A 72,089-nucleotide genomic window follows, 5' to 3' on the forward strand; every position below is an offset into this window, starting at 1 on the left:
TCATGTTATGTTTTACGGCGTTACCGTGTTTGAGGGCGAAGCAAAAAAGTTTTGGCATTATTATCTATATCCAAATCAGGACAAAAACAACCCGAAGTTAGCACGCGGACGGAGCTGTATCAAAGCATCCTAATTTTGGACATTTGATCCGCCTATATATTGAACGCAGGAAATATAACGCAATCGATGTAAACAGTACATTGTGACGTCATATTCAGCGTCGTTATTTAGCAAATTTACAAACATAGCGTTTGAACCACAACAAAAAATATGGCGTTAATTGTGGAGTGATTATATATGATTAGAAAAATAAGATGTACATGCTTTTACGGATTTTATGTAACATCTCAGAACGACGTGAACTAGGGTAGACGAGATTCAAAATGGAGGAATACATGTCCACGCGCTAATATTCGAATCGACGCCATTGGTACCAAACTTTTCAAGTTCCATAGGTATGGTGTAATTTTTCATTATTTTCCTTTTAAACATGTATATACGTGTTACCTATAGGGAGAGCTCCGCTCTCACGGCCCTTCGAAAGAAATGTTTTACTAAAATAGAAACATAAACACAATGTAATATGTTTTACGGCGTGACCGTGTTTGAGGGCGAAGGAAACAATTTTGGAATTAGTATCTATATCCAAAACAGAACAAAAACAACCCGAAGTTAGCAGGATTTGATCCGCCTATATATTGAACGCGGGAAATATAACGCAACTGATGTAAAAAGTACATTGTGAGTCATATTCAGCGTCGTATTTTAGCAAATTTACAAACATAGCGTCTGAACCACAACAACAAACATGGCGTTAATGGTGGAGTGATAATATATGATTCAGAAAATAAGATTTACATGCTTTTACGAATTTTTGTAACATCTCAGAACGACGTGAACTAGGGTAGACGAGATTCAAAATGGAGAAATCTCAGAACGTAATAGTATTCGAATCGACGCCATTAGTACCAACATTTTCAAGTTCCATAGGTATGGTTTAAATTTTCATTGTTTTCCTATATTTTCCTTTTAAACATGTATATACGTGTTATCTATAGGCCTTTCCGAAAACGTGAGTTATCTCTCTTTGTATTCTTACATTTAGTATGAATATGACAACTTCCGGGTAGTAACACAGTCAGACTGCGCATATATTATATATATAGTTATATTAGTATGGGCGCTGTTCAAAATCGAGAACAGTTGAAATCATTTGTACGAGTGAGTTAGAAAATGATAATGGAAAAAAAGAAGAAGAATTTCTTGATCGAGTCGGGAGTGATTTTCGGGGGGAGGGGGGATTTTAAAAATTAAATTGGAAATCACCCAGACATTCATTTGTTTACATATGTATCCAATAACGACTGACATAATTATTTTGTAGGCAATTTTTTTTTATTACAGATATTTAAAACGTCGAGTGCCTGTGGTGAGAAGATCTTGCATACATGTAAAATGCCCCCCCCCCCCTCTTTTCAAAATAAAAGAAATCAATTAAAATAGGAAATCAACGCTTTCATTGTTTTATCAGGGTTAAATTTATTCCACCACCACCAATCGACTCTTTCAAAAATAAACCAGATTGCAATCATTGGGTAACTTTCTTCAAAGTACCAGGACGTGGACGTGCAAATCATTTTGTACACTGCAGCATGAAGCTAGGATTGTTAATATCAACTGATATGTTTAAAATGCAGTAAAATAGGTAACTAAATAATATTTTTTATTAATTTTGTTGAATATTGCTAGACTGATATAAATTATTTTTCATAAACCTGTGTGATCCCGGAAGGGGGGGGGGGCATATTCTCAAATGTACTCTCTGGGGGATAGGTAAGTTTACCCCCCCCCCCCCCTAATACAATGCTTTTGACGTCTCTGTATCTTCCCTCTTTTATTCGTTTTAGCCCCCTTGAAATCTATTTGATTATGTATAGGCACGTATCTTGTCATAAAAGAAATTGCAATGACAGATTTAGACACCCCCTTTCGCCACAAATTTACAAAATAATTTGAGTAAAACTCCGAATATTTTACTCAAAATGGCTGTATTTACAGGTACATACTCTTGCCGACTATAAATTCAGGGTGTTCAATTATACGTTATTTTATTTTCAAAGCATTGCATGTCAGTTTAAAGATGGTTTGTGACGACGAAATTCTTTATGGTTATACTTGTATTTGAAACTGTATAAAATTTGTGGGCAGACAGCTGGAAATCTGTCAGTGGCCTCTGCTTCATTTACAAATTTTACTCACCAATCGAAGGAGATGAACATTTTCAGAATCCAGATGTGTCAGTCCGACATACCTAGACGTACATCGTGGCAGAACTTTCATCACTGAATGTACTACATTGATATTGAACAAGTAACTTCTGATATTTTATTATAAATCTGACTGTATTAAAACACGGGCTATAGATCCTGAGGAAATGTATGCAATATATGATATATACTAATTTCAGTTATAAAACACGTGAAATCCTGGAAAATGGGGGGGGGGGGTTGGGTTAGTTAGAATAATCTTACTGCGTCTCGGGACAGGCCCGTCGTAGGAAATTACATCAGTTTAACGATAGAACATCCTATCGGAGAGGGGGGGGGGGGGTGTCCTCCTCTACTTACAACATTAATTTTCTATTATTTTTACAGGCAAAGTTGGTTATTTGCACGTGTATGAAGTAAACCTATGCATTGAGATCTTTTATTAACGTTAACATATTTGTTGGCGTGATTACTGTAAAATTATACAGCATTATCTTTGCGGCCTTCTGCACTGTTGATAATGACGCTTCTCGAATATACTACCCGGAAGTCTTAACCTACTGTTACGCAAGCGTACTACGTTCCGGATCAAGGAAAGATAACTCATGTTTTCGGATTGGCCTATAGGGAGAGCTCCGCTCTCACGGCCCTTCAGGCCGTGAGAGGGCTTCGCCCTCTAATATGTTTTACGGCGTGACCGTGTTTGAGGGCGAAGCAAAAAAGTTTCGGCATTAGTATCTATATCCAAAACAGGACAAAAACAACCCGAAGTTAGCACACGGACGGAACTGTATCAAAGCATCCTAATTTTGGGCATTTGATCCGCCTATATATTGAACGTGGGAAATATAACGCAATTGATGTAAACAGTACATTGTGACGTCATATTCAGCGTCGTTATTTAGCAAATTTTCAAACATAGCGTTTGAACCACAACAAAAAACATGGCGTTAATTGTGGAGTGATTATATATGATTAAGAAAATAAGATTTACATGCTTTTACGAATTTTATGTAACATCTCAGAACGACGTGAACTAGCGTAAACGAGATTCAAAATGGAGGAATACATGTCCACGCGCTATTATTCGAATCGACGCCATTGGTACCAAACTTTTCAAGTTCCATAGGTATGGTTTAATTTTTCATTATTTTCCTATATTTCCCTTTTAAACATGTATATACGTGTTACCTATAGGGAGAGCTCCGCTCTCACCTTCGGGCCGTGAGAGGGCTTCGCCCTCTAATATTTGAAAGTAATATCCTGGATATGATACCTACGACAAACGAAAATAGTGATATAATAAGTATTCCATGTATTTAATTACTCCCTGAATATTTATCACTTACTTAGTTTGTGTATCAGTTGAATTCAGGTGATGAAACAGCGTATGAGAAAAATACTGAGTACATTTACTTATGCAGTGATGAATATTCGTCCCACTCCCGCACGTAAACAAGTTGTTTCGCGCCTTACTATGTACGAGAGTTCTTCAAGGGGAAATAACTTGAACGTATCTCGAAACCGGCGTATTAAATCACTGCATGTGCTCTTCTACCCGCAAGGAAAGCTGAGCAGGTAATTTTCTCCTCGTTAAAGATAAAGAAAGCAGTACTAGCATCTGCTTGGATCAAACTAATTCTATTCTCACAATTAAATATTAAAGGGGAGATTTAATGAGGAGGTGAACAATTTACTTATCAAAATTTGAAATAATATGTATACGGTGTGACCGTTGGACCGAGCGAAGCATGTAATGGTCATTGGAGTGTCCCAAGTGGTAATCATAATTCCGTTAAGTACGGTAGATTATGATTCATTTAAAAAAAATATTTTTAATGAAATTTTTCTTGCGCTAAAAACCCAGTAAGATCTCAATATTCAAGGGGTTTATATGGGGAGAACAGTTTTACAGGATCCGCCTATTCATTAAACTGGGAAATAAAACGCAAGGCGACGTCAACTGTGCATTGTGACGTCACATTTAGCCTCGACTTTTTTTCTCTTTTTCAAAGCAAACAATTATAAACAACAATAATACATTCCGTATGCAATGAAAAGGCCGTTATAAAACTAAACAAAATTAACCAATAAATTCAAAATGGTAAAAAAGTAACCGCAATTTTATCGTATATTCTTATTCAAAGAAACTCATGAACTCGTTCATCTATTTAGTCGTATTACGGTGTTATATGTAATTATTTGCTAAAACCTGTTATAATGATAATTATACTATTCATTTTGAACAAATTGGGTGTTTAAATTACGAATTGCACGTCAGAGTCTTCTATTATTGGCATTCAAAATAAAACACGAATAACTGTTGAAGCAGGTAATGAAAAAATAAATGGCGGCGCCCATATGGATCACGAAAATTTCACTGAACGTATATAGAGATTATCTCTTTTTCTTTTGCTGAATTTGACTTTTTTCTTTTACATACGTGTTACCTTTAGAGCCTTGCTTCGCGAACGGGCCTTCGGCCCGTCCGAGCTTCGCTCGGTATAAAAGAAAAATTTCATAAATTATTAAATACTTGGTTTTATAAAAAAAAACCTTCTTATACAAGTATTCAAATTACAATAATATGAAATGAAAAAAGAAGAAGGGTATTTCGGTAGGTTAGGGGGGTATTTCAGTGTTTTCTGAGGGCATTTCGGTAATTCTAGTTACCCCTTTCACGGGGCATATATCTACAGGGCCATCTTTGGGGTAAAGTACCTTAGCAATTTTGTCTACACTAGCGTCTCAAGGCAATATATCAGACCTCATTACACTCAGATAAGTATAGTCTTTCTCGCAACTTGCGTATCTTAAAAGATATGTCGAACTGCAAAGCTGGCCAGTCTTTCGTTCCTGCTTTCTGTAGGGATCCTTTCTGGAGATCAAAATCGATATCTATTGCATCTATTAACAAATGTTAGTACTGCAAGGAAATCAGATTGCAATGGGCGAACATCTATTATTATTTACTTTAAAATGATAAACAAAGACTTGACAGTCTAAATTGCCCTGAAATATACATTCGACGGAAATTCTATTTTTATGCAAGTTTAGAAGAACTGCACAGTCAATACACATGCTAAATATACGCTAGTACTTTATTACGACCAAAAACTACCACATTCATTAGAACTGGTGCAAATATCCCATTTCAAATGTTTTTCATTCAGTAAAATATGCGAAAATCAAATTTTAAAAAACTTACGTATAAATTTCAATGTTAACATTGTAGTCATTAAAAGAATAATCAATTAATTTCTGACTTTAAAGTTTACATGAAAATTTGTACAAAGAGAAAAGTCACACAATACAATTCAATGTGATGGACGGAAAATCAACAAAGAAATAAATACATGAATGCACAAGAGTATCATCAAACTTCTACAAATCATTACAAAATATAGAATAGTCACAATTACACACAAGTAATAGTATATCAAAAATACTCTAACTATATCATTGTACAAAACTGCATTGACCTACACCATGTCACCATCAACAACTTCGGTGGATTTTAAAACAAAATGATCTTGCTCTCATGTCATGCTCATTTGACACTTTCGAAGTGTGAGGAAAACTAAATCTGTATTTTTGATGAGCAAGTGAATGTTATTTTTATAATACCAGGAAATATAATTATGATTTTAATCTCTGGTAATCTGAGGGACTCAATTACAAATTGGTATGGTTTAAATCATATTGACTCTACACAATAACGAGTCCTAGCACAATAAAAATACAAAGAACTGAATAAAGTACAAGAATTAATTCAGTCAACCATGAAACATTTTTATTAGAATAATTCAACTGTAATGATAGTGAAACTTGATGTGTATCTACTCATTCCATAACCACATAAATAAAATTCAGATTCCTAAGTTAAGAAAATAATATTCAGCAAAAAGTCCCATTAATCTCGTAAAAATCAGTCCACTGTAATGAAACTTAAACTTGATCTGTAAACATATGAATTATTAGTAAATATCGAACCAAATTTCAGCTACCTTGATCAAATCTGGAAAACAAAAATTGAAGAAGTGCAATTCAACTATGAAACTTAGTCTTACCGATTTTGTTAAAATAGGGCAACCGTAACCAAAGTGAACCTTCATTTCTACTCATTAGGTCACCACATACCAAATTTCAGCTTCCTTAAACAAAGCATGATGAAACAAGAGGCCCATGGGCCACATCGCTCACCTGAGTCACCTTGGCCCATATCTGAAGACTTTCCATATATATTTGCATGTAAAACCTTAGTCCCTATTGTGGCCCCAACCTAACCCTGGAGGCCATGATTTTTGCAAACTTGAATCTACACAATGTCAGGAAGCTTTCAAGTAAATGTCAACTTCTTTGGCCCAATGGTTCTTGAGAAGAAGATTTTTAAAGATTTTTCCTATATATTTGTATGTAAAACTTTGATCCCCTATTGTGGCTCCATCCAACCCCCGGGGGCCATGATTTTAACAAAATTGAATCTGCATTATGTCAGGAAGCTTTCATGTAAATCTCAGCTTTTCTGGCTCAGTGGTTCTTGAGAAGAAGATTTTTCCTATATATTTGTATGTAAAACTTTGATCCCCCCTTGTGGTCCCATCCTACCCCCGGGGGCCATGATTTGAACAAACTTGAATCTACACTATGTCAGAAAGCTTTCATGTAAATATCAGCTTTTCTGGCTCAGTGGTTCTTGAGAAGAGGAGTTTTAAAGATTTTCCCTATATATTTGTATGTAAAACTTGATCCCCTATTGTGGCCCCATCCAACCACTTGAATCTGCACTATGTCAGGAAGCTTTCATGTAAATTTCAGCTCTTCTGGCCCAGTGGTTCTTGAGAAGAAGATTTTTAAATGACCCCACCCTATTTTTGTGATTATCTCTCCTTTGAAAAGGACATGGCCCTTCATTTAAACAAACTTGAAAGCCCTTCACCCAAGGATGCTTTTGGCCAAGATTGGTTGAAATTGGCCCAGTGGTTCTGGAGAAGAAGTCGAAAATGTAAAAAGTTTACAGACGACGGACAATAGGAGATCAAAATAGCTCACTTGAGCTTTCAGCTCAGGTGAGCTAAAAAGTGGAAAACCAAGTGAAAATATATTCGGCACAAAGTTCCATAAATCTCGTAAAAAGCATTCAACTGTGACGAAACTTAAACTTGATCAGTCAAGGGCATCAGCAAAGGGGTGGCAGGGGCGACGGCTGCCACCCCAACAATTTTGCAAGAATAAAATTTATTAAAAACAAAATACAAAATTAGAAAAATTTGTAATGGCAATATTGATTGTAGACATACAGTAGTAAATCACATACCAAATTTCAGCTTCCTAACTCAAAGCATAATGAAAAAAGTACGGAAAACCAAGTGTCACAGACTGATTGACAGACTGATAACGAGGAAACCTAGATACTGTAAGTGGTTTTAATTTCGCGGTGCTAAATGTTCGCGGTTTTTCATATTGGTCTAATTGCGGTGGTTTTATTTTCGCAGAATTCAAATTTTATAACTGTTCAAAACGTAATTGTGTCACACTTGCAAAATGATTGCGGTTGTTTTAATTTCGCGGAAAAATCCCCGACCGCGAACATAGTGAAATTAAAACCACCGCAATCATTTCCCCATTTACAGTAGTCCCCTTCAGTTTCACTGGTTGTGGACAACTAGATCATGCCCTACCAATATTTCACCTACTTATCACTTGATCAGCCTCATAAAAAATATTACACATACATGTATATCATTTGTAACATAAATATTTAATAGTTAACTATGAATATTAAATAGTTAAGTACATGTAAATAAAGATAACAGTGTAATCTTAACCCTTTCACTAGCATAGAAATATAAATTCACATAATAAATTCATCTGTAAAAAAAAATAAAAAAAATAAATTACACTTTGATTTCTAGTAACTTTGTAATCCAAATCATTTTAAGAATTCAACATTCTATGTGAAAACCATGCAGAGATATACTGACTGGTGTTAAGGTTTTAATATTTGAGAAGTTGTTTAAAAAGAATTGACTATAGCAAGAAAACAGAGTATGTTTGGTTAAAATAGTATGTTCTAGAAGACCATAGGATACATCAATAATAGATGAATGATTAATCTTCATGTACATGCAAGTACTAGTGATATACTGTAATTAATATGAATTTCATAATATTGACCAGTACACATCCAATTATTTGTATAATATGTAATAAAAATAAGATTTAATTATTTTCTTGTATTAACCTGTACAATTCTTAATTTCTTACCCAGACTGCTTCTTTTGAAATTATTTAAAAGTTCAAAAGGGAGACAACCTGTACAGACAGATTACATTGCCAGCAGTCACAGAAAGCTCCACAAACACAAAAACAATTACACTACATGGATAATCCACAATCTCCATTCCAGTGATGAAACTTAAAAAGGATATTTATCTTTAAATATTTATACCGTATAAGTAGAATGTTTAGTGAGGATTTAATTTTGGCATTTTTAGTGACAGTGTTTAGGTCGCTAAAATTGAAAATCATTATTATTCATTCCTTGGAATTATAAACTCGCTAAAATTAGCTCTCGCTAAATATATATACCCACAAATCGCTAAAGAACAAGGTACGATTGTGTACATAAAACAGCCCAAAAATTTTCTGCTTAAATGAGTCTTTAATAAAGCTTGATCTGTGCTTTAAGTAAGTTAAATATATGCCAAGTATACTATCTCAACTTAAATCAAAGTTGTTGCTTATTTGATAGCATTATTACATCATAAATAAGACTTTTCCCCGCCTTTTTTCAAAAAGAGCTTGTTAATTGTTAAATTTCATCCAGATTATTGCTTAGGAAAAGGTGTGCTCATCTGTCGAGCAAAATGAAATTAAGATATATTGTGTGTTAACAGAAGATGAAAAATGTAAATATGTATTTGCTCGTAGCATGGGCTGTATATTTTCTGAAAGGAAAATCCCCTGAATTTATGATTTTTTTCATTGATTTTGACATTTTTGCAACTTTTTGCCAACTTCAACACTCCTGTCGTATAACACAAAGCAATTTTGAATCAAAGTAGACATAGTTTGGGTTTGCCTATACATTCCTTATTTGAATGCCAGGTTTTGGGGCTCCTATTGAAATCATCCATTTTTTCCTGCTTCTTTGTTTCTCGCTAAAAATACTACTTATACGGTGTAAGTAAACAGCTTACATTATGATTTTAAATTTCTGAAAGAATATTGTCAAATTGTCAGAGACCATTGACTTCATGCAATATTCAATAATGTCCTGCAGATAGACCATAAAATTCATGCAATATTCAATAGTGCCCTGCAGTTAGATCATAGAATTCATGTAAATATTAATAATGTCCTGCAGTTAGATCTAAATATTTATTTAATAATGTCCTGCAGTTTCTGAGTCCACCACACTTGTGAATTGTTCCTCTCCCAGATTCACATTCTCAAGATTGGCTGCAGACTTCTTTTTGTACAGGTATTCCTCTAGGTTTTTCAGAACTGTCTGGGGGTGTCTTTTTGCATGATTTTCAATATCTGTTGTTTAAAATTCATCAATGATTTAGGCATCTTTGATATTCACAAACAATATGAATACATTAAATTACCTCAGTATTGTACACTCCACTCCCCCCCCCCCCCCCCCCCCCCCCCCCCCCCCCAGAGAAGAAAACCCAGCCCAATTGTTTTGAAAGAAAATGATTTTGAATCCTTTAATTGACATTGTGGTGTCCAGGTAGCCTAGTGGTTAATGTGTTTCCTCACTGCAACCTGAGTTTGACCCTTGTGATAAACAGTGGTTGTATACAAGAAAGCCAATGATAGACTTAAAAAACTGTTATTTTCTTGTGATTCAGTTGTTTATAAAAAGACCCTCGAACAATGCAATTTCAATATAATTGTAATTTGTTCCCCTCTATATACATGTATTATAAATTACACAATCAGAAATCAAACAATAATTTGCACAATTATTTCTAAAACTTGTAACTTATTGAAATAATTTATGCCATCAATTTATGACACCTCTATATTTATAACAGAAATTATTCATTGAGTCAATGACTGAGAGTAAGAGAGAGAGAGAGTACATGTAGAATGTGTGTCAGCTACTCTTAGGAATACAACCATTATTCAAACAGAAACTGCAGAGGTCCCTGAGACAGGTCCTGTGTATATCAAAACTATAAAAAAAGCAAGGACAGGTAGATTTCTACCATGTTCTGTCTCTGTGTATTTCTTTGAGTGCCATGGGATATAGCAATTAACACCTTGGTAGACCCTGGTCACTCCAGGTAAATAACATATGTTTAGATTAGGCTCCGCCTACATTTTCACTGACCATAGGGTCATGAGATGGGTCTTTAAGACAAGTAAGAGGAACTTCCTAGCCATTTCATTTTGATGAAACACAAAGTTAACTCTGAGAGAACATAATCTTAGAGAAGCATACACTCACGAGAGAATCTTAGAGAAGTATACACTCACGTTGCAAGACAAAGCCCGAGTCTGCGATGGTTTTCCCCTGCGATTTCCACATCTGGTACATTTGTAGATACAAGCCAGTGTAAAAGTCAGACATCAAAGGAAGGACCTCTTTCTGTTTATTGCACTCTCTGAAAATCACAAGCAATCGCAATGATTGTATTCATTGACAAGCATCTTTTACATTTTATTCAATATCAAAGATGTCATATTTGCCTTTGAAAACCGAACACTTTACAAAAGTAACATGTAGGAACCGATATGTTGAGCTATGGTTACAGTTATTAGCTAGGTTATCAAACTATCAAATATCAACATTTACTGATAATGAAATATGATGTTATGAAAATAGTGGATTTTCATAATTTTTATGAAATATGAAGAAGATAGAGTTTTGTTAGTGGAAATTTGAACATCAAATATGGCCTGCATGAATTCACAATCATAGTTTGAAGTATGGCACAAATGATAATGCATGTATTATACATATTTTAAAAAATGTGGAGGTGATTTGATGTGGACAAAGGACATCCCCACTTTAGCTGTGACATATGGCCCCCCGACGATTTAGTAAAACATCAAAATTTGAATTTTGCCATTTACAATGCTCGAAGATGTTCATTAATACCTTAACTTACAGGTTTGGTATTTTATTTTGCTGAAAAGTTCGTTAACTTTAAGAGCTACGGCGTCTTTTGAAGTCGGGGTTGTCTGTTTTTGTTAAATCTCTATTGATATTCATCGAATGACTGGTTTTTAAAGCCTTTGTTTATATTGAACACGAGGTTGTCCGACTTCTCCTTTCTATCATAATTCTTTTTTGTAATAAAGAAAATTATATCTAAAAGGCAAGACTGGACAATCTTGTGCCGGTGATAAAATTCATCAAAATTTGCAAAAACTACACATTTTCTTTCTACCTCATTTACCTGTCTTGACCTCATCTTGATCTGCTGAATATCAAAGTAGCCACGTGATAATCTGTGCCACGCTAATGCTCGAAATGCACGATATTGTCAACTACATGTATACATACCAAATAGGGGAGATGGGGGAGGGGCAGCCCCTTCCTGTTGCTATGTCCCTCTGTTATTTGGATTTTAATCGACAAAGAATACACATTTCAACACACTCTCTCTTTCTCTCTCTCAGGCATTCAGTCTATTTTATCTGCTTAAAGCCGTATGATCTGAAGTTCATTTATCAAAGTTATTAATTTTCCCTTGAAAGCTGCAGAAAACATTTATAAAGTAAATATATCTAGAGAGTACGCCTATGGTAGGCATTTATGAATAGCCCCATGCGCGTCAGCGGAGTTTACATGTTCAAGTTGTATAAATAGCACATTGTGGTGGGATTTAAATACAGTGGAGCCTCGTTAATCCGGACACTTTGGTTCCCAGCAAAATCGTCCGGATAAATGAAGCGTCCGGATAACTGAATCACATATTTTTTATCTTTGCATAAGTAACCAATATGCTTACTTTATTGATGCATAGTGAATTAAACACATTCTATCATTGGATTTAACCATTTGCATTAGTAAATAAATCATAATAATGTTAACATTTACATGAAAGGTGAAGATAATGAACAGTGATCAATCTCATAACTCCTATAAGCAGAGCTGTGGAATTTTTTTCTTCAGAAGCCTGTCATTCGGACAGACATGTTTATTAACTTTGCCTGTCCGAACAGATTTAAGCCTGTCCGAATATTAAGAGTTAAAATTCACATAATTTATAAAACTGAAGTAACACACAGATCGCAGGTTTTAGAAGTTTATTATAACATGTCTTACACTAGTTTCAAACTCAATTTCTAATTCTCTCACAACCTCTCTCACCATTCTTTCATTCTCATCAAAATCTTGCTCACATCTGATTCACACTCACTGTCTTCACCATCCATTCTCTCACCTACTCTTATTCCATCCCTAACACTCTGTCTCTCATCTAATACTGCTCTCTGACTCTCACTGTCACTCTCTCCTTGTGTAAATTTGATCGGCCACGACGCCATACTTTCGCGCGGTTTAGTTTGCCTGGTTCCCTGTCTCTACTATGTGTCATTGTTAGTGAGCCAGGGAACCAGACAAAAGTTTCATTTGGAGATCCTTGAGTGGCTTCTACCTCACACATTGTATAGGCCTAATGCATTGCATAGTGAAGTCATCCGAGGATTACCAATGCATAAGAAACGACAATTCTGGATAAAGACTGTTTACCCGATGGCATTTTGTGTTTTTCTTAATGCGGGCGGTGCAAACAACATCGGTCATGCGGTCCGACATTTAACCAACTTATGTCGGTCACTGCCAAATTAAGCCGGTCTTGCCGACATGACCGGCAGTTTTCCACAGCTCTGCTATAAGCAATACATTTCAAAGCTCTAAAATTGAAATATACGTGTGCAGTTTATTTGCCTATATGCTTACATTGTACATGTATATTAGCACTACAAATATTAAATATATAAAACTGTGTACCATATGCACTAAAACAAATAATGAAGCACTATATGTAACTATAAATAAATAAATCATTAGTAACTAACATAATCATTTACACTTCAAACATTTCATCACACTTTTACTTCTTAAAGAGGCCGGCCATTTCCATCTGTCACGATTCACGGGTTCGGTGTGACACACATCACACACCTAATTAAAGGGAGGTGTTGACAGGGTACAGGTAATCGCTTCAATTAGCCAGTTTGGCTTGTTTTCTTTATAATTTACGCCTTGCTAAAATTGTTCAACACAGACCTTCCCTCAAAAAAATTACTGTCCGGATTAACGGTACAATTTTCAACGCATTTTAACGTTTTGTAGTAAAAAATGACCATCTGGATCTGGAACGCGAATTTCCGGATTAATGATGCAAAATAACGTATAAAAATTCCGTTCCCTAGAAAAATCGTCCGGAAGGTGAAGCGTCCGGATTAATGGCGTCCGGATTACCGAGGCTCCACTGTATCATGAATATCAAAGGAAAGCCGTATCAATTCAGGTAATAAATTCTATAGTTTTCAGGCTGAGGGTAACCATTCAAAACATAGTTTTCTACCCTTATCTTCCAATATCCCTGGGGAAAAGGACTGTGAACATACTGGAGATACATCCGTATTTAATATTCATCAACAAGTATAATAGATAATTTATTTTTTCTTTGAAAAGAGGGATGGTAAAAGGGACAGCTAAAGCTACAGCTAAAGTGGGGAGGTCGTTCAATAATAAATTCAAATTAAAAACTGTTGAATAATTTTCAAAGTAATTTTTAAAAAAAAATATAGCTAACAAAATTAGCATATTGTGTAGATATTTGGAGAATTCAGGAAATCATTTATGATTATGATGTCACATTTGAAAATACTGTGATTATTCATTTTTGTTTATTGTGCATAGCGAAGTTGATAAAATCTACTGACTTGAAACTTTTTGTATTTCCAAGGACAGGATGCTGACCGATGCAATAGGTCACCCGAGTTTACTCAGATGACCTAATAAATCTTGCTAAAAAGTAGGGATTTTTAAAGTACAATTGTTGTTATCTGTTTCCCCATTCAATTTCATTTACAAATTCAGTGACTTTATAAATGTTTAAATAATGGAACCATCACCATGTACATGTAGATGTGTAATTGTTTCACCCGCAGGTATATATTTTATATATCCCCAAAATTCTCACTTGTTGAGACATCCTTCCCTTAGGGCTTGAAGAGCGATTCTGGACAGATTAATGGACATGACACAAAAGGGGAAGTTCTGCAATCAAGGAAATAAAGTATAGAATTGATCACTGAAATGTATATTGTATTAATATTTACACATGTGGCACATTTATTCAATAGGTTTAAATTCATGTTGACACACATCAGTAAATTGTAAAGTGACTGCGAGTAATTTACAACTCCAGTCTGAGAGTTAAGATTTAAAATCCAACATCCTTTCTCGGATAAATATACATGTAAAAGTGCATTGTAATATGCAAGTATATACAAATATAAGATTTGAATTTTTCTGTAAGTTGTTGAAGATTAACTTGCATGTTTACCTGGGTGGGGTGAAGAGACAGTTTGTAGATTTGATCGGCAAGCATCTGCCGCTTGGCATCACGTAATAAATATAGCAAATGTAACAAACCCAGCAGTCCTACACCCCTCAGGTCTGTTGATGGATCCCTGCCTGAAATACAAAGAATATCTACATGTGTAGATGTAAAATGTATCTATATTTACCTTGTACATGCATGATCAAAACCCAAACTCACTGAATTGGACACACTGATTCACAATTTTCCACAAAATTTTATATTTCACTTTAATGATCAAATTACTGTCTAATGTGTTTAAAAAGGTTTCACAAAAATTAAGGTTATACTTGAAGAAAAATGCTCTATCATTATTTTCCTAGAATAAAGCATAGGAAAATATTGTTTTTACTCTGTTTCTTCTATTATTAATTATCGGAATCAGTCCAGCTTTTTTGTTGCACATTGAAATCGTTTGATATTCCTATCATAGGTAGATAATGATATCCTTAATTGATCTGCATGGTCAAAATTGCAGTACGCGCATGCGAGCATTTTTCATTTTGATTGGATAATACTAAAACATCAGTAACTCTCTTATGAATAAAGCAAATGAGTTGATATTCACGGCATAGATAGATCATAAGTGTATCTATAAATCAGTGTAATAAAAAATGCAAATGCTCATGCATCTTCTTTTGAAAGTTCAATTTTTGAAGGACGATAACATTTTTGCTTTTCATCAAATTCTTCTGAATTTGAGGTTTTGGATGTGTCTTGGTACTCCTTAAAAACTGCTATGGTTAAATTTACTGGCCAGCATATGCATGCATGTATGGTGAATTCTGATTGGATGATTTTAAAATCACCATAACTTTCTTACACATGATGCAAATTTTACGAAATTCATACTATACATGTATGTATGTTCATAATGTAAATGCCTGTTGAATTACATCAACAATTGTGCAGGCATACTCACGTGTGTGCGTGCATTACTTTTGACTTTTCAGTACTAAAAGAGTTATAGCTAAAATGAAATGATTTTTTTTTGCAGTACGTTTATAGTATGAATGCTTAGTGGATGGTGTGAACCATAGCTTCTATTGTGTTTGAGAATGAGCGGGCTTTGTAATTTCTAACTTCTTTGATCATGTATTGTTCTATAACATTTTGAGATTTCAAACCAAATGAAAAATTTTGAAATTCATGTGGTAGATTTTTTGGACTCTATATATAGTAGCATCATCAAAATCACTTACACTCACACGCAAGCATGTGCGTTCAAATTTGATTGGCTAATATTTAAATAACCGGTAAATATTTTATGAATTATAAAAATTAGAAAACTGCAATGATATTACCATCATAGGTACATACTACACTGAAAGGATGGGTATTGCCAAAAATTTTGTATTGTGATATATCAACTTGAAGAATTTTTTTCACAATAACATGATAATATCATTTATGATATTTTAGGACATTCAGAATCTGTTTTCCTTAATTCTCTGTTATGTTCAGTATTGCTTTGGTGTTAAAGCATAAAAAAGCCAAATTCAGTTTATTTTAAACATTTATTTTGTATACACAATGTAAAACTCCCCCAGAGGCCATGATTTTAACAAACTTGAATCTACTCTGTATCAGAAAGCTTTCATGTAAAATTCCACTTTTCTGACCCAGTGGTTCATGAGAAGATTTTTAAATGGGTCATACCCTATTTTTGCCTTTTCTTCATTATCTCCCTTTTGAAAGAGGCATGATCCTTCATTTGAATAAACTTGAATCCCCCTTACCCAAGGACGTTTTACCAAGTTTGATTGAAAGTGGCCTAGTGGTTCTTGAGAAGATGAAAATGTGAATTTACAGACAGATGGACAGACAGATAGTTCAGGTGAGCTAAAATGATAAACCAAATAGTACATTATCTACAAGTACAGCCAAAATAGTCAACAATGAGAGAATAATGGAATGGTGGGTGGAAAGAGGTAACACTATATACCTTGACCATTTCATGGAGGGGGCAAAACAACACAGGATCTACAACAGCACTAGTCCATCACATAACATGTGTACACAATATTTGAGATACACATTCTGACTTAAATTTCTCGAAAAAATCTCAAACTTATATTTGAGTTTACTTTTATCAACAGGGGATGCTTGCTCCTCCTAGGCACCTGATCCCACCTCTGATGTGTCCAGGGGTCCGTGTTTGCCCAACTATCTATTTGTATTGCTTATAGGAGTTATGAGATTGATCACTGTTCGTTATCTGCACCTTGCATTTGGGCAGTCAAGATTTGAACAAAATCTCAGACTTAAGTCCAAGTTTCGACTTCAGTTTCTTTCAAGAAATCCTGACCAGGACTTTAATACTCCAACTTCATAATAAATGTTTTATAGCAATGGAAAATTGAAATGATTTATCCAACAGTGACCAAGGTTTTCTCTGAACATACCCTGAAATCCAATTTCTTCCCAGTGGTTGCCATAGCGAGGACAGTCGAATCTGGACCCTGTGAGGCTGCGGTAAATTGTCTGAAGAGACCGTACATGAACCTGATCAGAGTTCTCAAGAACCGCTAAAAAAATCAACAGATTCAAAATTACAATAATTGAGAATAAGGAAATATGGAACATTTTAGAGCCAATATGTTTTTAGAGACAAGTTGAGCATACAGTTAGTATGTGTAATCCAACAGAATTAGTGTGTATAATCAATCTGTCAGTGATTAAATCTCATTGTCTGAAGTCTGAAAATTCTAGCAGGACACTATAAACCAACTTTTACATGTATCTGCATATTTATACCTATAAACTCCATGAACATTTGTCATAAAAAACCAGTCATATTGACTGAGCATCAGGTTCACTTGCAAATGTTGGCTCACTCATGTATTTTTTGAGAATGAAACTTCATATATTTGTGATCTGTAACAAATTCTTTTTTCCAGAAATTTTACTTGACTCACATGCCGCAATGCAAAATATTCTGTCTCTTTCCTCATGTAGATCTCTATGTAGTTTTGGTGGACCAAATAGGAAATGCTTCAGTGCAGAAAACCCGTGACGTTCCACCGATGTCCTAATTTTGTCCTGAAATTATACAATAATGCAACATTAATGATATTTACCTCTGATGAGAAGGGAACCTGGGATCTCAACAGTCCTGAGATCTAGAATTAAACCAAAGTGGTAACCCACCAGTAAGAGCGAGCTGGAAGGCTACATGTCTAACATTACACATTTATTGACCGAGTTCAAAAGCATCATGCATTTTGTTGGACCTGAGGAAGTTTTTATCAACTTGTCAACAACCTCTACTTTGATTACGTCATTTTTGGGGGTGGGGGTGGGTGTTATTACTGTCTCTGTCAATCATATAAGTTTTGATAATCAGGAAACCTTGTTGTATTAGATGCCATTTTCATTTTGTTGAAGATGTAAACATAGACAGGTTAAAGTTATGACAGACTCTCAAAACATCATTGAAATTAACAAGCAGTTTCTGATAATAAATTTTAACACATTTGTCATAGATAATTACCATTTAACTCAAGTACCAGCAAATATTAATGAGATGATGTCAAATTGTCCATTGGAAGTTCATTGTTGGACTAAGCAGTCCAACATCGAGTTTTCATGGACTGGGCAGTTTGAACTTTAGATTTGGTAGACTTTTTAGCTTACCTGAGCTGAAAGCTGAAGTGAGCTTTTCTGATCACCATTGTCTGTCTGTCTGTAAACTGTTCATATTAATTTTTTTTACTTTTTCTCCAGAACCACCGGGCCAATTTCAACCAAACTTGGCAAAGAGCATCCTTGGGTGAAGGAGATTCAATTTTTTTTCAAATGAAGGGCCATGCTCCCTCAAAAGGGGAAATAATCATGAAAATGCAAAAATAGGGTGGGGTTGTTTAACAATCATCTTCTCAAGAACCACTGGGTCAGAAAAGTTCAAATTGACATGAAATCTTTCTGATATAGTGCTGATTCAAGTTTGTTAAAATCGGGCCACAATTGGGGATCAAAGTTTTACCGGCAGTGAAAATCTTTAAAAATATTTTTCTCAAAAACCACTGGGCCAGAAAAGTTGGCATCTTTCTGACATAGTGCAAACCCAAGCTTGTCAAAATCATGGCCCCTGTGGGTAGGGTGGGGCCACAATAGAGGATCAAAGTTTTACATGCAAATGTTGGGAAAAATCTTTAAAAACTTCCTTCTCAAGAACCAAAGGGCTAGAAAAGTTGACATCTTCCTAACATAGTGCAAATTCAATTTTGTTAAATTCATGGCCCCCGGGGGTAGGGTGGGGCCACAATTGGGGATCCAATTTTCTCATACAAATATATAGGGAAAACCTTTAGATATCTTCTTCTCAAGAACCACTGGGCCAGAAAAGTTCAAATTTACCTGAAAGCTTCCTGACATAGAGTAGCTCCATGTTTGTGCAAATCATGGTCCATGGCGGTAGGATAGGGCCATAGTAGGGGATCAAAGTGTTATATGCTGATATATAGAAAATAAAATCTTTGAAAATGTCTCTGGAACTATTTAAGCTAAGGGCTTTCATATTTTGTATATACATTCTTTAAGGAAAGATCTTTCATGTGATGCAAAGGTCTTGTGACCTTGACCTGGAAGTTTGACCTACTTTTAATAACAAGAGGCCCACAGGCCTTATTGGTCACCTGAGTATTAGTGAAAAAGTATCACTACTCCCAAGGGCTATGGAATCTAGATAAAACTTCCTGTTTTGAATATCTAAGCTAAATTCTAATGTTCAGCAACAGCATTATTCAAGATGTGTTTTTAAAACTTCACTGTCCTCAAAAGTGCATATACTGATGAAAGGCTTTACATAATATAAATAGGGGTCTTGACACATTAAAAGATATGACTAATTTGGACCCATCCTAGAGTCAAAACACTGGGTTGTGAAATTCACCATTTTCGTACATCCTTTCTGTTATTCCTACATGTAAGTATGCATTTAGATATTATACAGTATCAGCAAACTTACACATAAACACTATATAGTAAGTTTGGTCCCACCCTTAGGGTCAGTACCCCTACTCCGGGGATCATGAAATTTACAATTTTGGTAGAGGCCTTTCTGCTCTACATCACTGTGCATTTAGTTTTTTAAACATGTGTGGTTCTAGTAAAGATTTTTGAAAATTGGTCAATTTGGGGCACTTTTTGCCCTGCCCCTAAGGCCCCAGGGGTGCAGGAATATTTACATTATATCCCCCTTGTTCCAAAGATGCTTATACCAAATTTGAAAAGAATTAGAATGATAGTTATCAATAAAAAGTTAAAAATGTCTATTGTTCACACATTTAATAACTGACCATTTTGGCCCCACCCTGATACCAAAATCCCTACCCCTGGGATCATCAAATTTACAATTTTGGTAAAGGACTACCTGCTCTTTCTAAATATCCATTTAGTTTCAATTCAGTATCAATAACACTAAAGATGTTATTTAAGGTAGCTCCATCCCCATGTGACTTATCAATATTAATGGTTAAAAGTGGAAAAACTTTATTAATTTCCGCTCAATATAGTTTAATTCAATTAATAACCAAAGAAATTGTATATGTTGCCACCTTCTTAAAGATGTCAGACATACAAAAACAGAAGTATATATCAACATCAGAAAATCACTCATTTTCGTTAAACAGAATAATAATAAAGTGCACCGCCACGGCACATGATACGCCCGTCACATATTGTTAACATGAACATATCACCATGAAGAGATAGGTATGCATGGAACCAAATGTCAACCTTCCTTTAAGAATCTTACCCACTTTATGGCCTCATGTGACATTGCTTCAAATATTGATAATGTAAGCTTAATGATTTTTAAAAGGATATAAAAACATTTTCCCAAATGGTTTCAATGAAATGATTAAAGTGCAAGATAGCCCTTTATCCAAGCAAACAACTTACAATAAATGGGAGTACTCAAAAAGGTTGATTTATTCAACATATCAAAAAATACATATATCAGTATCTGCCTTTGTCAAATCTTCAAGTATAAAAGTAAAATATGCATGGTGATGTCAATATAAATAAATATAGATTAAAAACGGTTATTTCAAACACTGGTGCATCTCCTATGGTGTAGTTATTAATTAGAAAAAAATAATACATCATATATTTCTCAACTGGTTGTGTTAGACTTGAGAAATGCACATCTGCAGCTTTGCTCATTGTATTTTAAGGAATGAAGAACAATGCACAGCGTAATAAAACATCAAACATTAGTCATTATGTTTATTCTTAGACTGTAAAACTGTCATCTTAGTGAGACATGACAATCTGCACCTTGTTGTTGAGATATAAAATAAAAATATATTTTACAATATCATATTAATTCTTAAACTTTATACCAAATTAACTTTCAAAGTAATGGCTACCAATTAGAACTGTTCTAAAATTTGACAGATCAATTAGAAGGCCAGATTCCTCTGCCCAATTCCCGATTGCAAGAGATATAGATAGCACCTCCTTGATCAGATTGCTGTAACAGAAATCTTCTAAACTCATTAATTAATCTGTAATTTGACAGAATGCAATTTTTCTGTTAGCAAAATGCCTCCTGAATTGCTTGATAATTACACCCATGGGACAAGGGAAATTTCTCTTGTTACTGACACAAAAGAAATAATTTGTTTGTTATATACTGCTGTATATTACAGTGTATATAATGAAGAATGTGTAGTTTCTTGAATTAACATTTTTTAATATGGTTATTGCAATACTATTTCATCTGTTCAGATTTACACAAATGCCCAATCTGCAGCTTTGTTCATTGTATATCTTTTTTCTGAACAATGCCACAGCCATAACAAAACATCAAAATACTAATCATTAAAATAGGCCTTTATACATATTGCAACCATTTGTTGTCTTAGTGAGAAATGATACTCTGCATATAGGTTGCTGAGAAAAAAAATAAAAAATTATATAGTACAATGTCAAATTAATTTTGAAAATAAAGACTAACCACAACAAACAAATTCACTTTCACAAATAATTTCTGGTATATCTGCAATTAAGAGGCTAAGATCTCTCTGCCCAATTCCCTAGAGATAAAGATAACACCTGCTTGATCATGTTGATCAGAGATGCTCTACACAAAACTCATTAATTAGTCTTGTCAAAATGCCCTTTGCATGCTACTCCCATGGGACAAGTGGAATTTCTCATGTTATTGTTAGAATCAAAGGAAACATTACATAGGCTAAAAAAAGCTGTACAGTATATCATAAAAAAAAAATGTGTTTTCTTGATGTAACATTTTTGAATGAGGTTTTCTACAAAACTCTTATATGAGTAGGGATTGTACCAATTATAACATACTTTTTTCAAAAAATCACTTCAACTAAATGTCACAGTGACCTTAAAGTACAGTGCGACACACCTTCTACCTAAGATGCATAAGTTGACCAAGTTTCATGATTCTAGATCAAATAGTTTTCAAGTTATGAGCCGGACAGGGTTTTACCATATTTGGCCATATCTTCTTAATTAAAAGTCACAGCGACCTGGTTTTAATGTGCGACACACCTTCTACCCAAGATGTATCAACTGACAAAGTTTGATTATTCTAGGCCTTATAGTATTTAAGTTATGAGCCGGACACGAAAAAGCTAACAGACGGACGGACGGACAGACGGACAGACATGAAGGCCATAACATAATACGGCCCGTCTTAAGACGGGCGTATAATAAAAATAGATAAAAACTTGTTGAAATGACAAAATTTAAATATTAAGTTTTAAAAAAAACTGCTAATTCATAAATATGTATAGATTAATCATGGATATTAGGGAAACCAATGTATAATAGACATCTAGTTGAGGAAAATCCAGCACAGGAGTTATTGCCCTTGACAACATTTTTTAAACCATAAATAATTGATTATTTATGGAAAATATAAACTTTTTCAGTATTAATATTTTATCAGATTTTTTATTATATCCAGTGAATAATATTCCTCAGAAAGATATATTTCTATCATGTGCAAAGTTTTAATTTATTAAGATTTTTGCAAAAACCTATGACGTCACATGAGGATCAATCAACCTTAAGTGTTTTACACATACACACTATATACCAAGTTTGGCCCTAACCTGGGGTCAGACCTGGGAGTCATGAAATTTACAATTTTGGTAGAAGCTTCCTTGCTCATTACTATATACTCACTTTCTCTGCTAGATGCCCAGGAGTAAAGAATTTTCTTTTTAAGAAATACATCAATTTTATAGTTTTTACCCCAAAATTAAGGCCCCTTAGGGTGAGGGGTCATGAAATTTACAATTTCCAGTCTCCTTCACCTACAGATGCTACATACCACATTTGGTCACGATTGGCCCATTAGTTTCTGAGAAGTTGTTACTGTAACGGATGCCACACGATGGACGACGACAGACGCGGACAAAAAGCAATAGGTCACCTGAGTGACTCAGATGACCTAAAAATCTAACCTACATGTATTCATTATGTCCTGAACTTTTTAAGGTAGATCTTTCATATCTTGTATAATTAGATATTTCTTATTCAAGACCTTTCATTTCATATCATGGCCTTTGACCTTGTGACCTTGAACTCGGATTTGGCCAACTTTTAAGAAAACATAACCCATAAAATGTATCCGGAACTATTCTAGGTAGGGCTTTCATACTTTGTATATAAATCCTTCATGGCAAGATCTTGTTACACAATAGTGTTTGATATTTTGAACTTTCACGGGAAAATGGGATTGATAAAAAAAATTCACAACAGCTGAATAGTGGCAGGGCCAAAGGTGACTCAGGTGAGTAATGTGGCCCATGGGCCTCTTGTTATTGCATGCAGTTTTATAGAGAATTCTTTATAAGGGTAGAGAGCAAGAGAGGTGTCCCCAACCTCCTGGAAAGCCATTGCTTGTGGTGCAAAGTTCTAGGTAAAATGCTCTACTGATTGAGCTAAAGGGTTATTCCACTAGTCAGAGCTAGTAGGAAGGCCATGTACCTAACACTAATGCAGCAATACAGCATGCATCTTCAACAAAATGCTATGCAAGTGGACAACCTTAGTTACACTTGTGTTTGCATGCATTACATCTGGCAAGGAACAGGTATAGTGCTTTACCAGATAATATTTTTCTACCTGTACAAGTCTCTATGTGGTAACCGTAACAACACATAACTGACCTTTACTCCGGAGAAATCCTGAGAGCCAAAGTGCTCTGACATCTCATAGAAAGACAGCAATGGAAGGTTGGTCACTACACTCTCTGTTGAAATTGCAAAAGTTTCATTTAGACATTAATACTCACCCCCATTTGCAGAACTGGATACAACATTTCATCATATTACCAATATAAATCAAAAGACATACTTGTACCATTTGTTGTTAAATTTTAAAACTTTTCAAATTCAGTTTTGTGTTATTACCTTTTCTGGTCTCGTTCTCATCTACAAAACCTTAAAAAAAACAGGGCAGATTTACAATAATACAAGATGAATTTTTTTATAAACAGTATTGTAAATTAGTGTTTCTCACAAAATTAAACTTACGGTGTAGTAATTGTCTTCAATGTATGACAAATGAGAACAATAAATGTTGGGCAAAGTAGGAACAGAAGGAACAAGAGGATAAACAGAATGAATAAGAGGAGGAACAGAAGAAACAAGTTGAGGAACAGATGGAACAAGACAAGGAACAGAAGGAACAAGAGGAGGAGCAAAAAGAACAAGAGGAGAAACACAAGCAACAAGAGGAAGAACAAGATAAAGAACAAGAGGAGAAGGAAAAGGAAAAAGAGGAGGAACACAAGGAACAAGATAAGGAACACAAGGAACAAGAGGAGGAACAGAGCGAACAAGAGGAGGAGCAGAAGGAACAAGAGAAAGAACAGAAGGAACAAGAGAAAAAACAGAAGGAACAAGAGGAGGAGCAGAAGGAACAAGAGAAAAAACAGAAGGAACAAGAGGGGGAACACAAGGAACAAGAGAAAAAACAGAAGGAACAAGAGGAGGAGCAGAAGGAACAAGAGAAAGAACAGAAGGAACAAGAGGGGGAACAGAAGGAACAAAAGAAAGAACAGAAGGAACAAGATGAGGAACAGAAGGAACAAGAGGAGGAGCAGAAGGAACAAGAGAAAGAACAGAAGGAACAAGAGGGGGAACACAAGGAACAAGAGGAGAAACACAAGGAACAAAATGAGGAACAGAAGGAACAAGAGGAGGAAGAGAAGGAAAAAGAGGAGAAATACAAGGAACAAGATGAGGAACAGAAGGATCAAGAGGAGAAACACAAAAAACAAGAGGAAGAACAAGATAAGGAACAAGAGGAGGAACACAAGGAACAAGATAAGGAACAGAAGGAACACGATGAGGAGCAGAAGGAACAAGAGAAAACAGAAGGAACAAGAGGAGGAGCAAAAGGAACAAGAGGAGAAATATAAGCAACAAGAGGAAGAACAAGATAAGGAACAGAAGGAACAAGAGGAGAAGCAAAAGGAACAAGATGAGGAACAGAAGGAACAAGAGGAGGAACAAGGGGAGGAGCAGAAGGAACAAGAGAAAGAACAGAAGAAACAAGAGGATGAGCAGAAGGAACAAAATAAGGAACAGAAGGAACAAGAGGGGGGACAGAAGGAACAAGAGGAGGGACACAAGGAACAAGAGAAGGAACAAGAGGAGGAACAAGATAAGGAACAGAAGGAACAAGAAGAGAAGCAAATGGAATAAGAGGAAGAACACAAGGAACAAGAGGAGGGACAAAATAAGGAACAGAAGGAACAAGATGAGGAACACAAGGAACAAGATGAGGAGCAGAAGGAACAAGAGAAAACAGAAGGAACAAGAGGAGGAGCAAAAGGAACAAGAGGAGAAACACAAGCAACAAGAGGAAGAACAAGATAAGGAACAGAAGGAACAAAAGGAGAAGCAAAAGGAACAAGATGAGAAACAGAAGGAACAAGAGGAGGAGCAGAGAGGAACAAGATAAGGAACAGAAGGAACAAGAGGGGGGACAGAAGGAACAAGAGGAGGCACAAGATAAGGAACAGAAGGAACAAGAGGAGAAGCAAACGGAATAAGAGGAGGAACACAAGGAACAAGAGGAGGGACAAGATAAGGAACAGAAGGAACAAGATGAGGAACACAAGGAACAAGAGAAAGAACAGAAGGAACAAGACGACGAGCAGAAGGAACAAGAGGGGGAACAGAAGGAACAAGAGAAGGAACAAGAGGAGGAACAGAAGGAACAAGAGGAGGAGCAAAAGGAACAAGAGGAGGAACAGAAGGAATAAGAGAAGGAACAAAATGAACAGGAACAGAAGGAACACGATGAGGAACAGAAGGAACAAGAGGAGGAGGAGGAGAAGGAACAAGAGGAGGAACACAAGGAACAAGAGGAGGAACACAAGGAACAAGAGGAGGAACAGGAGGAGGAGGAGAAGGAACAAGAGATGGAACAGAAGGAACAAGAGAAGGAGCATGAGGAACAGGAGGAGGAGCAGAAGGAAGAAGAGGAGGAGCAGAATGAATAAGATGAGCAGATGCAGCAAGAGGAGGAGTAGAAAGGTATAAAAAGAGGAGGAGTAGGAACAGGAGGAGGAAGAGGATTACCTGCTTCAATGGTCTGGACCTTGTCCCACTCATCCTCAGCATTACTTTTTACATGGAATGTTTCAGATACTTCCCCATTTTCACAAACCTGTCAGAATGTTAAAAATGTTTGTACTGATGCATCTTTTCTTTACCAATTATACATATACTATGTATCTTGTCCTATCCAGATGTTGTGGAATCTGAAATATTGTGCAATCTGCCTTTTCACTTCAGTAAGAAACTTTCAACACTACATGTATTATCTAAAAGGAAGAGGACTTCTGCCTGGCCTTACTCAATAATGTACTTGTACATATATATATATATATATATATATATTTGATAAAATATTGTGTAACTAATATTATGTAAATTGAATGAACTATTGGTGTGAAGCATGTCTAGTTTACATAACAGATTTCACTATATTCTGGATGATGTCTGTAACTCTACCTGTTTCAGTACAGCATTCCCTATTTCACTGACTGTCTGTGACTGTCCTAGTTTAGCACTACTCCCTGATGACAAAGCTGGTGTTCCTTGACTGGTCTGCAGCCCTTCAAGACCAGTTAAAGTTGGACCAGTCTGAGTATCTGGAGCTGGCACAACCTTAACAGATGGCTGCTTTTCTTCACTGGAGACTGGACTGAAAGATTCTGTTATAGTATGCGATCTCAATGCTGGGGATGACAAGCTTAAGTCTTGTTTTTGTGCCTGGGTGCTCTGATCATCAAGATTCTGAGGAGTGTTTTTACTTGCAGGTAAATCAAAATCAAATTCGTCATCCGAGTCTCCACTGCTCTTTGCTGTCGTATTTTTTTCAATGCTAAAGGCACTACTCTCCTGTATCCTCTAAAAGAAACAAGTGAGAACAAATTATTTTTGATTGGCAACAGTATATACACAAGAACAAAAATTTTACATAAAGCTTACAAAATCAATACAGGTGACTCTTGATAACTCAAAATCCAAGGAACTGCAAAAAATTATTTTTGCTACTCGGTTCTTGTGTTAGAAATTGTCGAGTGATACACTGTACATGCCATACGGACAAAATCAGGTTTAATTCCTATTTTATTTCTATTTTATGATAGCTAAAATTGACACTTCTCTTAATAATCTTCTTAATTACTCTCTTCTTACTTTCATGTCTCAAAATTAATATCTCAAAATCAATATCCATGCTTCATACCTTATTCTGTGCTAAAATTAATCATCTTAATTGCCTTACTACATTTATTAAACACATACTGTAACCAGGTATCATATCGAAAAAACCCATCCATTTAACAGTACACACTGCATGTGCAAGCCATTTAATATTTTTTAGGTAAGGTCCATACTGAATTAATTACCTGTTTGATTGACAGCTCATATACACAATGGATACTTTAGTTTTCAAGAGACTAGAACGAAATATGGACACAGGATCTGGAATTTACTACAAGAGATCAAGAACTCAAGAGATTGAAAATATGAGATATCAAAAGTTTGAGAGATCAATCTAGTTTAAGTAAATTTGCTTAGTTATATAGTGAAAAGAATCAGGAACCAGACATCACCTCGATAAAATCAAATTGGGGTCATTGAGAAGTCACCTGTATTTGAATGAACATCTTGTGAAAGGTGCTAGTATATGCACTTCAAAAAATATCCTTTCACTTACAATGTACATGTAAACAGGCATTTTAATTCTCTGAAGCCAACATGTAATTCTAACCTCTGGTTTGATCTCTGTCACGTAATTCTAACCTCTGGTTTGATCTCTGTCACGTAATTCTCACCTCTGGTTTGATCTCTGTCACGTAATTCTAACCTCTGATTTGATCTCAGTCACATAATTCTAACCTCTGATTTGATCTCTGTCACGTAATTCTAACCTCTGATTTGATCTCTGTCACGTAATTCTAACCTCTGATTTGATCTCTGTCACCTGCTGCTCTGCTTTCACAGTCTGGTTATTTCCTGGTAGTGTTGTCTTTATCTTCTGAAGCACACTCTCCATAAGAACAGACTTCTGAACATCCTGGTCACCAGCAGACTTCTCACTTGCCATTGGATTTTGAACTGTTCTTGTTACATCATTCGAAGGAATGGAAGTCTTCACATTCTGTGGTTTATTTTCCGAAAGCTCCACTACTGAAAAACTTGTGAAATCAATCCCTTGCAGCATTGGGCCTGCACTTACCACAGTGTCAGACTCCAAATTTTCTGTGATGTTACTTTGTTGCTGCAAGGGATCTTCAGTGTATTTCAGATCAAAGTCAAATATATCCAAGGGAGGGGGTGGAGGAGTGGCAGCTCTCTCATTCTGTTCAACGGTAGATGGTTCTGTTGTAAAGTCTATGGATTGATATTTCATGTCCACATTGAAGAGGTTAACTGGAGGTCCAACATGGCCTCTAGATTCATCAATGTCAACAGAAAATTCCTCAAATGTTGTTTCCATCTTCTTGTATAATAGTTTGCCAGATTCACTTCAAAATGGTCATCTCTGCAAAACCTGAAATGTGTGAGAAATTGTAAATAAAATATGGAAAATATCAGTAAACTCTGTTCAGTAGATCAAGAAATCCTATGAATAAGATTTAAATTTAAAAGCACCATAATAAGGGCATAGAAGTGTTGCCTACTGCAACAACTGGGACTACAGCAGTGGTATAAAGACCATATCCGGAGAAAGTCAGTAATCTCAAGTGAAAGCGATTTGAGATATATTTATTAAAAAAAATTAGACCTTGCAATTTTGATTTAATGCTGTTAATGGCTAAGCTGTTTCAATGTCTGTATTATGAGGTAATTTGTATAATCAACAAACCAATTATGTAGATAGTATCCATTGTTTTCATATTTAGTTTACCCATTAAGCAAACAACTTATGCTTACTTTTAGTTTTAGAATTAAACTTTTTATGAATAAACAAAGTTCTTATGTCAAATCCAAAAGTCAGCACGTTCATAAAGAAATAAAGACATTAAAATAACAAGACATATTACTGACAAAACATTGGTAGGTGTAAATATTAGTACATAGAACTAGTTTTATACTTTACAACAAATACTACCCAAAAAAAAATCATTAAAAACAGAGGAAATTCAGTTCCCAATTAAGGAGAAAATAATTATAAACCAATAATTCTGAAGTTCAATGAGATTTTTTTTTTACTTTATAAAGAATGAACAATGAACGCTAAAGAATATAGTAAAGATAACTTTCTTTACCTTTCAAGTTTTAAGCTTGTGTTGTAAATCCCTCATTTGTTTACATGGATTTATAAATAGTAGACAGCTCGTACGACAAATGGGAAGACAATTCATTCATAAAAATGTACATCGGGGAGGGGGGGGGGGGGGGTGCTCATTATATTGGCTGGTTACCCTACCCCCTTTTTATAGCAGTTATGCTATTGAATGCTTTTAAAATAAGCTTGCGTTCATCACGAACTGACATAGTGACGGATGCAACACTCCCCCTCACGATTTAGGATTTTATTTTTAAAAAGCAACATTGATTAAGGAAATTGGGATAGATCATGTCTCAATATTTTCCCAGCTAGCTACGGATCTTGCAGCTACACTAATCTCGGTTGAGATTACAGCTACACCTCTGGTTGATGAGAGAGTCATCTTAAAAAGTTTCAAGTTGATGATAACAGCTGATATGGAGTATTTTGCAATATTGGTATGTGTGCTGTGTAAACATTTATACTTTTTTAAAGAGACTGATCCATGATCCCCCCCCCCCCCCAGGCAATTGTTTGATACATGGGACTCCCCCCTCCTTAATAATACCACATGGTATTATTAAGGAAGGGAACCCATGTATGAAACAAGTGCCTGTGTTTCCCCCCAAATTTTGTTTTTCACTTTAAATGATCAAAATATAGATCTACAGTCTAATATGTTTAGAAGGTTTCACAAAAAAAAAGTAAGGTTATTCATCATGACAGCTCATTATAGAAAGTTTATTATTTGTTTTGAAAACAAAGATTGAGGTGTGTTATTGTTTCCGGAGTTTTCAAAATAAATGGATATTGATCCAAGTTTATTATATAAATCACATCTCAAGTATACTTTATGTAAAATGTGTCATTTAAAATTTGTGATTGTACAAGATGAAAGTGCTTTAAATTACAAAATTAACGTTACACTGTACTGTTACATTGTTTACATAAAAAGACTTGAGTCTTTGTCTACATAACACAGATTTAAGGCTAAAATATTGCTCTTATCCTTGTATACAGACGGTCCAAATTTTAGTTGTCAACATTAAATGAGTTAAACTTTTAATTTTTAACATAAAAAATGAAAAATATTTCTTTCGAAAAACGTGAACCAGTCCATTTAAGCACAGGCACAGAAATTCAGGTGCCTGTTAATGAACATATATGACCTAGACAAGATTCTATAGATGTTACAGATCAGTTGGTGTCCCTCGGATTATCCTTCGAGATATCAAAGATTTGTCGTATGTACAATCGTCAGATTGTCAGCTTTGGTACAGAAACCAAAATTCTTATACCCAAATTAAAGACTGTTATGTTCCTTTAAGAGATATATTTGATAATTCCTTTTCAGACCTCATGTGTTCAACCTCAAAATGTTCTGCAAAAAATTGCAAAACTTGTGATATACTGATCACTAAAAATTTATTTAATAGTAATCTAACTGGACGTAGTTTCTGTACCAAAACGTTTGATAATCTGACTTGTAAATCTTCTAATGTTGTCTACGCCATTGAGTGTAACCTGTGTGGCTTAATTTATGTGAGGAGAAACCAAGGGTTCACTTAATAAAAGAATATCGGGGCACATATTTCAAATTAATAATGGTGGTAACCAACTTCTTTACAAGCATTTTAATGCACCGGACCACTCCATCTTGTCCATGAGGGTAAGGATTTTAGAAAAAAAATTACCATCACACAAACAATCCTACATTAAGCACCCCTTTTCGTAGACAACGAGATCACTGGATCAGGACCCTAGGCACTGCATTTCCATATGGATGCAATGATAATGTATATGATGTGGGAAATTTGACTAGTCCACAAGGAAATAACGTTAATGTAAAACTTATACGGTACCAATTTTGATGCACCAGATGCGCATTTCGACAAATAATGTGATGGGACTCTTTCCCAATATCCAAAGACGAAAACGCAGTCACGGACATCGTTCATATAAAAGACCAAGTATAAATGAATGATGTCACGTTTGATTCACTTTTACCTCACGTCAACAGACAATTGGGTCCACATCATATTCGTACAAAACTTTACTCTATTCCATTGAGGGTTTTACATACGTTATTTGAAGAAGCTATGGCTAGTCTATACTTGGATTTTTCAACACCTGAATATAGACTTAACTCTATGATTATGGATGTTGCCTACCACAGGCTCTATAAACCAGCACGGACCATGGATGATATTCCTTCCAAATCATGCCGTCAGTTCCTTAAGCTCAAATTTACAAACAAAGGAATAGATGCCGTCAACATAAGCAACATTCTTCGTCATAAAAGGGTTCAGTCGTGTATTCCAACTTATTTCAAGTTCAAGTCTACACCCTGTATTTCCTACAGCTATACTTCTACTATTGCATCCAAACTTTTTAATTATAAACAAACTTTGCAGTGCTTAGATATAGACCATCTTATACGTAATCCACCAACATGTTCTTGTTCTTCATCTTCTTTCAACTACAGTCCAGCTGGACATGTCATTACTGGTGATGTTGATATAGTTGAAAATGAGGACCTCAAATCACTTATTCTTAAAGGTCCTAAATACAGAGAACCTCGGTCTTTTAATTGGCGACAGAATTTTATCTCTATTATGAGTTCTGTCGAAGATTATGCCAGACGATGGGCTAAATATGAAAAAGAAGAGCTTGATACATTGTCAGAATGGGTTAAAAGCATAAGAGGGATATTAAAATCCCGCATTAGACACATGAAAACAAAAGTACGTACCATCTATCCTTCTGTGTTTAGTAAACCAGAAGTGATAAAAGAATTAGATAGGTTACATGAGGAATATTTTTTTTGGTTCCAGCTGACAAAGCTAGTAACAACATTGTCTTTGTTTGTAAGGCTCATTATTACAACTGTATTTTAAACGAACTTGGCATTAATTCCACTTTTGGTAATCATACTTATACTCCAACTGCCCTTTCAAAAGACGAAATTCTTCAAAACCATGCTTCAGTTTTAGACACATTTAATATTCCAGTCAATGGGTCGAATGAATATGAGTTACCGTACCTATACTGGATTACTAAACTACATAAAAACCCTTACAAACAAAGATACATTGCTGGATCCAGTAAGTGCTCTACCAAGCCCCTATCTTTGCTCCTCACGAAAATGTTAACAGCTGTAAAGAAGAAACTTCAAACTTACTGTGCGACTACATATGCCAGAAGTGGTGTTAATCAAATGTGGATTCTAAAAAATTCTAAAGAACTTTTAGTAAACTTGAAATCACAGAATTTTTCCCAAATCAATAGTATTAAAACCTATGACTTTTCAACACTATACACGACCATTCCTCACGATAAATTAAAGACTAGACTTTTTGACATCATAGACAGTTGCTTCTTCAACAAAAACGGAAAACGGAAATATTCATATCTAGTGATCAGTCATTCAAAAATATACTTTGTTAAACACCACTCTGATTCCACGCACAAGTACTCTGAAGTTGAAATAAAAAATATGCTAGAGTTCCTCATTGACAATATCTTCGTGGTCTTTGGTGATCAGGTCTTCCAACAGTCTGTTGGAATTCCCATGGGCACGAATTGTGCTCCTTTGTTAGCTGACCTGTTTTTATATTCATATGAAGCAGAATTTATTCAAAAACTTCTACGTGAGAAGAAAAAATCTCTCGCTGTGACCTTCAATTCGACTTTTAGATATATCGATGACGTTTTGTCTATTAACAATGATAGCTTTCATTCATATGTCGATTTGATATATCCCCGTGAGCTCAAAATAAAGGACACCACAGAGTCGTCTACTTCTGCTTCATACTCAGATATTTTATTGAAAGTAGACATTAACGGCAAACTGACAACTCAACTGTATGACAAACGGGATGATTTCAGCTTCTCCATCGTCAACTTCCCACATTTATGTAGCAATATTCCATTATCACCTGCATATGGTGTTTATATATCTCAACTGATTCGATATGCAAGAGCTTGTTCTGGGTATAGTCAGTTTTTAAATCGAGGTAAGCTACTGACAAACAAGTTGATGGTACAGGGATTTCAACAGTCTCGATTGAAGTCAGCATTTCGCAAATTCTATGGTCGTTATAACGATCTAGTTCGTCAATACAACCTCGCATTGGGTCAAATGCTGTCTGACGTTTTTCATACCGATTGTTAAGCCGTTCTTGGCACACTGATTTGACTGCGGATAACTCCGTTTACCTGATCAGGATATGGGGCTCACGGCGGGTGTGACCGGTCAACAGGGGATGCTTACTCCTCCTAGGCACCTGATCCCACCTCTGGTGTGTCCAGGGGTCCGTGTTTGCCCAACTATCTATTTTGTATTGCTTGTAGGAGTTATGAGATTGATCGCTGTTCGTTATCTTCGCCTTGCATGTTATATTTTTAGAACGTTTTTTTTTTAGTTCAATATATAATGATGATATAACACTTGTTTTGCCGTAACTCCGAGTCTCAGGAAAGCTAAGTACGCTGTAAATTTTGTTATATTTAGCCCTCGATTAGGACTCATTAAGCATTTTTCAGAATTATTGGGGATTATGGACTAATTGGATTTGTGACAGTTAACATTCTTGTGTGGGAATTCAGTTCGGCATTAAACCCAGCATATAGCTATATAAGTCAGTGATTTGTTATTTTTATATATTTTTTTAATTTTTATATATTATTCATTTATTTCCCAGAGCCTACTCTATAACAATTTTAAAATAACTAACTAATATAATAGGGCAGCTGCCAGGAATGGGGCCCTGACTAAGCTCCCTCAATATATAACAAAGTTTTTACTAAAGTACCACGCAGGGTACATTAACTAATTTAGATGTACATTCATTGAATACATAAATTTCATTGCATGTCAGAGTAATATTGTCATAGTTGACATTTAAATATATAGGTTATACAGTATTCATATTGTATGATGATCAATGTAACAATGAGTTAGTAAATTACAACAATGCCATAATGTTAAATATAATAAAGCTAGGGATTTTCATAATACCACTCATGCTGCCTCAGGGTCCACACACACACAAACTAGAGTCCAGAGATGACCCTAGCCGGGAGACCATTTTCTCCCAGTAGAGGTGGATTTATATCATACGTAAAACTACATTTACATAATTAAATACATATTGTACGTGAACATATCGATTACAAATAAATACAGACATATGAATAGTAAGAAATATATGTACATGTATATTAATTAAAAGTATGTTACAATACTGATAATGTCTCACACATTGATTTAATTTTATTAAAGTTTATCCGAAATTCCTAATATAATGTCTATATAATTCGAGTTATGAGTGTTACATTTCTTAAGTACTTTATGATATGTTAGCAATTCATATTTTATATGTTGTTTAACTCTTTCTTGTGTTTCATTTTTGCTGTTGAGTCTACATAACATTTTGAATTTGTATATACGATAAGCAATGAAAGAAATTAAAATATTAAGAACTGATATTTTGTCATTTGTTTCATATTCAGTGTAAATCATCATGGGTAAAAATATATAGACATAAAATTGCAAATATTTTTGATAAAAAGGTTGCAGAGTTCAACTATAAACTTGTAAATGCAACTCATGTCCAAATGAAACAGAAAATTGTAAACATTTAATATTTGATTGTTCAAATGTCAAAGATATTTGGAATTTGATAAGTTCCTCATTAAAATTTGAAATTAGCTGGAAACAGTGATTTGTTATTGATATATTTTTCTTTCAATGATTGTAAATAAAGTGTTAAATCTTTGAATACCCTTGTGATTGATATCTGCTGAGTTTATTTAGCGGTTATTCTGACCCATAAGCAGTAGCGGATTTAAGAGGGGGAGGGGGGGGGGGGGGGGGGGCAGTCGGCGCCCCCCCCCCCCTAAAATTTTTCAAAATTAAGGTAAATCGAGGTCTCTTGTTTAAAAAAATATAACGATAAAATCACTTATATTGTGAGAACTTTACATTTTTTCCCCCAAAACCCTTAAAATTATGTGTCATTTTATTAATTTCACCTTCAAGGGTTAGTCTCTTTGTCTGTAGAACAAGTCTTGTTCGCTCAATATCTAAAGAACCCGTTACATGAAGTTACCAAATTTGGTACACTGATTGCCACTAGAGAGTACATGTATATGATCCCTATTGATTTTCAGGACAAAGGTCAAACTGGATATAGTTAGATACAGTCCGCCCAATATCTTGAGAACCATTCGCTTGACAGACATCAAACTTGGTTCCCTGGTTTCCCGTAATAAGTAGATGTCCCCTATTGAATTTGAGATCACAAAGTCAAGGGTCAATCTGAACACAGTAATGAGTAGATGATTCCTATTGATTTTGAGGTCACGGGGTCAATGGTCAAACAACTCTGGATATAAGATATTGTCCGATCAGTATCTTGAGAACCCTTTGCTCGACACGCGCCAAACTTGGTATACAGCATTGTCGGTTACCGACGGGTACTTCTCATTGATTTTCTAGTTTGAGGGAGCATGTACGGACTCAAAACCGTGGTTTGCGACGATGGGTACACTGATGCCCCTTAAAGACTAGATGGCCCTATTGGTTTTCAAGTCACAAAGTCAAAGGTCATGACTCAGTCGGCGTGACTGTGTGTTGCTTGTCAGCGCGAAGGCGAGATGTGTAAAGTCGTGTTGGCGTGACGACGCGTTGCTTGTCGGCGCGAAGGCGAATTGTTTGTTGGCGTGACGGCGTGTCGTGAGTAATGTGATGTCACTCTTTTGCAAATGGCCCTATGAAATCGTGTAGCTAACGTAACCAGTCTACGAAGTTGGATCTAAAGTGACAAACCCTTTCTCGTGTGAAACTGGTGTTAGACAGGGATGTTAGACAGGGATATATATTAAGTCCCTGGCTTTTCTTTATGTTTATTAGTGAACTCATAACTGTCTTTCATAACACTGTAGAACGGGGCATATATATCTCATGTGAAATACCTGAGATTATAGTGCTATTGTTCGCGGATGATCTAGTCTGTACGTCCTCGTTACGATAATCTTCAAAGGAAGACGCTTCAAATGATATGTGGAGGTCGATTTCGTCCACAGAAACGGAGGTATCGCTCGCATTTGCCATACTGGCCTGTTTGAGACTGATGGGTTGTGACGTCACACGTCATTATGGCTAAATATAGTAAAACCGGAAGTTCATATGATTGATTTCGGGCAGGTGCAAAAATAGCTAACTTTGACGGGGAATATCTCGGTATTGAGTGTACGCACGATCATAATTTTTTTCTTATATTTTCAAATGAATTTCTGAACCAATTTACCATTTTTGCACCCATGACTTCCAGGGCACTTTAATATCAGATCCTGTGAGAGGCCTACAGCCAAAATTACATACTCTCCAGGAGTGCTGTTCCAAGTGAGATCTGATTGTAAACATGGAGAAATCAAACACACACACACACACACACACACACACACACACACACATATATATATATATATATATATACTTGCGCACTGGTTTGGCAGTCTTGCTGGGCGGTGGGTGCCGTGCGTCGCTGGTTCGACCCCGGGCTGGGGCGAAGATTTTCAGTACCTGGTTGTGATTATTTAGTGCTTTATATATTAATTAATTGATTTTCACATGTATCGTTTAGATCCTAGGGGTAAACGTAAGGTTGGGTGTTATAATTGTTTGTTTGTGCTTTATATTAAATATTCTATACAATTGCATCGAGAGATCCACTCTCCTTATAAAATATCTTAAACACTGAATGACACAACGACTGTGTGGGATTGCATCAGTGTGTATAAGTAGCGCTTTAGGAGCATAACAAGGCTTCCTTTTAGGGGAGGTCGTTGTGGCCGAGTGGATTTGCGCACTGGTTTGGCAGTCTTGCTGGGCGGTGGGTGCCGTGCGTCGCTGGTTCGACCCCGGGCTGGGGCGAAGATTTTCAGTACCTGGTTGTGATTATTTAGTGCTTCATATATATATATATATATATATATATATCCATCCAATAATAAAAGTCAAGAAACACAAAACTCGAATAACATTTCACTGTTAGCGCTTTCGGCTTTAATGCTTAAGTCTAGAGGCATTAAAGCCGAAAGCGCTAACAGTGAAATGTTATTCGAGGAGTCTGAAGAGGCATTAAAGCCGAAAGCGCTAACAGTGAAATGTTATTCGAGTGTTGTGTTTCTTGACTTTTATTATTATTATTATTATATATATGTGTGTGTGTTTTGTAAAACAGGTACAGGTGATTAGGACAATGAACGAAGATTTTGAATATCATGCATTTCTAAGTAACGTTAATTCTGAGGAACTAAAACAGAAAATGGTGGGAGAAAGGGTACTATTAGTTTTATATTTATGCGTCACCCAGGTGACTGATTGTTATTGGCCTGCCTCCGTCGTCGTGCGTCGTCCTTTAACTTTTAAACATATTTCACTTCTTCTTGATAATTACCCTTTCAATTCTCTTAAAATTGAATATAAGGGATATAAATTATAAATTTACGGACTCCTGGGGCCTTAGGGGTTGGGCAAAATCGACTAAAAATTACCAATTTTCAAAAATCCTCTCTACAACCGCACATCTGTATGAAATTTAAATGCATGGTCATATCAAGCAGGAAGGCCTGTACCAAAATTGTAAATTTCATTATACTAGGGTTAGAGGTAGTGATTCCATGGCAGAGCCAGACTTTTTATATAGTTTTTATGTGTAAAATATTTAAATAACATTGTCTTTAATGCTATAGTTACTAAATTGAAACTAAATAGATATTCAGAAGGAAAAGGTAGCCCTTTACCAAAATTATAAAGTACATGATTCCAGGAGTAGGGGTTTTTTTTTTTGGAACCAGGGCGGTCAAAATTATTGTTGTAATGATTGTCTTTATCATTTGAAAGACTTATTTAATTTCGCTGACACTGTATAAAAGCTAAATGCAAAGCAGAAAGGGATGTATCAAAATTACAAATTTCGTAACTCTAGGGCGGGTCCAATATAGTCATGTAGACTAGTGTTAGTATAACACATAATAAAATTATCATATTATGAGAAGTCTTTCATCAATATGCGCATTTTCGGGACATTTGTGTTTGAAGAACACATCTTGTCTAAAGATATCACAAAGCCGATTGAGTAAACTCGACTAGTTTGTTAAATTCTATTATACTCCTGCAGAAGTAAAGAAACTAGTGGAGTATATCCAATCGGCTTTGTGATATCTTTAGAAAGAAGTCTAGAAAATTCTACACAAGAAGTAGAGACTCCGAACTTCTTCGATCACAAAAAATATTCACGAAACATCTTATTTCAATTCTTTATTATTTTTATTATTATTATTATTTTGGTTCTAAAACTAGGAAGATTTGACTCATGAAAACAAATCATTGAAATGATTTTTTTCCATTTTAGTTACTATTCCAAACCCATTTTTAAAAGTCTGTTTGAATCATTATCCGCAACAGTCTGACTACAGCCAGCCCCTACTAATTCACTCCTACAACTAAATGAATTAGTAGGGGCTGGCTTTAGTCACGACATTTAACAAGAAACCACACTAGCAGGCACTGGTACATCTCAAATAAAATGTAAGCTTAAATATTGTAACGTATTTACATTCAATTCTGGGATCGTACCTGGTCAATTCCAGGGTTTGGGGTATTCAACAATAACTAATTTAAACTAATTGGTATGATTTTAGTGGACTGCCAAAATATACAAATATGTCCTAACCTTATCTAGGTTAATTATCATCAAACAGAGAATCACTATATCAATCAGAGGCAAGCAACGATAACTGGTAGTGCTAACTTAACAAAATGTAGAGCCCAGTCGCCCTCGGATTACCCCATATACTGTAGGACGCCTTATTCAGGACGGACAGTATATGTGGTAGCCCTTCAACCACTACACTCACTGTAGGATGCCTTATTCAGGACGGACAATGAGTATAGCGGCCTGGACGACGGTCTGTTCAGCCGATGCGGACGACACCGAAGAAAACAAACTATGGCTAGCCTCTTTACTGGAGGTCAACCTCTTCGTGGCAGGCCAGACTTCTGATGGCCTTCCAAATTCACTCTCTAACTGTAAGAACAGGCGAGGAATTGTTTACCATGAATACTTTATTAGTATCCATACTCTCGTCCTCTCAACCTGGCTGGGTCTTCTATCTGAATGACACTGACGACTGCGGAGTCTCGGTATTTATACACAAATGAGATCACGTGATGTAAAGTGACTAATTGAGAACTCCGCATGGTCGTACCTCAAATATCCGGAATCATTACAATATCAAGATATGTGTCTAAATATAGCCCAACTGTACTGTATTATACACGCCTATTCAAGGTGTTAATGGAGTTTTATTGAATGCAAAGTGGAATTCAAATTAGTTATTAATTAATACCAGTGTTAATCGATTATTAAGTGGGTTTTTTTTTTATAAGTGACCATAGAAACCAGGCCTAAATTTCACAGAATTTTAAAGTACAATGTACTATTTGATATGGATAGACAACCACTAAATCTCTTGTCTTTTCTATTAGATTTTCTGATATTATTTGTATTGTTATGTACAAGAAAATAAATAATTAGATAAAAGGTATCTAAAATTTTAAAATTTTCTTTTAGGTATATCCAATTCGTAAAGATATAGTTTAAACACATTTCATTTAATAAATTCAATAAGGATTGGGAAACGGGCAAAGCATGAGATGTTCATGAAAAGTCATTGTCTTGGTTGTCATTTTCCTGGTAATATATGATTAATCTCAATCTTTTTTTCACTTAGATTGGACCAGATCTTATAGCATTAATGACAGATGATGACCTCTCGAAATATATTCCTTTACATGGGGAGAGACTGAGAATCAGAAAATATCTGAGAACGTGTGCCTTCTAGAAATAGAGGAAAACGATATAATCTACTACATGTACTCCGTGAAAAGATAAAAACAAGAGATCATCGAGAAGCAACAGACGGTGAAAGTAGTTCTAATAAAGAAATAGGAAAGAGAGAATCCAACAGACGATTCCGCAACAAAATGCCGAAAAAGAGAGGCGAGTAATTGAATTAGGGTGGGTACGGTGGATACATAGATCAGGCGAAAAAAGTATTCAGATTAGGAGCAAGAAGGGAGGCGGTACAAGAAAACTGACATTTAACAAAGAAGCAACGAAAAAAGATTTGTTAGAAATGGGGAAAAAACTGTTCTTTCCAAACGGGGAGTCCTCCAAAGGTAATCAACAATTTCCAATTTGATGTTTGGGATTATCAAGATAGAAGCATGGATGAAAGTTTTTAACAGTTGACCAAATGTATAATGTATTATTTAGCTTCAATAGAACCCGAAGAGGACATAGCTAGTCAACAGCTAGGTGATGGTATGGTAACAGATTCACTCCCCCATCTCCATAGACCATCCAAACAATCAGCATTTTCGAATAGTCCAGAAAAAACATCTTCAAGTGACATACTCTCCGAAGCTATACAAATAGCAGGAATTGAAAACGATCAGAAATACAGATTTGATGACATACCTGATTTATTAGGAATCCAAGATGAAAACTCTAATCATTCATACGCATATACATAGGAACATAACCTACACAAACACTGCTAATAATGGCAAAGCTGATTTTCAAACAACATAACATCTGTTGAAATTACACAGAGGTCAAGTTATGAGAGAAGTGATAGAAGCTTTCGAAAGAGAAGAGTATACGATGAACAGTGTAATAAAACCTCAAATGATAATGCCAAACGGTGAAGTGGAGGTGGCAGAGGATGCTGGTGGAGTAACCAGAGATGTTTTAGCTGAGTTTTGGAGTTCTTTTTATATGGAATGCACACATGGCAACGCAAAACAAAATCCATATTTCAAGCATGATTTGGGTGAAGATCAATGGAAATCTTCGGCCAAAATTATTGTTTTTGGTTGGAAAACTGTCAATTACTTCCCAGTTCCAATTTCTCCTGCTTTCATGCAGTACTGCATGTTTGGAATATTTCAAGAAGATTTATTAGACGCATCTATGCAATACATTCCTTAAAATGATGCAGAAACGCTCCAAGCAGCATTAAAAGATATCAATACGGGACTTTCGAGATACGGACCCACTCTGACTTTTATTGCGCGTTGAACGTAATGTGTAGGGCATGTCACTTCCGGATTACAATAACAACTAAGTAATCAAGCATGGGATACTTCATTTGCTATCAAATTCCTGTATTCAAATGCTATCGTTGAAAGTGACGAATCACTACAACCAATATGTATAGGAAAATGCATTTGATTAAATTATGTGAGTTGGCGAGGGAAATAAATCTAGGAAATATCTTGAGGATATCGGTAAAACTTCAGGCCTTGCATCCTATGATACGCATCTAAATGCGGCTTTTTCCTTCCATCTAATTACACCCAGGTACTAAGCACCAATAGTGACTTCGATCGTCATCGTAGGACAGCGCATAGCTCTTTACGGACCGTCTGCTAGCGAAACACCATTTGTATCGATGTAAACTTTGCCCTACAATTGGATATTATCACGTGACCGTGGTGTATAAACGTAAAATATAATCGCTCGTTCCGGCACATCCCGAAAGTTCCGTATTCCGTGGATCAGTCAGAGCTTGATGATATTTCTACCCAGGATGAACTTAAACGAGTACCAAGGCAGGCGAACATGGAACGCATTCTACGGGAAGTGGCTCACAAGGAGTTATTGCAAGCTGCGATGTTTGTTATTGACTGCTGGAGTCCCGTTTTGAGCACAGGCACCTGAAGTATGGATATTACTACCCCCCCCCCTTTTTTTCATAATTTTTTTTTTTGGTGGCAATAATTTCTCTGAAATGTATGAATTCCCAGTCTATCTCATCCCTCTTTCGATTCATGTAATCGTTTCACGCTTTTTGTAAGCTTTAAAGATTGGCCTTCTACCGGTATAATAAAATACACAAGGTAAGAAACAAAAAATTGTAAACAAACAGGGGGTCCCCGTTTCCGGGCACATTTTCCAAGTAATTACAGCGTTACCTAAGGAATTTTGACGAGCGGCAGGTCGGGGAGATGTCATACTACAAGTCTCTTCAACTCAAAACCCATCTCATCTCTTTTATTTGACACAATCTTGCGTGCATTGATCGGACAGGGCTTCATCTCTTCCACTGGCAGCCAAAAAGGAGGTCACAGAGTACGAATTTATAACGTGTCGTGTGATTGGTCCGCGAATAATCCCGAGACCCTTCGGATGATCCCGAGACTAAGCAATGTCTTTGCGAACCAATCACACGGCGCGTACAACAAATTCGTACTCTGTGACCTCCTTTTTGGCTGCCAGTGGAAGAGATGAAGCCCTGTCCGATCAATGCACGCAAGATTGTGTCAAATAAAAGAGATGAGATGGGTTTTGAGTTAAAGAGACTTGTAGTATGACATCTCCCCGACCTGCCGCTCGTCAAAATTCCTTAGGTAACGCTGTAATTACTTGGAAAATGTGCCCGGAAACGGGGACCCCCTGTTTGTTTACAATTTTTTGTTTCTTACCTTGTGTATTTTATTATACCGGTAGAAGGCCAATCTTCAAAGCTTACAAAAAGCGTGAAACGATTACATGAATCGAAAGAGGGATGAGATAGACTGGGAATTCATACATTTCAGAGAAATTATTGCCACCAAAAAAAAAATTATGAAAAAAGGGGGGGGGGTAGTAATATCCATACTTCAGGTGCCTGTGGTTTTGAGAGAGATGCATTTGCCACTGGACAAATTGCAGTCACTGTACAAAGATTTGATTCCCACTCCTAGACGTGTTGTTAGTCTACTTAAATTTTCTGAAAATATGTGCGAGGATTCCACAACCACATCTCATCATCTGAAACGGTTTATAAGGGAGATGGACCCTGATCTCCTGGCACGTTTTTTGGAGATTATGCACCAGTGTCGATCTTCTTGCCGAAAAATGTATTGAAGTTTCATTTGTAAAAGTCAAAGGCCTTGCACGCCGTCCTGTAGCCCACACGTGTTCATCGTTGTTGGAATTGCCAAAGCAATGTGAGAACTTCTTGCAGTTCAGAACCGAGTTCATTTCAATTTTAAATGCCAATATTTGGGTTATGGATATCATATAAATTGTTTCTGTTCAGATGAAACTTAAGTAGTATACGAATACTAGTTATGCATTAGATAAATGCAATTGCTACCAGAACATTGTAAAGCCTGTTCCCGACAATCACTTTGTTTACTCCATGCTTTAATTATTTTTCTTTTATTGTTGTGTTACATATACTTGTAAACTAATGTACCAGAGAGATGTTTAATTGCAAAGACTAGTATTTATAACTTTTGATGGCTTCAAATTGACCATTTTTTCCAATGATGTCGATTTGTCAGACTAATTTGCATTTACTTTCGTATTTTTTTCCCGGTGCTATCAAGATGTAACTTGGAAATTAACATGACTTTTGTTTTAAAATAAAAATCATGGGTCGTTGAACAGTTCCCTGGAAAAATGGCAATTATCCCATATTAGAATGAACTAGAAAAATTCAGTATGTAGGGCCTACATATTATGATATAATTTTCTAAAAGATCAAATAAGAAGAAAAAACAACTGAGTAATATTTTAGAAACATGAATGCCCCGTGGGGCAAAATTTAAAAGGATTATACACATGTATCATTTAATTGACAAGTTGTGTCAAAACAATTCAAAATATTGAGCGGACAATATCTTTCTATGTCCAGAGTGGATTGACCCTCGACCTTTAATCACGTAAACCAAAACCCATAGGAGTCATCCACTTTTACAGATGTACCAGTGCATAAAGTTTAATGTCTTCCAAACAAAGGGTTCTTAAGATGTTGAGCGGACACGACTTGATCTACGGACCGACATATCGACCGACAGGTGCAAAACAATTTGCCCCATCTTTTTCAACGGGGTCATAAAAACATTATTTAGTGTTCTGATCCTCCTTGGCAAGACATCTTTCCTCCACTAATTATAAATTTTTCGGAATTCTTTATTGTCCTTGAGTTATACAACTGATCGGAAAACATAGTACATGTATATTCACACACACACACACACACACACACACACACACCAGGGGCGTCGGCAAGTATTTGACATTGGAGAGGGGAACTGGATCAAAAGAGGGGTCTAACTAACATGTTTTGACTTAAATTCAGATTACCACCTGAATCTGGATATTCTTTTCCTATTCTGTCAATGTCGTAAAGACACAACCTGTTAATACTTAAAAACCAGACCCCAGTATCATGTAACAAACTCATACTTCATTACTTATGAACTGAAACTCTTAATGTGCAGACACTAGAAATTTGAAGAAGCAATATTGGATAACAAATTCAGTTTGGAATCATTGACTTATCAATCATTTCATCGCAATATTCAGATTTTGAATTAAGCTTACCTGAAAATAAGCTTTAAAAATATAGATTTAAAAAAATATTTTCACAAATATGGTGTTTAGTGTTATTAATGTATCTGAACCGATTATTTCAATACATGCAACACATACGATTTGTTTCCTTTTGATATATAGAGTAGACATAATGTAATATTTTGATACTTCGTCATAATGTAACCATACGTATGGAACGTTTAAACCAAGAGGTGTTGAAAGAACGTAATTCTGGATTCCTTTTGCCGAGACAACGCTTAGGAAATTAATAAGATTTATAGAAATAACTATATATCTATTTTTTTTTAGCCAGACTTAAATATATTTTATTTCTGAGGATTTGTTCGGAAACACTATTCCGGAATCCTACCGGAAATAAGTTGACAAATACAATAGCATTTCCTTTTATGACGAGGCATTTTCGGGAGAACGGTCGGTTTGATAAGCAGAAGGATAAAACGTAGTTATATAAAAGTCGAGACAAAATTTTAATTTTTTAATAAGATTCAGAAGCTACGGAAAATAAGTTAAATTGTAGAAAAAAACATGCCAAAAGAAAAATCACCAAGGGCGAAAAAGAAGAAGGGAGCTGAAGTTATGAGAAAGGGGCGAACAAATAAAAATGTGGAAGGATCAGTTGAATTTCAAGAGCAGACGACAATGAAGACATCAACAAATAATGGAATTGAGGGAGAATTAGATGTATCACCCAGAAATGAACCATCGGGATTCCGCATGGAGAATTCCAGGAAAACTATTCGAGGTACACAGGGCATAGATATACCAAATATGGTCAACAGTTACAATGTCATTGGACCACAGGGGAACAAGGGATGACACGAAAATAGGATACCGGTTCTAAACAAATCTCAAAATCACCTTAGTTCCAAGAAACAGATCAAATCGTCCTATCCAAAGGGTGTTAAACATCTCGTAATACAAGTCCAACGTAGTCCGATCCTTTCATATTTAATTTAAGGTATTCAATGTGTAATGACCATATTTCATATCTAATAAATGGATGGTGGAATATTTGTAATCATAGTATCATTTTGAAGGGTTCATCAAATAAAAATAACCCACGGTAGGAATTTTCTAAATTTTGTTTACTGCTTGATATATTTCACCTAGAATTTAACATTGAAGTATATGGGAAAAGCATCTTTTATTACAATATTTTAAAAACAAATTATATATTCATACTAATCTCTTGGTAGAAAGTTACATACACTTTCTTTTTATGAAAATATGAAATAAAATTAATCATTGACCACACACATTTTTAGAAAATTAGTTTTTTCTTATTTTTACAAAGGGCAGACAACTCTTCCAAAAAGTCTTAAGTGCAAAAAGGTCAGCTTCTAATCATTTACCAGTCATGTGAATTTCATCCGCTTCACTTCCATCATTATTTAACAATAAAGTTTTATGTTGATCTAAATCCTTCAAAATTGTTCATTATCCTTTCATTATACATGGAATACCTTAATGAGTTTTATAAACGAAAATAATTCAAGCTGTCTGCGTTGTCGTCGATCACGCACAGGAAAAGATAACTCCTGCAATGAAAGTAACGTAGTCCAATCCCTTTATATTCTCCCTCACTTTGTTCGTCCGAATATAAATTAATTAGATGCTAATTACCAAAAAACAAGAAACTATATAGTATAAGTAGGATGGCAGCTCGCTAGCACTTTATTCATCACTCGTAATGTCCTTAAGAAATATATCGCAAACAAAACTACTCATGTTAATACACATCAATATATACACAGATTAATGTCATCTGATAAATGGTTACTATCCGCCATAGAAATATTGTAAAATTTACCTGTACGTAGAACTAGCGAGCGTGCTTAGAATGCCGCACAAACACATGTTCGCCTATTTATATGCCTTCACCACGTGACCAATACAAATGATATTCGAACCCGACTACCTATAAAACACCCGCATATAATTATAATTATATTCTCCCTCACTTTGTTCGTCCGAATATAAATTAATTAGATGCTAATTACCAAAAAACAAGAAACTATATAGTATAAGTAGGATGGCAGCTCGCTAGCACTTAGAAAAACAAAGAGAGAAAAATCTAATGGCGGAAGTAACATATTTGTTATTAATTATATAAACAAAAGTGAACAATATATAAACCTTTCATATGTTCAAATTTTTGGTAACATGAAGTTGCTTTTGCACACAATCTTTAATGTAGTTGTCCCTTGAAAAATCCGATTTCCATCGACCATGAATTTTTAACAACCTGTCACTTACGCCGCTTGAAGCCGCTGAAGTAGCGCCGCCACTTCGTAGACTGTGTAAACCAAACAACTTTGAATTCAAACCAATGGACGATAAAACACTAAGTAGTATTTCTCGTGCTCTAGTATAAGAAATGGGTTTGTTAATCTCACAAAGCTTATAACGTTTTGATGACTTGTAAAAACGTATAGATCGAAAGATGAAATCGTCGGCTTTTTCAGTAATACCTGCAAGTTGTAAATAGTGCTTTAACCAAAAAACAGGACAGGTTGATTTACCTGTGCTTGCAATTAAAACATCATTACCTCGTCTATATACGTCTGTCTTGCTACTTTCAAGATGAACAGACATAAATAATGCATGAAAAGATATATTTCTAACACGTAAATTTGAAAGTTCGTTAAATCTGAAAAATCCCGCAAAACCCAACAATACCATTGTACAAACTCTCACATTAGACAAGTCATTTTTACAACTATCATTGCCGTATTTGCTTATAATCTGCTCTAAAATTTCAGGCGTTATTGGATCCTTCTTCTGAATCGGTTTCGAAAGAATTCGTTTTCCTCCTTCCATGAGCATATGGAGAATTTTTTGATCACACGGGTTAGAGCACATATTGCAATCATGATACCACTTGATACTGTAGAAATATGTTGATAACACAGATTCGGAAACCGATTGCTGTACAAGACCGCTTAGAAATACTGCCACAGTACTCACTGCTGCGGGTAAATAGGAAACATCGTGAGCCGAACACCAGCCTTTAAATTTTTGAAAATAAGTGTCGTATTTTCTATTAGAGTTGTCGCTCTTTCCTTTCCGTAGAATGTAATGAATGTGTGATGCTGCCGATGCAAACCTGCTGTCTTTTTTCATTTCCTGGATTTCCGACAGAATGTTATTGTGTACCTATAAAAAAGACAGATTTTATCAATGCAAAGTTGTCCCACAACTTTCCACCTTGAGACTTAAGATATAGTTCATGCATGCCCCATTCAATTACATTTGATTTCTGAAAACGCACATGGTGCCTTATCTCTAATTCATATTTAGCTCACAAAATCCCACTTCGTTTCAATTCAAAATTCTCTTAGTATACACAAGAAAACGCACATGGTGCTTTGTTTACAATTTCATATGTAGCTCATAAGATATATGCACATGGTGCTCAAAATACTGCTCTAGAATTCATTATGCACATGGTGCCATGCAAGATATGCCATGTGGTTCATGGAACCTTGTTGATCATCCATATGATCTATCTAAAATCAACTCTCAGCACTAGAACATTACTAGCAAACTTATATGCCGCAAAAATACTGTTTATATCTGATCCAGCTTTGAAAAAATTTTTTGGATTATTATACTCAATAAATCCTTTTACAAAATAATGAAAATTGTTTTGCTTTGCATTCCAAATCAGAGGCCAAAACATTGAAGATTTCCATTTTGGAATAATTAGTGTACCAAAAGCTTTACATATCTGCAAGTGCGTAAGTACTCGACAAATCAACACGGGTGGAGGTACTATCCAACAGTTTTCATCTGACCAATTTTGCGCAAAAGCATCAACTCCAGAAGTGTCGGGTGTCCAAAATTTTGAAAAGAATTTTTTGCATTTTTTGTTTTTACTGTCTGCAAATAAATCACATGTAAACTTTCCCCACGTTTTATCCAAAAATTCAAAAATCCTGTCTGAAACACCCCAGTCATCAAAATCGTAAATTTTGCTTAACTCATCTGCTAACGAGTTCATATTTCTAGGAATCCATTCCACTTCCAATTTTACTGAATGTGTTACACACAATCCAAACATTTCCAAAGCGAGCTGATGCAGCTCAAAATTCATACTTCCTTTACATGCAATCAGTACAACATTTTGATTATCTGTATATACTTTCACAAGTTTCCCTGATAGATAACTGTGTAAACTCTCGATAAGAATACAGATAGTTTTTAACTCTCGCCACGTAGAACTTTTCAATCTTTCAGAATCACTCCACATATAATGTACAATTTTTGAGTCTTGTTCTACAGAAATCCCTGCACCAGCAAAAGCACTAGCATCTGAAAATAAAATTTTTTCAGGTACACTGCTACAACTTTCAATTTGACAATTTGGCAGACTGGGTAAATTCTTATTCCAAAATAACAATTCTGTTATACAATCAGATGACAAATTTAATATACTATCCCAGCTAAATCTCTGACATAGAGCCATGCTTAAATGCCTTGTCATCAACTGACAAATACTTCCGATCGCTGGTTTTAATGATATCACCTTGCCGACGAAAGAAGCTATCTTTCGAGCACTGATTTTACCTACATTTTGAATGACTGAATCAACCATTGAATGGATGTTTTTTATTTTCTCGCTTGGGATCTCTAAAGTGCCGTCTTGCAAATTCCATAAAAAACCTAGCCAAATAATTTTGTCTACGGGAATAAATTGAGATTTTTCAAAATTTATCTGAAAACCAGAGTTTTTTAAAACTTTTTGAAGAAAATACGCTATTTCCAAGCAAGAATTATAATCTGAACACACCCAGCCGTCGTCTAAATATACTACGATAGGAACGCTAAAAGTTCTCCAGTATCTTACCAATACTCTAACAACCTTTGTGAAAATGTGGCCAGCTGATGACAAACCAAAAGGTAGAACAGTAAATTCAAAAAACCGTTTTTTGCCCTCCAAATCCCAACTAAATCCAAGATATTTTTGAAAATCTGAGTGAATATCTATGTGATGGTATCCAGATTTTAGGTCAAACTTTATCATGTAGTGCCCTTTTTTAGCATAAGCCATACCTTCCTTGATTCCCTCGAATTTGACCTTTTGTTTTTCTACAAATTGATTGACATGTCTGAGATCTAGAACTAGCCGTTTCTTACCTTTCCCGTTCACTGAAACTGTTAAAGGGTTAACAACAAAAGAGGGCTTAAAAACTTCTTTCACACAACCACTTTTCATGAGATCTAAAATAGCCCCGTTAACAAATTCTGCATGATCTAATGACGACCTGTTGTTTCTTAGCATTATTCCGGGTGGAAACTCGCTGAAAGGAATAACATATCCGTGTCTTATAACATTCAAAATAAAACAATTAGCATTGAGCTCCGATTCCCAAAATGCTGCATTTTGCTTAAGCATAAATTTAACACTAGTTGCTTCTGTATCTTGCTCATATTCAAAATTTTCATGTAAATCAAACATATACTCAACTTCAACGTTTTCATTGCTTGGTACTGGTACTTGGCCCACTTGGAACTGGGATTGACAGAGAGGGGATTGGCTGGCCTCTGATGTACGGGCAGTCTCTGACCATGTGTCCGAATTGACGGCAAAAGAAACATTTTCCTCGATCGTCTTTTGAATATTGAAAACCTGCGGCTCCGAACCTGTTATCTTTGTCTCTACCTGTGCTGGATCTGGACGCCGATCCTGAGGCGTTAAATGATTGGCCAAAGCCACGAAAAAAGTCATTTGGCGCGAAATTGCCTCTCCGTTTGTCGTAGGGCTTGCTTCGATAGGAGCGTTTCCTAGCAGCACGACTAACAGCGTAACGAAGCTTAGTAGCATCTTCGGTGTCGTCCGCTAAGGGGTCGTCAAGATATTCACTCACGGTATCCCATCCGTGCCGGTCTGCAATCTTTAAAATCTTGTTTCTTTGAAGTATTGCTGCTTGTTCCTCTTTTACGATGTCTGCTGCTTTCTGAAAATCACACTCCTGAATCAACTTTCCTAGCTCTGACAACTTGGAATATCTTGCTTGATTAAAGTTAAACTGAATCTTGTGTCCCTCGTGTTTGAATTCGAATCCTGGTGACCCGTTAACTGAAACTGTTGATTCCTCCACGTGCGGCACGTTTTTCCCCGCGTTGCTTTTTGTCAACTTTTCTGTAAGGCCCGTTATAGTGCTCACAATAACATTGCTCTGCCTTTCTAAAGCTTTGTTCAGTGAAGAACTGAATAAAGAAACGGCCTCTTCATTAGATAAACCAAATTCTTCTCCCGGAGTTTCCATGCAATGGTCACTTTCAGCCATAGAGTTTTTGTAGTGTATAAAATTTACCTGTACGTAGAACTAGCGAGCGTGCTTAGAATGCCGCACAAACACATGTTCGCCTATTTATATGCCTTCACCACGTGACCAATACAAATGATATTCGAACCCGACTACCTATAAAACACCCGCATATAATTATAATTATGTTCGATTTAATGAGTTTTATAGACTGGAGTGTTGTATACTGCATTTAAAATCAGGCTGAAATAAAATATTACCTTACAAAGAAAAACAAATCCCGTTTTAAATACCGTTATTTACGTAAAAAAAAAATCTAGGTTTTTCGTCTAAATATAAACACTCCCGAGAGTTTCCGAAAGCTGGAAGTTAGTTTCATTGGAGTATGAGGAGTACAAGTCAACTCGGCACCTGGTTAATTCGGCACTTAAAAAAAAGGTTAATTCGGCACTTGGTGAACTCGGCACCTAGTGAAATCGGACTCGGCACCTAGTTAATTCGGCACCAAAGTCTGGTCATCTCGGCACCTGTTTTGATTTGTTTTGAAGTTGTTTCTATATGAATAAAAGAAAACGAATTATGAGATTTGTGGGATGTATTTGACAATATTGCTTGTCGGTCTACGGGTAATAATTAGAAAAAATAATAATTATGAGACAGGTAAAGATACATCAAATAAGGGATGACTTAAGCGTAGTACAAAATTCATTTTCGGTCATTCTTTCAGTTTTTACGATTTTAGCAATATGATTGGAGGAGTTTGAGAATTTTGAAAAGAGAATATAGTCACAGGATAAAAGTCACGGATAAAAAGTCACATTTAATTTTTTTTTTACGAAATTAGGACAAAATATGGCACAGGGCAGTCTGTATGAAAATCTTTAAAAAAAATATGTTCCTGTCAATATAAAGGTTAAACTACATGTATGTTGTATATATTTTTGAAAATTTCATAGCTCTAGCAATCTTATGTGGTCGAGTTAATCTAAGAATACTGTGGTCTACGTTTTGATAACTATTTCCATCAAAGTCCCTACATAACTCAGCGATGAAATTGCTAAGACAACAAGGTGGTTGTATAAGGGTTCCTTGTACACAAGGGCGCGTGAGGTGATCATATAACGAGGGGGTAATGAGGAGACCCCTGACCGCGCAGGTTTCAATGTTCCTAGAAGAACGAAGATGGAAGTACCTTTGAAAAATTGTTTTTTCGCACAACAACCTACAACAATTTCTTTATATTCAGATTGCTTTAAAAAAAAAAACCCACACACACAAATAACTGATTTACATTCCATAATGTAACAATCTTGAATAATATTCATGCGATAATTTTGATTATATTTTTGACTTCACATGCAATGTTTTATCGTTTTGCAACATTTCACAAGAGATCAGAACTCTGGAATTGTCACATACAGATAACCAGATTATATAATATCAATTAATATTTTCACATCTAATTGGCAATATTCTTGAATGAAAGTCAAGATTGGTATACATATATGTACACTTTATACTCTTAACTTGGGAAATGGCCAACATATGCATCGATTATATTCATCAAACTGGCAGTTCTTGTATTTTATTATACTTTCATGTAAAATACTCGAACCTGATTGGTCGAGAAGCATTTGAAAAAACATATTATTACCCTCTGAGAACAAAAAACACGCGTCCCAGGGTGATAGTATCTAGCAACGAGTAACAGTACTTGACAACGGGTGATATTATAAAAAATATCACATGCGTCAAATTTATGCGCGTAAGGTTCGAAATACGAAATATCGCATGACAGTGATTGATCAAATGTCAACAGACGTAAGTTTTTCTGCTTTCCAGTTTACTTAACATTCAGTATAATAAAACAAATATTGCATGTAGTTGAGGGTAACATTGAAATTTTCACCCCTCGAGAAACCATTGTCAACCTCGGCTACGCCTCAGTTGACAATGGTTTTCTCGGGGTGAAAATTTTCAATGTTACCCTCAACTACATGCAATATTTATATAGTATTACTTATTACAATGAGCTGTACAGGTCATATATTAGAATAATAAACATAAAGTATTGGATAGTTTGGAAGTATTGTATTGTTTATTACCATAAGCCATACAGCTCAGGTTTAAATTTTTTTTTTTACAAAGAATTAATAAACATACGATATACATAACGCATAGGAAATGCAGTTTAGGGGAAAATAAATCTTCCACGCTCAATTTCAATCCGATGTGAGGGTAAACGATATTTACTGATATATGTACTGTAAGATATAGTTCTAGTTTGAAATAAATGGACACGTACATGTTTATGAAAAAGTATCTGGTATGGAATACAAAATTGAGGATAACCTCAGCATTTCTGTTGTATTCTTGAACATCTATATTTATAAACATTCTCCTAATTTTACCAGAGCGAATTTCACTGGAAGGCTTTGTAGCAGACTTTGAAGTTGCACTGTGGCAAGCTATTAAGGAGAGGTTTCCACGCACGCCAATACCAGGACTGTGCATTCCACTGGAGTGTCTTTATGACAGCCATTCGCACCAACAACGACATGGAGGGGTGGCATAACCGACTAAACACCAGTGTGGTACGCAGGGGACCCGTCCCTTTACCATCTAGTATCCATGCTGTTTCTGGAAGCAACGGACATTAGTCTTCAGATGAAGATGGTGTCCGAAGGCAAGATGCAGCGATACCAACGAAAGAGGACCCGTCAAGTAGTGGGACATGTTTTTGAATTGTGGCACCAGTACCAGGGGCGGATCCAGGAATTGTGGTTACGGGGGGCGCCACTTTATGAGGCAGTGGGTTCAGGGCGGAACCCTGGTGGGGGTCCAGGGGGCAAGGCCCCCGGAAGCTCCTGGATTTTACAGATTTTATGGGGCTTGAAATATTTCTCTATTAAGTGATTTGTATTATTTTCTATCATTTTAAGAAGGTGAAATTAATAAAATGACCCAAATTTTAAGGGGTTTTTGGAAAAAATTAGGTTCTCCCAATAAAGTTATTCAAGAAATCAAATGATTTTGTCATTTATTTCTCTGGGAGTGGAAGAAAGTATTGCTTCTTTTATCGTTTAGTACATTTTCCGAAACAAGATACCGCGATTTATCTTAAATTTGAAAATTTTAGGGGGGGGGGGGGCGCCGGCTGCGCCCCCCTCTAAATCTGCCACTGAGTACTGCAACAGGGATATCACAGTAAGCCAGCTACTGCAGGGATGTGCCAACATCTACGGTCCTCCTGCACAGTGATGCGCCTACCAGACGTCTTTCTTTCCACAAAAATTGGACAACCGCAGAAAATATACCCGTTATACAGTATCTATGTAATTTATGTGGGATTCATGTGTTATAAATGTGTGATTAATAAATGTTCATGTGGAATACATGTTGCATCAATGTGTTATTTATTGCATGTTGGGTTCAACTATTATTTATATGGACTGTATATGGTGTATATATCTATTATCAATTGTGGAATACATGATGGATGCACATGAAATTAAGCAGAAACTTACTATTGTGTTATGGTTTTATTTCATGAATTAATCCTTCATTGGAATCTGAAAATGTATCAATAACCTTTATTGATATATACAGTGTACAGAGAAGATATGATTAAGACATATTAAAAATGAATGCAAGTATTGTGCGCACATGCAATATAACCCAGAAGTTGAACTCTCTGATGAATAACTTTTACTAATGTACATATTTTATTGGGAAAAATCCTTTTTGATGCAATTTAGATTAATGAAAATGTTGGTGTTTGAATAACCATGAGGCTTCTTTTTTTTTTTCCTCCTAAGTCCCAAAGTTGGGAAGTGTATGAAATTAAATCCCCGCTTAGAAATATAAGTTAATCAAATATATATAAGATACAAATTATATAGGCACAATGCGTCATAAAATACTTAATTATGACATCAATAGCATTATAACAAGAGAATTTTTTTTAACATTGTATTGTCATAATTAGATACAAGGATAATATTATTATTGCACCAGTTGTTTGTGATTTCAAAATATGACAATTTTGTATGGCATTATATGATTTATCAAATGTAGGCAAATCCAATTTGCAAAGAATTCGTAACCAGACGACAGAGACCAGCCAGTCTAAGGACTAAATATCTTGACGTATTAAAACTATACCATAGAACCCTTGAAATAAGATTAATTTTTAGAAATATGACAATGAATTTCACAATTACCCTAACATTTGTCATATTCAAATAACGCAGGAATATATCTTTATAAACGTTTCCACGAGAATGGGAGAACTCCGAGGAAACACGAGAGCTTCCTCCAATTCATTTAGCATACGGTGTATTTTCGCAAATTATAACTATTTACATGCTCAAGAGAAAATTATTTGTATTACATATTGTCAAGGTGTGATTAACAATTATGAGCAGCAATTTCAGACATTCAAAGTGCCGATATTTAGCCGAGTGCCGGTGTTATTCAAAACTTCTGTAGCATTTGAAAAAATTAAAACTGACAATCATTCCTAAATAAATGTTGAAGACACTTACAGGTACACTTAAAAAATCTAGAAATATTGCACACATATTGTTCAGTATACACATTATTTTTATATTCATAAAACAAGTGCCGAATTCACTAAGTGCCGAGTTAACCAAGTGCCGAATTCACTAAGTGCCGAGTTCACCAGGGGCCGAGTTTTCCAGGGGCCGAGTTTTCCAGGGGCCGAGTTGACTAGAATTCGTTTCATTGCAGGAGTTATCTTTTCCTGTGCGTGATCGACGACAACGCAGACAGCTTGAATTATTTTCGTTTATAAAAATCATTAAATTAAATATAAAAGAATCGGACTATGTTGTACTTGTATTACGAGATGTTTAACACCCTTTGTATAAGAAGATTCGATCTGTTTCTTGGAACTAAGGTGATTTTGAGCTTTGTTTACAATCGGCAGAGCTGTGGAAAACTGCCGGTGTAGCGGTGTAACCGTGGTGGCTGTCGCTGGTGACCAGGGTCGCTCTTAAAGTGCCCCGGAAGTCATGGGTGCAAAAATGGTAAATTGGTTCAGAAATACATTTGAAAATATAAGAATAAAAAATTATGATCGTGCGTGCATTCAATACCGAGATATTCCCCGTCAAAGTTAGCTATTTTTGCACCTGCCCGAAACCAATCAGCTGAACTTCCGGTTTTACTATATTTAGCCATAATGACGTGTGACGTCACAACGGAGTCAAGTTAACTCGTACCCTGACCGACTCGTACCCAGGTCAACTCGTACCCAAAAGGTAAAAGTCCCAAGAATCTGGTTACAAGTTGACTCCTCCTCTTCAATTGATGACAACTCGTACCTAAGCGATATGTCACTTATATGCGCATACATATATTGCATTATGGGCAGATTCTTGGGTACGAGATGACTTTTGCCTTTTGGGTACGAGTTGACCTATGAGGTACGAGTTGACCTGGGTACGAGTCGGTCAGGGTACGAGTTGACTAGAAATCGTCACAACCCATCAGTCTCAAACAGGCCAGTATGGCAAATGCGAGCGATACCTCCGTTTCTGTGGTCGAAATCGATCTCCACATATCATTTGCAGCGTCTTCCTTTTAAGATTATTGTAACGAGGACGTACAGGACATTGTTCCTTACCAATAAGAGTCAGCTGCAATGGATTCCGATGAGTTAAATGGGGAGAATGCTGAACGTGAACAACTTGAACTTCGCCTCGGAAGCACGGAATGGTAAGGCGCCGTTAGACCGGTCCTACTAAACAGAGTACGATAGAGTACTTTAGAGTACGCTGGTAAAATTTCATAATTTAATGCAATTTAACTGCTGTTCGTAGATGTTCTTACTTTAGTTTAACCTAATAAATGTATATCTGGAATATATTGTGTTTGTTTTCATTATTTTAGGAATTATTGTAAGTTAAAGTTTACCGTTTGATTCCGATCCCGATCAAATTTAATACTTTTCAAAACAAACTACTAATAATCGGGATCGGGATGCTGTAAATCTTCAATACATTTAATGTTTTCTGGTCAAAATATCGCTAAAATACCAACTACTTTTGACAAATATTGCACTTTTATTTTATAATCATCTTTATTTAAGTGGTATACATACAAATAAACAATTGAATTGCATTAAATATTGAAATTTTACTAGCGTACTCTAAAGTACTCTATCGTACTCTGTTTAGTAGTACCCCCGTTAGACTGTTTGTTTATAAAATAAATTTTGGGAAATACGAAATTGATCAATCATTTTTAACTGTACATCATTCTTAATGACTTTAATGATAAAATTACATATGTCTAATCACCATATTACGCCTGTCCGCGTCGTATTCACAGGAATCTGTCATTTTGTCTGTAATAACAATGTTAGTGGTCGCACTGGTGTGTACCAAACCACCCCTTAGTAATTAGGGAGTGGTATGGTATATACCCTCAATTATCAATAGGCCTACTATTATTACAGACAAAATTATTTGTTCCTGTGGTGTATTTTCGCTCATTACTTCATTGGGAGAGCTGAAAAATAACATTGATTTTTCTATCCTCTCATGTGACACCCCCTTTATACTGTTATATTTGTACTTACAATTTTTCTAAGAATTTTTAAAAATTATCATCTAGAGGAGAATTGTCTTATCTTTTCCCCATCATTGAGTTCTCTATTCTTTCACAAATTCACATGGTTTACAAATCATTTTAGGTGTCAATGTGGATTCTATTCCCATATGTCAGCTGCCAAGGAAAGAGTATGCTGCACCGAATTACCAAGGGTTGATGAGATGAGGGGAGTCATTCAACAAGTGTGTTTAGATGTGCATGAGCTCGAGACGGCATAATACCAATGCCCAGTATGGAGAAATGAGGACAACAATTGAAGAGCAAGTCAATTTTTTTTATTGATTTAATCAATACAAAATTCACATGACCATTGGGTCCGATTGCTAGTTTATCATTATTGAATAATTCCAAACATTTCCCGGAATTACAGGCGTAACAGATACATAACACACAGGCAATTTGTTTGATGGTGCTAATGATACCTAGGGCACAAGGTGCGAGTCCCTCTACCCTCATGTGCTGTGACAGAATTCCTTTGCCTCTGAGGAGTTTCAAGGATTCAATGCACCTGAGTGATGGTATGATTTAGTTGAAGCAACCTTTTTTAAAACAAATGTACGATTCATACATGATGCATACAAAAAATTCAAGCACAACATTATAACAGAAATGGCCCAAAAATAATACATCAATTTTCTATAAAGCATCAGCTACACAAACAATATTTCAAATAAAATGTGTCCGCACCCAGGAACGGGACGAGGACCCTGCTTTCATGTTCCCATTTTTTAACTCTTACAACTATTATATATACTATAAAGCTAATACTACATATAATATGCTAATATTTCATTCTATAAATTATTTGCAAAAATACACTCAAGAAGAGCCCTGGTCTGACAAGCGATATTTTCAGGAGGAAGAGGAACAGGATCAACACAATTCTGCAAGCAAAGCTCGGGAAAAGATTAATCTTACTTCGTTTGAAATATCCCCAGGACTTTACGGCTGATGGTGTTCATATTTCCCAGGGAAACCTATGGAAATATGGCCCACAGATAAGGAGAGCTCTTCTGACGGAGTAAAGCTCGAGAAGAAAACCGGCCCTTTTAAGGGCCACAGAAATATTTCGAAAAGATGCCTCAAATAACATACACTCAGAGAGGCGAGATCTTCTTAAGATTCGAAACATATACTCCCTAATTACCAGTATACAGTCTTATGGCCCGAAATATATGTATAAAATTGGCATATCTTTTTTAAAAAATAGCCAAAGTAGAAATGTTATTAAAGAAAATAAAAACATATCCTATTGCAATTGGTGTACAAAATATTTCCAAGAGCATGTCTACAGCAATCAATACCATAATTCAAGCGTTCCATAATCATATCATGAAGTAAACCATTTGTTTCACTATATCGCAAAACACGCACCATAATATAAATGTTAGCATTAATTAATTAAAATACGATACAATTACATTTAAAGGGCATCAAAGCACTTTGTTACGTAGGACTTATATCTTATTGTATACAATTTCATAAATAACATATACAGTAAGGCGTAGTGCAGGAGTGCAATGTGCAGATGATACAATAATCACAATCAGTATTTCACAGACACTTAGGATGGGTTTTGAAAGGGAGGGTTGGCAGAAATATAATTCACAACTCTTATCTAAAATATAGCTGACAAGCCAATAAAAAGAATTTCATGAACACGAAAATTCGTTTTCGGTTTAATTTTTTGGAAGGGGGGTTAAGTTCTGACTTTTCTGAAATAAAAAAAAAAAAGAATTCTATTATACATTACGACATGAGTATTTGACTGCTCAGCGACAAAAAGTGGGAGGGTTGGGGAACCAGCCTGTCAACGAACATTTTCATTTTAAATTAAAAGTATAATTTGCAAAATATGCTTGGAGAAAAGGAAGCACATCCCCTAGGTATACGGACGGAAAGTCACAAGACAAAAAGTCACAAAATCGGTAGGACAAAAAGTCGCAGGACAAAAAAGTCACAATGATGATTTTTGATCAGAGGCGGGTTTTCTTTTTTTTAAAAAGTAGGGACATTTATGGTTATATTTCTTGGTGCGAAAATATCTTGGACATTAAATCCCTTATCAGCCATAATACTATCCTATGAATCACAATTGTGGAGCAAAGAGCTGTGTTCAGTAATCTGTCTGTCGCTTGCACTACCTCCATATGCACTTGACACAAAGGAAACTAGTCCACCAGGTGTTGTACCAACAAGAACTCTGGACGTGTTACGATTTTTATAAGAAGAAAAAGTTAACTGTTGTGCTTTCGAATTTGTAGGTTTTTTGATAGGACATTCTGTCCCGTCGATTATAACTCTAGTTTTAGAGTACGACCTTTTTTAAAAATCCAGACGGGGTAAAATGGCGAACTAGTTCTTGTATGGGCTAGATATTTACTTGTCGCCATTGATGTGATAAGAAATTAATCCACGTAATTATGATATTTTGAACTACTGTCTCCGATATGCCAAACATACACGATAGCACAAAATTTGTGGTATTTCTTCGTAATTTCATGAGCGAAAGAAAAAATTGATTTGGAACATCCAACTTTACAACCTGGTTATGCATGTAAATTAAGCAATATGCCACAGGACCCAAAGTGTGTAAAACAAAATAAAACTTGTTAATATCCTCTAAACCAGTGTAAAAATGTACACCAGCAGGATCATTGTCAAAATTGTCTATACTGAACATGGGTAGTTTAGTTGTTTGAGTTTCGGGGGGGGGGGGGGGGGGGGGGGGGGCTGGAGTCGCACTTCAGAATGACCGTTTCATATTTTGTCAGAACTAACTAGTGTATGGTCTGTAAAAGGTGCAAATAGGTGGCGGTTTGATTTGAACTAGATAATCCAAGTGTAGTTTCAGAATTCGGGAGACAAAAAATGGGAAAAATAATTATTTTGAATTAATTATGAGCGTCGGTGACTGTAGTCGTACTTCAGAATGACTGTTTCATATTTTGTCAGCTGATCCAGCTGCTGGGTCACAGTGCAGTTCAATGGCATACACATCAGTATTGTATGCCTCAGTAACAAATATTTCATCTTGGTCTGCAGTTGATGTCAACTGTGTCATGTTTCAAGGCCATACCCTGCATACTAATCAATTAATTTCTTTACACAGGGATTTGTCAAACTCGGACCTTCGGCTAGCCATTGATGAATTGCCAACACAGCCAACCATCCTCATTGACAATTCATCCTTTTCTTTCCAGGTTGAAAAATCATGTCCAGCATTCTTTCTTTTTCAGGAATTTCAGTCGGAGTTCATCCCTGTCTGTACTAAGTTTTCACCCAATTTCGAACACTGCTTTTCTGTTACTATAATTCAGAAAAATATACTGACATCAGCATATTTCAGTGGGGGGGGGGGGGGGGGTCTTCTTTTTTTGTTTTACCACACCCTAACATACATGTATAAAAGATGTGCTGACTACAAATGAAGGGAAGAAAGAAAAAGAATTTCAGTCTAAAATGCATTAAAATGCACCATTTTAAATCATTCTTTTTAAATGGGTTAACCTCACCCCCAACCCCACAGTAAGGTATACATCTGCCACTGTATTTGAGTGCAACCTGATGTTATAATAGAACAGACGTAGCTCAAGAATTGCAAATTCACATGAAATTATGCTACTCTAAAGATTTCTTCGAAAATATGTATAATTCAAATCCAACGAAAAATCAACAGATTGATTGAAATGGATCACAGATTAAAATGTATCACAATGTAGGGAATTGGGATGTTTTGGAGAATTGACAAATTCAATGCAGAAAGAATTAAAAGGATCAGTAAATGATGCCATAATACTTGCCCTTTGACCTCTAAATATCAGGTCTTACCATATAGAAATCTCATGCAAATGAGTGAGCACATTTTTACTGTATGCTCGAGAATGTCCAATATATAGGATGTTTTCTATTCGTTTTTCACAGGGTAAATAATTCATATTGTTCATTCCAAATATAACTGATTATATTGCATTAGTATACATTTTTTCTAGCATGTTTTCAAAGAAATGAATTTAAACTAATTTCACGTGTTTTGAACTACGTGTAGTAAATTACTTTAATGGAGTATGAACTTTACATCTCCATTCTTAACATTAATTCATCATAAATTATCCACATTTTCGAATATATACTGAATGTCTGATATCAACATTGAAAAACACTAGATATCTATAGATATGATGTTTACCTAGAAATGTAAACCCGAGTCGGTCAAAAACAGTCACCTATCTTCTTAGTCAGGTTAATGTTACATAACCATGATAAGTTTATTGGATTGGCTAGTTGTGCTTTGTGCTCATTTAATTACAAATGAAAATTAGTCATGGGGCTTGGATTATTCTGACCACAAACTATGTCGCAAATCTGCTTTAAATTCATAAGTAATTGCGCAAAAAATTAAAACTAAATACCTAAGCATTTCAACACCTATATAAAAATACTTCATTGACATAGTTGATATGAAAAAGGTCACACCTTTGTTTAGAATTAAGACTAGTACAGTGTGATCATGATTCGCATTTATTCATACTAGCAATTAAATCATCGACAATATAAACAATACTATTTACTTTTTCTTTTTAAACCACTATCTTACTTTCAAGGTATTGTTATCGTAATCATAATGGAATAAATCAGTCGAGACTCGAGTACAGGACGACATTGGTGGTCGAATTCTTTTGAAGTAAGGTGATGAAAAAAACAACAACCAAAAGACAATAAAACAATTTGTATTATTGAACTATTTTGTTTTAAAAGCCAGAAAATGCTTTGGTTTTTAATTCTACATCTGAAATTGTGATCGGCATATGAACGTCATTTATGTACATATTTTAATGAGAAGACGTGCATTTTAACTAATAATATATTAAATTATATAACTAGTGCAGCTCCTTTAGCAAAAACATCAACAGAAATTTAATAATAATTATTCATTTTACATGCAAGAATCATCGACATCGGCATCCCACCAATGTCGTCCTGTACTCGAGTCTCGACTGATTTATTTCATGATTATGATAACAATACCTTGAAAGTAAGATAGTGGTTTAACCCCTTCTCTACCGTACCGGTCAATTTGACCGGTGGCGCGTAAAAACAGGGCAACGCAAAAGGAGTGCCTCTAAATCTTTGAAACTACGGTCATAAGATATATGATCTATATATCATATTTTTGGAAATTTCCTCTATTTTTTGACTAAGTAAAAATCAATAAAGTAAGTAAAGCCATTAAATTTAAAAAAGGCATTTAATATTTTTGAAAAGCATATATTCCCTGCTTTCAGAAGATATAAAAATTATTTTTAATGCCTGGCAAAGTTATAAGAAAATAGCAATTTTTTGCACATGTACGTTTTCTTACGATTTTATTTCTCAATGTTTAAACATATCGGCGTTTTACCTGTATTTATATATGGAAATAGGGAAAAGTAAATACAGCCTGTAAAAGTAGAGGAAATTTCCATTTTGATGGGCCCTTATTCGTGTTATAATTCTCGGTAGTTTTTATATTACAATAAAATGAAATTGGGACATGCTGCGCGGTTTTCTTTAAAATTAGCGACAAAACGTCGTCGCTAAAAGCGATCGACGCGCGTCGCACAATAAAGTGGTGAAAACTATTGTCATCTTTTAGTAAATTCAGTACCTTTTGATACACTAAAACAACATACACATATGTATGAAATAATCAGCCAGGTATTTTCTGCTTTTTTTTTTTAAAGCATAAAACGAATATTGGTATATAACAGTTACACAACCTACATGTAACTTCATAAAACACCTATTGACAATGTTACATCGGCAGAGTAGATTTAAAAAAAAAGATAAATAAAATACTTCAATTTCAGATATAAACGTTATATTTGTTCGGAATGGTAATAATTTTTCCCCTGCCAAACAAATAAAACTAAAAAGAAGTTCGCATATAGCCTATAGGCCTATAGTTTTATTTTTCCGTGATCGGGATCGCGGGCCCCGCGGGGTTTTCTGAAAGTGTTTCCGTTTCAACGAAAACAACAACATAGTTTCACTGTCACAGGGAAGGCTTGCATTTTACATCTTTAAAACGACATGATGTCAGAAGAAGATGCCCTGGAATTCCTGTTGCAGGATGACCCAAACGATTATGCATTCAGTATAAACATGTACATGTAAGTTGATGTAGCCACATAGGCCGACTAGAAAAAAAAATTGCAGATTTGTTATGAAAAATTCACGATTAATCAACGCGATTTGATGCCATAATTTGTCGTTTCATGAAAGAAAATATTTATATTTTATGATATCTAAACCAAGTGAATAACACTCAATTGTTTATTAAGAGCTGACATCATTTAATCTGTCCTGGTCCGGCATCAACCCGTCTGATTAACACCCCCCTTTTTCCAGAATTTTCTCCTTACCTGACTCACGAGTGTAAGAAGTGGGTGGATTTAGTGTACAATGAGAAGGGGGATGGTGTGGTTTTAATCAGACTGGGTGTTCATGGCCGCTGGTAAGAGGGCTATTTTCCAGGATTTTTCCATGTTTATTAAAAATTATCTTTCTATGAAAAGAAAACACAATCTGTTGGGAAAACACATATTACGTCATTGTAATGATAGAATTTATTATCATAATTTGAATTATTTTCTTCATATTGTAACAGAAATATAAACGAAATGTGTGTTTGGGCCGGGGGGGGGGGGGGGGGGTACGTAACATCAAAGTCTGATTATGACAGGCTAATGAAAAATCATATAGATTTCTCTTTTATCCAAATGCATGTATTTTATATACACTGAGTAGCTTATGACCATAAATTACATGCGATCCATACATGCTGGTACTGGTATGCTATGAGTTATGATCTTGCCTAGATTTTCTCTAATTTCGACTAAATCCACACGCCATCAGAGTACCATGCAAGGGGATTTAGACACTGTGTACCATGAAGAACCAGTTCAATTCTACTTTTATATCTGGGGTCACATACTTTCCCTCAGAGTTGCAGTATTTTCGCTGGACCATGTAGGTTTTAACCTGAATTTCTTCAGTATCCCCCCCCCCCCCCCCAATGTATATGCTAGGCATAATGCTGACACCTACATCATGCATATCTTTTTTTTTTTCATTACGCACTCTGCTACACTTGCAATGTATAATAAATTATTCCATTCATTTCTAACACATGTACGTACGCAATCCCCTACCAAATGTCACTTCAAATACAGAACATCTCTATCTTTAAATAAATTTGAGCTGTACTTGAGTGCGAAACTGTCCGTTGCTACCATGAAACTTATATTTTGCTTTTAAAAAACATAAACCAACAATTCTTAATTGTAATTTCTTTTCATCTTTAAAAAGGGTATTGACATCCCATTTAGTGGGAAGTTCCCAGGTATCGTCCGCTAGTGACAGTCTGCTGGCAAATCCAGGCATGTGATGGAAGGGTGCTGATGTGAAGGACACAGGGACACCTGATCCAAGAACTGTGGCATTTCATTCAGAGTGACAACCTGACATTCAGTTGGTATGACTCTTTGAGGTTGAATACAGGGTTAAATCTGTATACATTTGGTTAACAATAAATAATAATAAATAAATCCAGATAATACATTCACAAATGGAATCACGGCATCATGGTACACTGAAATGCGTGTTTTACTGGGTTTTTTTTTTTACTGCATTACTAGGTATCACATACATACAAAAAGAGACAAAAAATGGAAAATCATTATTCTGTTTCTAATTATAAGGTATGACAAGTTTTCTAAATGTTGACAAAAAAGGTATGGTGGCCAATACTCATTTTGTTTGCAATTTCCTTTCAGATATTGGACCCGATTATTCAGAAAACTGCAGATTTTAGGAAGCTGTTTTTGACAGAAGATTTGGTTTTTTCCATCTGTATTGCCACCAACCATTATGCTGAGATGGTCATATCTAGGGGGAAGGATTGTCATTATGCTTCCCAAGGAAGTTCGCATCCTCTCACTGAAGAGGAATTGTACAGGTATTAGTAGTTTTAAAGTACCGATATTGTGACGGTGATTTTCAGTTTAATACGAATAATAAAATGCATAATAAAAAGATTATCTTTACCAAAATTAATCTTGCTGTGCGTCTAACACATTTATTAGATGTGTACTACAATTACCTGTGATAAAATTTCATAAGTAATTAATGCATACTAGTGATTTTCAGAGGGCTTTGGCATTCTCTACCCAGAGTTCCGTGCGCTCCTCGCACTATACCTCTGTCAACGGCTTTTTACAGAAATCTTGTAAAAGTTTCTTTGATCCAACATTTATGTTTTGGACTAAATATTTAGTCATATTATGATATGTTTTTGGTGCAATCAAATTGATGCTTACAGTAAATTGTTTAAAATCGCCGTTTTCTGATCATAAATTTGGAACTACTTCGTAATATGCGTATGAATGTAGAATATACACGTGGTGGAGATTTAAATGTAAACATGGAATCAAAAGTAAGAAAGGCTGTAAAAATACGATTAAACTTGTGAAATAAAAGACAAACAGCTAAATGGTAAATATGCACTTATTAAAGTGTCAGTTGGCTATGAAAAAAGCCTGATTTATCACCTGTTGCCTGAACTTTTAAAGGGAAAAGAAACCGAGAATAATTGTTTATATCATGTGATTATATTGTAACGTGATTCCAAGCGTTGACAGAGGTGTATGTGAAGCTTGCGTAACGCGCCCTCTGGTGAGAGAATGAGGGACTTGGCTATAGAAAACATTTACAGAGCCAATTGAGCATTCAAAAGCTCTGACAATACATTAGTATTTATGGCTAAGTATTAAGAAATTCTTTTTTTCCAGATTTTTGTGCATTATCTTATACATGTTTGCTGTGAAGTTCCAGTCGATAGACAGATATTGGTCAACACATGCCCCTTTCGGAACAACCCAGAACAGTGTATCAGGAATGATGTCTAGAAATAAGTTTTAAGAGGTTGAATATAAGAAATTTTTTGTTAAATATGATGCAAGTACATTTAAATCTAGTGATTGAAAGTAAGTACTTGAGCATTCGTATGCGTTGAACTTACAGAGGAAAAACAGGTAGTACTGTACTTTTTGATAACATTTGATAAGGTGCTGTAACTGCTGTTGCTTAGCAACCAAATATATTTGAATGCAAAAAATTAAATTATTTTAGATTAACAATAAAGATCTTTGTTTTAATGTTGCAATATTTATTCTATTTAGTGGAACATAATGGCAAAACGTCATATTATTAGAAAATGATGGATATGTACAACGTATATAAAGTACAAAGTTTCCATTTTATGACCTTTGACCTTAATTCTCTTCATCATATTTTTTGTTAAAAACCTTTTAAAATGATTAAGATTTATTTAAAGATTATATTTTTAAAATAATGTGACATTTACTAATCATCATTCAATGTAATTGTGTTTAAATTGTGTCAAATGTATGTAGAAAGGCAAATTATGGTCAAAATTGTACTACGAGTGTTGTTACTTACCAACCAAAAATATTTGTTTGTCAATAAAATTGATTAATTTGATTGTGATGCGTTTGTAGTATTTTCAAAGGCACATCTGCTCATACATTTAGAATTTCCTATTTTTGACTCTAATCTTGTGAGAGGGGTCGTAATATATATATTTCAGAGAGAAAAAATTGCAAAAATGTGCACATATATGACCTTTGACCCCGTAGATCTCTTTGAGGTCATGGGATACCTTGACAAACTTTATAAGAAATTATTCCCTGTCCAATTCCTAACAAAATTATATGTCATATGCCTATCCCAAATCGTGATACATGCAGATTTTATTCGATGTAAAAATATTGTCATTTAGTCCTTAAAAACCTCTAAAATGTGCCGGTAGAGAAAGGGTTAAAAAGAAAAAGTAAATATTATTGTTTTTATTGTCGATGATTTAATTGCTAGTATGAATAAATGCGAATCATGATCACACTCTACCAGTCTAATTCAAAACAAAGTTGTGACTCGAATTTCCTCTATTGTGTTTTTAATATCGAAAAGCCATCAGCTATGTCAAGGAAGTATTTTTATATAGGTGTTGAAATGTTTAGGTATTTAGTTTTAATTTTTTGCGCAATTTCTTATGAATTTAAAGCAGATTTGCGACATAGTTTGTGGTCAGAATAATCCAAGCCCCATGACTAATTTTCATTTGTAATTAAATGAGCACAAAGCACAACTAGCCAATCCAATAAACTTATCATAGTTATTTAACACTAACCTGACTAAGAAGATAGGCGACTGTTTTTGACCGACTCAGGTTTACATTTCTAGGTAAACATCATATCTATAGATATATCTAGTGTTTTTCAATGATGATATCAGACATTCAGTATTTGAAAAGAGGATAATTTATGATGAATTAATGTTAAGAATGGAGATGTGGAGTTCATACCCCATTAAAGTAATTTACTTCACGTAGTTCAAAACACGTGAAATTAGTTTAAATTCATTTCTTTGAAAACATGCCAGAAGAAAATTTATACTAATGCAATAATCAATTATCTTTGGAATGAACAATATGAATTATTTACCCTGTGAAAAACGAATAGAAAACATCCTATATATTGGACATTCTCGAGCATACAGTAAAAATGTGCATAATCATTTGCATGAGATTTCTATATGGTAGAGCCTTGATATTTAGAGGTCAAAGGGCAAGTATTATGACATCATTTACTGATCCTTTTAATTCTTTCTGCATTGAATTTGTCAATTCTCCAAAACATCCCAATTTCCCTCATTGTGATACATTTTAATCTGTGATCCATTTCAATCAGTCTGTTGATTTTTTGTTGGATTTGAATTATACATTTTTTTCGAAGAAATCTTTAGAGTAGCATAATATCATGTGAATTTGCAATTTTTGAGCTACGTCTGTTCTATAATAACATCAGGTTGCACTCAAATACAGTGGCAGATGTATACCTTACTGTGGGGTTTGGGGGGAGGTTAACCCATTTAAAAAGAATGATTTAAAATGGTGCATTTTAATGCATTTCTTGTTTTTTCTTCCCTTCATTTGTAGTCACCACATCTTTTATATGTTTGGGTGTGGTAAAACAAAAAAGAAGACCCCCCCCCCCCCCCCCCCATGAAATATGCTGGTGTGACGTGTTGTCAGTATATATTTTTTTTGAATTAAATTAACAGAAAAGCAGTTTTCGAAATTGGTTTAAAACTTAGTACAGACTGGGTTTATGCCCAAACAAGATGACATAGACCTCATCGAATTGGCATAGACCGCAAGATTGAAAAAAATAACACAAATTTAAAACATTTTTATTTACTTCTAAAGTACTTATAAAGCATATTTTCTTTCCATTTCCAAAAAAGTGTTCTCTTTTCCTCATAACGTTTATCAGACGTTGACTTGTGGGATAACTTAATTGCTTTAAACTAAGAAAATTAACATACACGTTTTGTTATATCCCAATTACAATTGTTATAGACCAGTGCCATTTGACTCGGTCTATGATTAATTTCAAACACCAAGAAACGTCCTAAAGATCAGTTATAAAGCAGCATCACACATATCTTTAATATATCAACAAGTAATTTTGAAACAGTGCACTTTCTAATGTTGACTGTCTGGTATCACCCTCATCTTACTGGAGTTTGATAGGCTATATATCAAAATAGCAAAACCGACTGAAACCTCAAGTGAACTTTTCTGATCACCTGTTGTCCGTTGTCTGTCTAAACTTTTTACATTTTCGACTTCTTCTCCAGAACCACTAAGCCAATTTCAACCAAACTTGGCCCAAAGCATCCTTGGGTAAAGGGCTTTCAAGTTTGTTCAAATGACCCTTTCAATGGGGAGATGATCATAAAAATGCAAAAATAGGGTGGGTTCATTTAAAAATCTTCTCGAGAACCACTGGGCCAAAAAAAACCTAAAATTTACATGGAAGCTTCCTGACATATTGCAGACTCAAGTTTGTTCAAATCATGGCCCCCGGGGGTTGAATGGGACCACAGTAGAGGGTCAAAGTTTTACATACAAATATATAGAATAAATCTTTAAGAATCTTCTTCTCAAGAACCACTGAGCTAGAAAAGCAGATATTTACATGAAAGCTTCCTGACATAGTTGCAGATTCAAGTTTGTTCAAATCATGGCCACCGGGGGTTGAATGGGGCACAATAGGGGATCAAAGTTTTACATACAAATACATAGGAAGAAACTGTAAAAATCTTTTTCTCAAGAACAGCAAAGTCATGATTATTCATAGTTATATGTTAGCATCTTCAAGTGAGGAACACAATTGGCAATGGGCAATTTAGTTTTAGATTGGAAAAATGAAGAAATTTGTTTACAAACAGTGATCAGTCTTATTAATATGGAATCATTATCAGGTATTGTAGATTCAAGCTTTTTCAAATCATGACCTCTGATTTCCTTAATTAAATCATTGCCAAAACCATAATATTGTCAATCCCCCAAAAAGTAGACCAGGGGTCATAATGTGAAAGTGCGTTCTTTTTAAACTAGATACAGATATATATTTACAATACGAGGATGTCTTCTAATGTCACTTCTTTTAATAAGACTAATAAAGAAGGTAATTTTGTGACATCATTGCCCAGCTCATACCACGTGGAGGTATCCTCATATGAGCCATAATTTTGAATAAAAATTTAAACCCAAATGAAAAATAAAGTCCTGAAATTTTCTTAGTAAGTAAAAACAAAATATTAACAATTAGAATGAAGCTTTAAAAAATTTCAGTGCTTGATTTAAAAAGTATGATCTAATTTGGAATTAATACAAATAAATGTTATAATAGAAAGCCAAAATGAAGAGGCGAAATAAAATAATATGTGTGGTTTCAGTTACAATCCCTTGAAAGATAGTGTTGGTATGTAGGAATGATATTTAATTTCTTTTTTATTATAGACTTTAGATGGAAGCAGTTTCCTTTTATCGTCACTTCCTTGCATATACCATTTACATATACTTCTCAAAATTGGTAGGGATCACCCTAGTTTTTACAATTCTAAGACATATATATATTTTTAAAAAAAATAAAAATGCAGAACAAAATCAGTGCATTTGCCAAAATCATGTTGTCATATTTCAACCAGGTTACAGTTTTCAAACCCTTCCAAGTTTTTAAATCTTTCTTACTTTTTCAAAAATAAGTAAGGTGATTGCTCAGTATATTCAGACAAACTGAATTTTGCACTATTGTTTATTTAAGCATTTTTTAGTTCTATGTCACTCTCTGTCTAACGTTAGATGGCCTGTTGTAAGTGTTTACAGCTTAGCATTTTAGCAGTATCTATATATTGGCTATGAAAGAACTTTAAGCTTCACCTGAAGGAAAACGGGTCAAAAACCTATATATAGTGGTAAATAAAGTTAACCCCTTCTCATGAAAGAAAATCTTGAAAAAGGTGTGTATTGTATTTGTATATGGTAACGAATTTTGGAAATATTAAACACCAAAAAAAAAAAAAAAAAAAAAAAAAGATAGTTGAGGGTCGGGGGTAAAAATTAGGCACTGTCGGGTAACTGTAACCACACATGTTTTTATTTGGCCTGAACAATAATGAAGAAAACTACACTTAAATTATCTAGTTCAAATCAAACCGCCACCTATTTGCACTTTGTACAACAGACCATACCCTAGTCAGTTCTGGCAAAATATGAAACGGTCATTCTGAAGAGCGACTCCAGTCACCGACGCTCATAATTAATTCTAAATAATTATTTTCCCCATTTTCTCTCTCCCGAATTCTGAAACTACACTTAAATTATCTAGTTCAAATCAAACCGCCACCTATTTGCACCTTGTACAACTTTTACAGACCATACCCTAGTCAGTTCTAACAAAATATTTAAAATTAAAAGCATTTCATTAAAAAATCTTACGCAAGAGAACATAGCCTTAATTGTGTTGATCCTGTTCCTCTTCCTCCTGAAGATATCGCTTGTCAGACCAGGGCTCTTCTTGAAAGTACCACCCCTGTCTAGAATCTGTCCCACGAGAACAGTTCCAACTCTGCTGTCTTCTAGGACCTGCACCAGTTGTAGGACGTTTTCAG

General features: G+C 35.3%; 2 protein-coding genes and 1 long non-coding RNA gene across 3 annotated transcripts; 2 read left to right on the top strand and 1 right to left on the bottom strand.

Moving 5' to 3' along the window:
- Nucleotides 1–5,350: 5,350 nt before the first annotated feature.
- LOC125658086 (uncharacterized) lies at nucleotides 5,351–29,714 on the bottom strand. The gene is made up of 12 exons (XM_048889184.2): nucleotides 29,634–29,714; nucleotides 28,325–28,915; nucleotides 26,866–27,264; nucleotides 26,431–26,518; nucleotides 24,250–24,279; nucleotides 24,007–24,089; nucleotides 17,770–17,893; nucleotides 17,257–17,379; nucleotides 14,816–14,946; nucleotides 14,450–14,526; nucleotides 10,764–10,891; nucleotides 5,351–9,812 (listed from the first exon to the last, which is right to left on the bottom strand). The coding sequence occupies exons 2-12, from the start codon at nucleotides 28,859–28,861 to the stop codon at nucleotides 9,655–9,657; spliced, it is 1,878 nt and encodes a 625-aa protein (XP_048745141.1). The 5' UTR covers nucleotides 28,862–28,915; nucleotides 29,634–29,714; the 3' UTR covers nucleotides 5,351–9,654.
- LOC125658093 (golgin subfamily A member 6-like protein 22) lies at nucleotides 24,963–25,671 on the top strand. The gene has a single exon (XM_048889207.2). The coding sequence runs from the start codon at nucleotides 25,018–25,020 to the stop codon at nucleotides 25,546–25,548; it is 531 nt and encodes a 176-aa protein (XP_048745164.2). The 5' UTR covers nucleotides 24,963–25,017; the 3' UTR covers nucleotides 25,549–25,671.
- A 35,131-nt stretch (nucleotides 29,715–64,845) lies between the features above and the next one.
- On the top strand, nucleotides 64,846–67,554 carry LOC125658114 (uncharacterized). The gene is made up of 3 exons (XR_007363619.2): nucleotides 64,846–65,526; nucleotides 65,828–66,009; nucleotides 66,842–67,554. It is a non-coding gene; the product is annotated as an uncharacterized LOC125658114 (long non-coding RNA).
- Nucleotides 67,555–72,089: the final 4,535 nt, after the last annotated feature.

The sequence above is a fragment of the Ostrea edulis genome, chromosome 9 (assembly GCF_947568905.1).
Source record: "Ostrea edulis chromosome 9, xbOstEdul1.1, whole genome shotgun sequence".
Taxonomy (NCBI): Eukaryota; Metazoa; Mollusca; class Bivalvia; order Ostreida; family Ostreidae; genus Ostrea; species Ostrea edulis.

Bases quoted from the DNA above. Each gene is read 5' to 3' on its own strand.
- LOC125658093 (XM_048889207.2), top strand. From the start codon at position 25,018: ATGAGGAACAGAAGGAACAAGAGGAGGAAGAGAAGGAAAAAGAGGAGA.
- LOC125658086 (XM_048889184.2), bottom strand. From the start codon at position 28,861: ATGGAAACAACATTTGAGGAATTTTCTGTTGACATTGATGAATCTAGA. The intron at 24,280-26,430 runs GTAATCCTCTTC...GTTTTTTTTAAG, and splicing joins GGTCCAGACCATTGAAGCAG to GTTTTGTAGATGAGAACGAG. The intron at 14,527-14,815 runs GTAAACATGCAA...CCTTGATTGCAG, and splicing joins TGTCTCTTCACCCCACCCAG to AACTTCCCCTTTTGTGTCAT.